Raw genomic sequence first — 58,254 nt, forward strand, 5'->3', positions numbered from 1 at the left:
AGGGTTCCCATTTCTCCACATCCTCGCCAGCACAAGTTGTTTGTTGATTTGTTGATGATGGCCATTCTGACTGGTGTGAGGTGGTATCTCATTGTGGTTTTTATTTGCATCTCTCTGATGGCTAGTGATATTGAGCATTCTTTCATATGTGTATGGACCCTCTGTATGTCCTCTTTGGAGAAGAGTTTGTTCAGGTCCTTTGCCCATTTTTTAAGTGGGTTGTCTGTCTTCTTGGTGTTGAGTTGTACAAGTTCTTTATATATTTTGGAGATCAATTCCTTGTCTGAGGTATCATTGGCAAATATATTTTCCCATATGGTTGGTTTCGTTTTCATCTTGCTGATGTTTTCTTTTGCCGAGTAGAAACTCTTTAGTTTGATGTAGTCCCATTTGCTTATTCTTTCCTTTATTTCCCTTGCCTTAGGAGATATGTCAGTGAAAATGTTGCTACGTGAGATATTTGAAATTTTCCTGCATATGTTTTCCTCTAGGGCTTTTATGGTGCCACGGCTTACATTTAAGTCTTTGATCCATCTTGAGTTTATTCTGGTGTATGGTGTAAGTTGGTGGTCTAGTTTCATTTTTTTGCATGTCCCTGTCCAGTTCTCCCAACACCACTTGTTGAAGAGGCTCTTTTCACTCCGTTTGATGTTCCTTCCCCCTTTGTCAAATATTAGTTGACCATATAGACCTGGGTTTATTTCTGGGCTCTCTATTCTGTCCTATTAATCTATATGTCTGTTCTTATGCCAGTACCACACTGTTTTGATTATCGTGGCCTTGTAGGATAGTTTGATACCAGGTATTGTGACTCCTCCTACTGTGTTCTCCTTCCTCAAAATTGCTGTGGCTATTCAGGCTCTTTTTTGGTTCCATATACATTTTTGAAGGATTTGTTCTAGGTCTGTGGAAAATGTCATTGGTATTTTAATAGGGATTGCATTGAACTATAAATTGCTCTGGGTAATACGGACATTTTAATGATGTTGATTTTTCCATCCATGAACTTGGTATATGCTTCCATTTATTTGTATCTTCTTTCATTTCTTTCTTCAGTGTTATGTAGTTTTCTGAGTACAGGTCTTTTACCTCCTTGGTTAAGTTTATTCTTAGGTACTTTATTTTTCTTGTTGCTATGGTAAATGGAATTTTTCTTTTAGTTTCTATCTCTGAGATTTTATTGTTGGTGTATAGAAATGCCTTTGACTTCTGAATATTGACTTTCTACCGTGCTATTTTGCCGAATTCACTAATTAGGTCGAGTAGTTTTTTTGTGGCGTCTCTAGGGTTTTCTATGTACACTATCATGTCATCTGCAAATAATGACAGTTTTACTTCCTCTTTTCCAATTTGGATGCCTTTTATTTCTCTTTCTTGTCTGATTGCTGTGGCTAGAACTTCCAAGACTATGTTGAATAGGAGTGGAGAGAGTGGACATCCTTGTCTTGTTCCTGACCTCAGGGGGAATGCTCTCAGTTTTTTCCCATTGAGTAAGATGTTGGCTTCAGGTTTCTCATATATGGCCTTTATCATGTTGAGGTATGCTCCCTCTGTTCCCATTTTGCTGAGAGTTTTCATCATAAATGCGTGTTGTAATTTATCAGATGCTTTTTCTGCATCTATTGATATGATCATGTGGTTTTTGTCTTTCATTTTGTTTACGTGGAATATTACGTTTATTGATTTGTGAATATTAAACCATCCTTGCATCCCTGGGATGAATCCCACTTGATCGTGGTGTATGATCTTTCTAACGTGTTGCTGAATCCGGTTTGCCAATATCTTCTTGAGGATTTTAGCATCTATGTTCATCTGTGATATTGGCCTGTAGTTTTCTTTCTTTGTTGTGTCTTGATCTGGTTTTGGAATTAGGGTAATACTGACTTCATAGAAAGAGTTTGGGAGTCTTCCCTCTTCTTGGAATTTTTGGAATAGTCTGAGGAGGATAGGGAGTTAGTTCTTTCCTAAATGTTTTGTAGAATTCACCTGTGAAGCCATTCGGTCCAGGGCTTTTGTGTGCCGGGACTTTTTTGATTACTGCTTCAATTTCACTAGTTGTTACTGGTCTATTCAGACTTTTTGCTTCTTCTTGATTCAGTTTTGGAAGATTATATGTTTCCAGGAATTTGTCCATTTCCTCTAGGTTGTCAAATTTCTTGCCATACAACTGTTCATAATAATTTCGTACAGTCCTTTGTATTTCTGTGGTATCAGTTGTGATTTCTCCTCTTTCGTTTCTGATTTTATTTGGGTCCTCTCTCTTTTTTTCTTGCTGAGCCTGGTTAAAGGCTTGTCAATTTTGTTTATCTTTTCAAAGAACCAGCTCCTACTTTTGTTGATCTTTTGAACTGTTAGTTTAGTCTCTATGTCATTTAATTCTGCTCTGATCTTGATGATTTCCTTCCTTCTACTCGCTCTGGGCTTTGTTTGTTGTTCTTCCTCTAGTTCTTGTAGCTGTAGGGATAAAGTTTTTCTTAGAGATTCTTCTAGCTTTTTTAGGTAGGCCTGTATTGCTATGAGCTTTCCTCTCAGGACTGCTTTTGCTGTATCTCATAGGTTTGGGTCGTTGTGTGTTCATTATCATTAGTTTCCAGAAACTTTCTGATTTCTTCCTTGATCTCATTGTTAACCCATTCATTATTTATTAGCATGTTATTCATTCTCCATGAGTTTGAATGTTTTTGAGTTTTTTTCCTTGAGGTTGATTTCCAATTTTAAGCCTTTGTGATCTCAGAAGATGCTTGATATAATTTCAATTTTCTTGAATTTGTTGAGGCTTGTTTTGTGTCCTACCATGTAGTCTATCTTTGAAAATGTTCCATGTGCACTTGAGAAGAATGTATATTTTCCTTCTTTGAGGCGAAAAGTTCTATATATATCGACTAAGTCCATTTGATCTAGAGTGTTGTTCAATACCTCCATATCCTTGGTGTTTCTTTGCTTCGAAGAGCTGTCCATTGTTGACAATGGGGTGTTAAAGTCCCCTACGATGAGTGTGTTGCTGTCTATTATCTTTCCTGGAGTCTTTCAAAATTTTCCTTACATCTTTGGGTGCTCCTAAGTTGGGTGCATGTGTGTTTACAAGGGTTATAGCTTCTTGGTGGATTTTTCCCTTAAGTATTATGAAATGCCCTTCTTTGTGTCTTTTTATAGCCTTTGCTGTGAAATACGTTTTGCCTGATATAAGTATTGCTACCTGAGCTTTTTTTTTCATGTCCATTTGCTTGAAATACTTCTTTCCATCCTTTCACTTTCAGTCTGTGTAGATCCTTTGTTCTAAGGTGGGTCTCTTGTAGACAGCATATATGTGGGCCATGCTTTCTAATCCATTCAGCTACCTTGTGTCTTTTGATTGGAGCATTTAATCCCTTTACATTGAAGATTATTACTGATAGGTACTTATTCATTTTCATTTCCCCCCTTTGTACTTGTATTCCTCTCTGTCTCTCTCTGTTTCTTCATCTTTTTAAGGCAGATGCTATAGCATCACTTGAAAAGCTGGTTTGGTGGAGATGTATTCTTTTAGCCTTCTCTTGTCTTGGACACTCCTTGTTTTACATTCCATTTTGAATGAGAACCTTGCCGGGTAGAGTATTCTTGGTTGTAGGCATTTGTTTTTCATTGCTTGGAACATTTTTTGTCATTCCCTTCTGGCTTGTAGTGTTTCTGCTGAGAAATATGATGATAGCCTCATTGGAGCTCCCTTGTCTGTTATTAGTTGTTTCTCTCTTGCTGCTTTTAGGATTCTCTCTTTGTCTTTGAATGTTGCCATTTTAATTATGATGTCTCTTGAAGTGGTCCTGTTGGGGTTCATCTTCATTGGGACCCTCTGTGCTTCCCGGACTTGTGTGACTTTTTCTCTCATCATGTTAGGGAACTTTGCTGTCATTAGTTTTGCAAAGAGGTTTTCTATCCCTTGCTCTTCTTCTTCTCCTTCTGGAATTCCTATGATATGGATATCATTATGTTTCATGTTGTCCTGCAGCTGTCTTAGAACCTCTTCTTTTTTGTTCAGTCTTTTTTCATTCTGTTGCACTGTCTGGGAGTTTTTGTCTACATTGTCCTCCAGCTCGCTGATCCGACCTTCTGCTCCCTCTAGCCTGCTTTCAATTTTTTCTACTGTGTTCTTCCATTCAGAAATTGTATTCTTCATTTCCTCCTGGCTCGTATTGATAGCTTCTATGTCCTTTTTCATGCTGGTGTGATTCTCAGTAAGTTCGTTGTAGTTTCCCTGGAGATTCTTGTAGTTTCCCTGGAGTTCTTTGTAGGTTTCCTTGAGCTCGCTGAGCTCATTGATCTTCCCCATAATTCATGTTTTGAATTCCATATCTGATAGTTTACTCCCCTCTCTTTCATTTAGTACTCTTTCTGGGGATCCTTCCTTTCCTTTGGATGGGGGGTTGTTTCTCTGTCTCCCCATTTTTCTGACTTTTATTGTTTGTTGCTGCTTCTTAGGTTGATCTCCACTTCCTGGATCTGTCTCTGGTGGAGACAGATTGGGTACCAGTCTGGCGCTCCGCAGCCTGTTGGAGACTTCCAGGGATCTACTGCCTTTGTCTGTCTCGTTTAGCTGTTAATCTACTCCATCTGTGATTAGCCGTCAGGCTTAAGGACGGAGAGTGTAGCAGCTTAATTCCTGCAGGTGGGGCTTTTGCTTCCCCTCAGGCTGACGCCACTCAGAGGGGAATGGTCTGCCTGCAGTACTGGGGATGAGTCAGCACTGGGACCCGGCCAACTGCTCCCCCAGTTCTTCCCTCAAAGCCACCATGCCAAACTCTCCCCAAGTGTCTCCAGTCCTCCTTGCCTTCCCTCTGCTTGAGGCCAGGGTAAGCGGGGGCCAAAATATTTTCATACGTGAACTGCTTAAGAGCTCTCTTTTTCCAGCTGTTTCTCTCCGGCTAGCAAGAAACCCTGTGGCTTTTTGTTTTTCACAGCTGGATACTATTGTCCTTTCCACTCTGTTGCTGTAGGCTGGGAAGACCAGCTGGGGGTTGAAACCCTGCCCTTCTCAGGGGGAACCCCTGGCTCCTGAGCTGTTTCTCTGTCCCTTCAGCTAGCACCCGTGGGAGCCAAGAAGAACTTCCGTGTCTCTATATTCAGTGAGCTCCATCTCTTCAATTTTTTCAAAGAAGAAAAGTTAATGAAATTATTAATTTATGCAATAAATACATATTGAGCAACACCCATGTGATAGGCATATTCTATTGGTGCTTATCATGTGACTTATGACCAACTTCTCGGAAAATCCCTTCATTGTTGACTTTTTCCAGCATGTTTCTCTCTCGGAAGTGTGTAAAGACTCTGCTTCAGGCTACTCAGTGACGCCATAATCACTCTGCATCGCTCAGGGCAGGAACCCTCAGATGGAATGGTATTTGGAGATTTCTTTCTTTGGGAATGTGTTTTGGCTCCAGTGGCAGAAACTATTTAAGAATCCTTATTAAATTCATGTTATTTAGTTGCGAGAATAATTACTGTGCCTGTAGGTGACAGGTTTTTATTTTTATATGCACTTGTTTAGTAAGAATTTCAGAATGAAGACCTCTGTGCTATGTCTCCTATGATTTCTTATTTGGTTGAGGAGGATTGACAGGCTAGTAGAACAAGGGGCCACAATACCCCCTTAACTCCTGGAGCAAATGCCTCCTGGATGCGTCTTATCCTCTAGATCAATGTCTCAGGGTTCCCAGTCAAAGGGTGCGGGGAGGGATGTAGGAGAGAGGGGTAGAGGAAAGGTAGGGGAGGGGATAAGCAAAGGGAGAAGGAGGGAGGGCAGAGAGGGTGAGGGTAGAGGGAGAAGGGAAGGAAGGGGAGGGAAGAAAGGGGAGGGGGAGAAGAGGCAGAGGAAAGTGGAGGGCAGGAAGTGGGACAGGGGAGTGGGGAGGAGAGAGGGAGGGAGGGGAGAGAGAGAGAAGAAAAAAAGAAGACAGGAAAGAGGAATAAGAGAAAGAGAGAAGAGAGGAGAGAAAGGAGAGAGAGAACAGAGGACAGAGAGGAGAGAGAGAGAGAGAAGAGAGGAAAGAGAAAGAAAAGAGGGAAGAGAGAGAGAAGAAAAAAGAATAGACAGGAAGGAGAGAAATCAGAGGTAAAGAGAACAGAGGACAGAGAGGAGACAGAGGAGGAAGAAGAGAGGAAATGGAAAACAGATGAAAGAGAACAGAGCACAGAGAGAAGACAGGAAAGAGAGAAGAGGAAAAAGAGAAGACCGGAAAGAGAGAGGTAAGAGACAGGACACAGGAGAGAAAAGAGAGAGAGAACAGAAGAGAGAGGGGGGAGAGAGAGAGGGGGGAGGGGAAAGAGAGGAAACAGAAAAGAGAGGAGAGAAAACAGAGCAGAGAGAGAGGACAGGAGAGAGAGAGAGAACAGAGAGGAAAGAGAGAGAAGAGAGGGGAGGGGGCAGGGTGAGAGAGTAGGGCAGGGGGAAAGGGAGTGGGGGGAAGGAAAGAGGGGGAAGGGAAGAGGGGGAAGGGAGTAGGCAATCATTTGGTGAGTGGCTTTGGAGAAGAGTCTTCAACCTGGCAGGTTGCTGTTGCTCGTCCTTGGGCTCGTATGCCCCGTCTAAGTGACTGCCGTTCCAAATTGGAGCCTGAGGTTTGTCTACTTGTGCTGAACTTTGAGGAAGCCCAGACTTTTTTACAGCTTCTAAGCCTCCCAGACAAGTGTAATTATCAGCACTCCAAAGAGCGAGGACTATAAGCCAAATGGAAACAAATTAGGGAGTGAGAGCAGAAGAGCGGCAGCGGTGGGGTCGACCTGGGCACAAAATGGTTCAGCATTTTCAGAAATTGGCGAAGAATGACCTTGATAAAGAACTCTCCCTGATAAAGTGGACTTGCTCTTTAGCACTTTTCTTCCTGCAGAGAATCAGCGCAAGAGGAAAGGAGCTTTTACAGAAGCAGAGATGTGGCCAAGATGGTGGGCCGACATGGAAAATCCTCCCTCATGGCCGCCAGTTTGCAAACTGCCCTGAGACAAACAATCCTTACATGCCCAGAGTCTTACTAAACCTGCAGAAATTTTAGTTTGTCCGAAGGAGATTGGCGGCAAATTTCTCTCCTGTGACCTCAGCTTCTCTTCATACCTTCTTTCTAGGAGCTATCTTCAATACCTCCTGCAAGCACACCCTCTCCCTGGGATCCGAGGAGAATCCTATCCCATCAATTACACCTTCTCAATTCCCTCCAGTCTCTACTGTCCTCTTCATCTCTATTAACACTATTTTCCATTTGGCTATCATCATCTCTTGATCAGACTCTCCCCTAACTTCTAAGGTAGAGACGGAATATGCTCTCTGCTGGTTACAACCTACCCGCAGGTCTACAGGTCTCTTCCCTGTAAAAGAAAAAGAAGATAAAGCCTGGGACCTTCTGTCCTGTCTCCTGACACCTTATAGCCCTGGCCAGCCAGTGGCCAACCAGGCAGAGGTACCATGAACAGACAGTACAAATGGATCAGGCCAGGGACACCTAACAGGTGCCCAACCAGTAGTTGTTCCCACGACAACCATGGCACCAGCGGGAATTTACTCTAGATTAAGGAAAGAATTAGAACAATGTAAGCAAGACCTGAAGAACCTTTCCATCCCCTCAGAGCAGCTGATGTTTCCCCTTAGGGAGGTCCCCATGGGCCCAGAACAAATTGGATATGTCAATTCTCCTTTAACAAGCACTGAAGTTAGAAACTTCGAGTGTGATATGAAGCGCTTGGTAGAGAACCCCTTTGGATTGGCAGGACAATTAGGTCAGTTCCTTGGATCCAGCATATACATGTGGATGGAATTAATGTCTATACTAGACATCCTCTTCAGTGGGGAGGAGAGGGGAATGATCAGATGGGCTGCTATGAGGATATGGGAAAGAGAACATCCTCCTGATCAGGGAATTGTCCCAGCCAAACAAAAGTTTCTCAATATAGACCCTGAATGGGATAATAACAGGCCAGAGGATAGGGCTCAGATGAGAGACCTTAGGAGCCTCATCATCAGGACTCAAGGAGTCCATTCCCCAAGCTCAGAATGTCTCCAAGGCATTCGAAATGCAGCAAGAAAGAGATGAAACTCCAACAACAATTCCTACAGAAGCTCAAGAACAAGATGAGAAAGTATTTTGGTCTATATCCAGAGAATACTATAGGGCAGGGACTCTTAAAAGTCACCATTGTAACACAAGCTGGCCAGATATTTGTAAGAAATTGCAGAAGGTAGATGAATGGGCTAGATAGAACAATTGAAAAACTCCTCAGGAAACCTCAGAAAGTGTATGTTAGAAGAGAGGAGGAGGATCAGAAGTTTATTTAAAGCTGCAGGATATCTCTGCAAATCTAGAACCTTTAGGTGCCAGATACTGAGTTTGAGTATAGTCCTTCCCAGTGTGGAAAAGCTCAAGGATTGGAAGCATGTTATAGTTAAATCTAAATAAGTAAAGAATATTTAGAAATTTTGTGAATGTTGCAGAAGGTCTGTGGAAAGTCATAATAATAAAAAGGAAGCAGTTACGGAAGTTTTAAACCTGGGAAAAGGAAACTTCAGCTGCTTGTGTTCTGATTTTATAAAAGCGTATTTTGGTCTGTTCTGTTGTGGAATTCTCTGTATCTGTTTTTGACCAATGAGACCTAGAAAAGGTCATCTGTACACCAGTCGGGGAGAATGCCTTTTGCCAACCTGGACGCAGGAAGGGCCATTCAGGGCTGATGAGTTTTCAGTCTGGGCAAGTGAGCATGTCTCTGCCAAGGGCACGCCTCTCAAGGAAGCCAGTGGAGAGAGAGGGCCTAGCTATCTGTGCTTTAAATTATTGCTCTGTCTATGCTCTGAAAGTGAAAATTGAGGTTTCCCGGGGAAAGTTAAAATTTCACATGAAAGAAAGGGAATCAGGGAAAGTGTAAGGCATGGAAATGAAAAAGGTTTGTTAAAAGTTTATAAAATTTTTGAAAAGAAATTGTATGATTTTAGTAACAGAAGGCATAATGCATGGAAATGCAATTTTGAAGGACAAGGATTTTCCTTCACACCTTTATATTTCTTTCCCTACCTGATCCCGCCAGTATTTGGCATTCTAAGGAAGTATATATTATATATCAACATGTGAATCTAAAAAAACAAAAAGAAAAACAAACTAAGCAAACAACCAGAACAGGAACAGAATCATAGGCATGGGGATCATTTGGAATGTTATCAGCTAGGAAGTGGAAGGGGGAGAATGGGGGGAAATGGTGCAAGGATCAAGCATAATTGGTAAGAACAAAATGGGGAAGTTAAGAATAGTAAAGGAAACAGAGAAGCCAAAGAACTTACATGCATGACCCATGGACATGAACTAAGAGGGGTGGAGGATTGCTAGAGGGAAGGGGGGTACTGGGCAGAGGAGGGCAAAGGGGAAAAAATTGGGATACCTGCAACAGCATAATCAATAAAATATACTTAAAAAGAAATAAATTTGTATATATACTTCATGCCCATTAAAATTGCTACTATAAAAAATAAATAAATGTAATGGAGGAAGTGGAGAAATTGGAACCCTTGTATTGTTGGTAGGAATGCAAACTGGTATGACCAGTACAGAACTCACTAGTCAACGAGTTAAAAACAGAATTCCCGGCAATTCCAGCAATTCCATTTCTAGGTATATTTTCAAAAACCCTATAAATGCAAGGGACCCTGTGTAGCTAACATAATATTGAAAAATACAAATTTGGAGGATTCATGTACCCAGATTTCAACACATACCACAAAGATTGACATGTAGAACAATGAACTAAAATAGAGTTAAAATAAATTCATAATGTATGTGCTCAATTAATTTTAAAACTTTATATTTTTAGAGATCTTTAGGTTTACCACAAAATTGAGAAAAAGGTACAAAATGTACCAAAGCTATTTATCCATTCACGTACAGAAGGTTATCTTTGTTGCTTCCAAGTTTCGGCAATTATGAATAAAGCTACTACATCAATAAAGGTTTTTTGTGTGTACATTTTCACCTCCTTTAGGTAAATACCAAGGAGCACAATTGCTTGATCACATGGTAAGAGTATGTTTAGTTTTATTAGAAACTGCCAAATTATGTTCCAAAGTGGCTGTACCATTTCACATTCTCATCAGCAATGAATGAGAGTTTTTATTGCTCCACATCCTCGTCAGCATTTGGTGTTGTCAGGGCTCCAGATTTTACACAGTCTATTAGGTGTGTAGTGGCATCTCATTGTTTTTTAAAATTTGAATTCCTTTGATGATATCTGATGTAGAACATATTTGCGTATGCTCACTTGCCATATGTGTATCTTTGATGAACATCTGATAACAGTCTTTTTCAGATGTGTTTTTTTGGAAATATTTCTCCCAGTCTATGGCTTGTCTTCTCATGCTCTTGATACTGTCTTTTACAGAAAAATAGTTTTAAATTTTAATGAGTTCCAGTTTATCGACTATGTTTTTCATGGATCAAGCCTTTGGTGTTGTATCCAAAAAGCCATCACCATATCCAAATTCAGCTAGGTTTTCTCCTATGTTCTCTTCTAAGAGTTTTATAGTTTTGCATTTTACATTTTGGGTTATGACCCATTTTGAATTCTTTTTTCTTTTTGGTACCAAATTCTTTATTTGAAGGAATGGTACAAATGAAGGACATAAGTGGATGATTTGGTACAAGGTATAGAAAAGGTAAAGGTAACTCCAACATGCATGTACTGCTTTGGTGACCAGGGAAGTCACTCCCGTGGCTGTGGGAAGGCAGCCTAAGGCTTAGCTCTCTTTACTGTCTCCCAGAGTGTGCTTGTCAAGGAGATACTCTCCAGTGCTAGATTCAGGGGCCCCCAACCTGAGCAAGCTGGTTTCATGGTCACCCAGTTCTTTGATGGATTTCACCTGTTCATCCAGGTAGTGAGTCTCAATGAAGTCACACAAATGAGGGTCATTCTTTTCAGTGGCCAGTTTGTGCAAGTCCAGTAGTGACTGATTCACACTTTTTTCCAAGTGTAATGCACACTCCATTGCATTCAGCCCGTTCTCCCAGTCATCACGGTCTGGTTTCTTGATCTCCTGAAGGAAGATTCGATCACCTCATTGGTTCAGCAGCTTCATCAGTTTCTCAGCATGTTCCCTCTCCTCATGAGATTGGTGAAGAAAATATTTGGCAAAGTTCTTCAAAGCCACATCGTCGCGGTCAAAGTAGTAAGACATGGACAGGTAGATGTAGGAAGCATAGAGCTCCAAGTTGATCTGGCGGTTGATGGTGGCCTCCGCTGAGTCCTGGTGGTAGTTCTGGTGCACCTGTGAGGTGGACGTGGATGTCATGATGGGCGGCTGAGGACAAGTGGCTTCATGGAGCTGGAGCAGTGGCCTTCAGGCAGTCAGAGGCTGCTACAAGGAGGTGGCAGAAGGATGGCTGTAACTCTCTGGCAATCAGCAATTGTTCACAGCCCGACCATTCCTTTTATTGAACACACAATACACCTTCCTACTCAATGCCTTTTACATGTGCTGTTCCCTCTGCCAAGAATGTCCTTTCCTTCTGTTTGTAATCTCTCACATTCCTGCTCAAAGTTGTTCAAGTCTCAGAGGCTTCTGTAATGCTTCTCTTTTCCCTGGCCATGATTCATTCTCCTTTTGAGTTCCCACAGCACTTAGTCATCACCAGGTTACAGAGCCTTACACATGGAATATGGATTGGTGGTGTATGAAGCTAGGGAAGGTGGCCAAATCTTGCCAGGATTCCTTGACCCAGTACTCTTCTTCCAGGTGGTAGATGGGGCTGTGACAAAAACAGATATGTGTGTAAACCACTTAGGGCAGGGGAAATATTCAATAAATACTTGCTATTCTTTCTTCTCCTGCTTCTTAATGATCAGTGTGAGTTACTCAGAAATCTAATCTAAGTTACCACATTATATTTTTCTAAATACTTATTGTGTATACGTTAGATTAAGAATGTGAATTTCTGTTCTTCAGGGCCATAAAGTTAAGCTAAGCCAGGCCCACCTGCATGTCACCCTTCTGGCTCTGAGGCCTAAACTCATTCATCAGCAGCTGGAGAAGTTTCAGATGGTGCTCATATAGGTGGTGGCCCCAGAAACTTAAGGTAGTCCAAAGGCCCCAAGACTTACGTACAGGGTGCTGATCACAAACACCCCCCTGCATAGGATGAGTGGAAACTGGGAAGGGTCTTGCATCTTGTTTTCTAAAGGCAAAACCTGCGGATGGAGGGGCCATAATTACACAGGGGTCCCCATGTATGTAGAGATCCCATTTACCCATTGTTTATTATTCTAAATTCATTCATCTCAACCATCACGAAGCTTGAGAGGAAAAAACCCCAAACTCCAAAACGTGGCACCTCTAGGTACAAGAAATTATACCAATATCAGTATATTGATAATATGAATTATATCAATAATGATAACAATATCAGTTACAGAAACTACTTTCCGGGGCTCTAGTCCAGTCATTCATACCTGAGTATCCTAGTCCACGCTTGGGAAAGGTTCTTCCTCTGAGCAGCTTTGAGGTCCATGGATGATGATGACGATGCTGCTGCTGCTGATTGACGTTATAGGTCTTTTTAAAAAGTTGTGCTTCTATGCTCATACCACCAGGAGGAGCTCCAACCCTAATTTCAGGTCTGGAAGGTGACCTTCCAGCAGTAATGAAACTGTGTGTAATTTTGGATTCCTTTTGCTTGGGGGGTATAGGGGTGGGGGTGGGGTGAGGGCTAGAGGGAAGAGTAATTTACACACTGGAATATGCAACAGCTCCTAACCAAAGAATGGAATAGGAATAAAAATTGTACTGGCACCAGGACTGAAGAAATCTGTTTTCTTATTTGTAGTTTGACTTAGTGGTCTAGAAAAATTTCTATGTACTCATCCTTTATTCCAGCTCCAGCTACCTGTGATCTGTGAGCCTGTGTCTCAAAATCAGCTCTGTGGGGACATCAGCTCTGAATAATGGTTCAGGCAATCTTGTCCCCTGGACGTGGGGGTGGGGGGGGCAATCACCCCCGGTTGAGACCCACCACTCTGGATTCTATACTTGTGCTCGCTGAACTCACTCTGCTTCCTCTCTAAAGACCACTGAGTTCTTACCAGTAGTTTTACACCACATGGCATAACAAGGGAGAAATTATTAGCTCCATTTAAAAGTGTGACTTATCCAGGGTCACATGGCTTATGAGTTGCAAAGTTAAACTTGGCCCAATCCCTGATTTCTTTTCTCTTTCTTCAAGGCTTGCCATGGATGCCCATCGGATTAGCTCCTCAGCAACCCTCCTCTCACATTTCTGAAGTGACCCGACCCTTCTGTATCAGTTATGATTTCTACTGATGCTTTCCCTAACCATAGTTGTTTGGTTCAGGGGTGGCACCTGACTCAAACTGAACCAATGAATTCCTTCCCTGGATTTTTGGAACGAGACAGAACATCAGCTTAGTCTCTGGTGCCTAAAATGGTAAAATGTAAAACTCAAGAGCTGTGGACAGAGGTGGCTGGCATTAAGAGAAAGGAATGAAAGCAATGCATAGAGCCAAGCTGAGCAGACATTGGAAACCCTGATGGGACCTAACTCCTGCGTTTACGCTGATCCTGAAGCCTGACCCCCTCAGGATCCTCCTTGGGACCTGGCTGTCCCGTGAAAGTTCTCAGGATCTTTCTCATACAGTTTCTTTTTGTTCCCCAGTTATTTTAGCTTGAGTTGAATCAGTCCTCATTAGGAGTCCCCCACCCCCAACAAAATACCTACTTGTTGTGTAACAAACAAACAAAAACACCAAAGAACCCAAAAAACCCACACACCCTTTTTAGTATCAGTCATATGCTCCTAAAAATTTGATTATCTGTTCAAGCACATTGACTTATAATTAAGTTCCTATCATTTTGAATAGAAAAAAAAAAAAATGACCAAAGCACATCAATCCCAAACACATAGCAACAACAAATGAGTTTGTGTACACTTTTAAAATATGATTAGATGGCTCTTTAGAAGATGTATTATTTCTTGATTATAAAAGCAATACGTGTTAAAGAAAATACAGCGAAGATAAAAATGACCTTTCACAAGCCCACACGGGGTTCAGGACGCGTCAATCCCGGAAGCGTCGCGCATGCTCCGAGGTCAACACCCCGCCGAGTTCCCGCTCCCCATCTCCAGCCCCGCCAGGAATTCGGTCTTTCCTGCAGTGGCAGCAACAGGCCGCCAGGGGGTGCTGCGCAGCCGCGTTGTGGAGCACCGCGAGAGGGGAGGAGCTGCAGCTCCCGGGAGCCCGAGAGCTGGGCTGGGGCGCCTGGATCACGTGGCGAGGCCCGGAAGCGGCTGCAGGGCAGCCCAGGAAGATGGGGAGACCTCCAAGCTGAGGCGGGGTGGGTTGCACTGCACTGACGCGGGAGTCCCAGCCGGAGCCGAGCCAGAGCCGGAGCCGAGGTAGAGCCGGAGCCAGGGCCGGAACCGGAGCCGGAGCCGGAGCCGGAGCCGGAGCCGGAGCCGGAACCGGAACCCGAGCGGTGAGTCCTCGCGCTGACAGGCTTTGACAGGAGGCCAGTCAGCGCCCTCCTCGCGGGCGCAGCGGGTGCTCAGGGTCCCGCACCCGCTGCCTGGGATGCGGGTCCGAGTCTCCCGGGCTCTCTGGCCTCGGTTGTGGTACCTCGCAGCCTGGCATGAGGCGACCTGGAGACTCCCTTGCCCCTCACGCTGTCTCCCGTGACCTACCCGTCCTATCGGACAGGTGGGGAAACCGAGGTCCCGAGATGGGAAACATCGCCCGGACAACCAGCCGGGGCTGCTGACGCGCTTCCGAAAGGAGTCGGGCGGTCTTCGGCAAGTCGCCGGCCCTCCGTGCGAGCTGCAGGGTGGGGACTTGCTAATAGTGGGTCTTCGGGTCATAGAATCCCGGACCTGCAGGGACCTTGGGAGTCATCTGGTGCGCCCCCCGACCCATTCAGCTCATTCGGGGAAACCGAGGCCCAGGAAGGGGCAGGGGCTAGCCTAAGGTCGCCGAGGGAGCGAGTCGCCGCGCCGTGACCAGAAGCCAGGTCTCCCTGCGCTCAGCAGCTGTCAGCTGTCCCCACGCCGCCTCCTGCAGAACAACTGACACTGTCCCCTTCTCTTACTCCTGTCCCTTTCTCGCCCGCTCTGCCGTCCCCATCACCCCGCTGGACCGGCTCTGGGTGTGGCTCGCTGCTTCGTCTTCTCAGTTTTTTCTGCAAACTCATCCTTCCGTAGGTTTTGTTTCTAGCCGTCTTGCAATTTTGTGGTAAATCCTATCAAAATACAAAACGCATCGGAGTGCGCTCCTGGCGGGGCGGGAGGCTGCCCGCTATGGTGGTGGGGAGCCCGGGCATGAGCTTGAAGCACAGGAAGATCGCTGCTTTCTCTTTTCTTTTTCTCTTTCTTTCTTTTTTTTCCGCTGCTGTCTTTTTTTCTGTGGCTGGTCAGCTTTGGGGAGGAGTGACTTCGAGTCCGCTGTCGGAGGCTTGCTGAGAGGAGACAGCGCGCGGTGGGGGTGGGGGGGGGGAGAACCGAGACTGAGTGCGGAACGAGGACCTTTGCCCCGGCGCCGGGCGGTGCGACCCTGGGGGCCTCGCGTCCCCGTGTGGATTTGGGACGCGGCGATGGAGTTGAGTCCCCGAGGGCCTCCTCTGCCTCCGGATCCGCTTTCTAAGCGGAGTTCTTCCCTGCAGTGTTCATTCGCGTCTGCGTGCAAGGAGCGGCGATCCAGTGGTCCAGCAAGCCGCTCCCCTACGTCGCTGGCTTCCTTGTGGGTCGCCATGCAGCTCTCCTCCTCTGTCTTCCCGCCTCTGTGTTATGGTCTGTGTTATGGCCAGGCTCAGTGAGGACAGCAGAACAAGATTTTGACCTTTTTTTTTTTTTCCTTGAATATGGTCAAGGCCTTCTTTGGCTCCTGTCAAGAGATCTGTCAACCGTAATCAACTTGTACTTGTACATGTGCATGTAGGGCACCTTTTCTTTAAAGATGTTCTTGAGGAGTCAGGAAGGAAGGAAGAGGAAGGGGACACAAAAGCCTTGGTCATTGGCACTCCAGGTCTGTGCCTGTGTTGGATGGAGGATGGAGGCTGTAGGCCGTGTGCAGGCGGGGCTGCCCTGGGGGAGGGTTTTAAGATTTTATTTATTTGTTTTTAGAGAGAGGGGAAGGGAGGGGGAAAGAGAGGGAGAGAAACATCGATGTGTGGTTGCCTCTCGAACACCCCCAACTGGGGACCCGGCCTGCAACCCAGGCATGTGCCCTGATTGGGAATCAAACCGGCGACCCTTTGGTTCGCAGGCCAGCACTCAATCCACTGAGCCACACCTGCCGGGGCTGAGAGGTATTAAGTCTCTCTCCCTTTGTTTTCTGATTGTGCCATTTCTAATCACCTGCTCCTGGGTCCTTCTTTTCCCTTGACTGTCCCGTCAGCCTCATCCTGGTGGCAGCAGGAAGAGCTCAGAGCTGTCTTTGTCTAGTTTAAAAGCAGTGTAAGGAGGTGAGTTCATTTCTTTTGCAGTAGTCCAGAGATGACAAGTAGGGCCAGTGGATGGAAGTGCTATATGGGAAGTGGTTTGGGGGCGAGCAGAAAAACTTTCAAAGAATTAGCACTCTTTCCCATTGCAACACAGAGCATGGTGGTCCCTGTCACTGGAGCCAGTTGTCACTGGGAAGTTACTTTGGGGGATGTTGTAGATTAGATTATTGGGTAGAGTGTTAGAGTCCAGTTTTAAGTTTTCTTCCAGTTCAGAGGTCCTGTGCAGTTCTAGGATTGAACTTGTTAGCATGGAGGATATGGAGTAGAAAGGGGGAAGCCCACTTTTGAGAATGCTTTATTTTCCCCTTGCTTCAGATAACTATTCTCATGTTAAGTACTCCTGCTTTTTCCTTTTCTTTTTAATCCCCCCTTCCTCTACCAGTGAGCATCTCTTCTTTAAATTCTTATGTCTTCAAGGGTCAGATGCTGAAGAGTCATTGCTGTAAATACATTTCTTCTTCCTACCTTGACCTGAAGCAAGATCCTAGAACTGGGTTGAGTGAGTAGACTTTGGGGTCTACTTTCACAATTTTTTTTAATCCTTGCCCAAAGACATGCTCATTGACTGATTTTAGGGAGGGAGGGAGGGAGACAGAGAGAGAAAGAAACATCAGTTGGGTGCCTTTCATACAGGCCCCAACTTGGGATTGAACCTGCAACCCAGGTAGTCCTGACCAGGAATTGAACCTGCGACCTTTCAGTGTACAGGGTGATGTTCCAACCTTATGAGCACACCAGCCAGACCAGCCAGACAAGCCAGGGCTTTTGGGTCTACTTTTGGTAGCCTGGTCCTGATACCTTCCAGAAGTGGGTGACCTACTAACCACTGACACCTGGCTTTTCTCTTTGTCAAATAGAAGAAACTCATACTGAGTCTGTTTCCCTAAGTCCTGGCCTGAGAGGAATCCTGAACCTCCTTCCTTCAGCCAGGCTTATGGCTGGGCCTGAGCCCACAAATCTAACCTCTGTTTAGTGGGTGTGGGATCTAGTGGGTGGGACATTATGAATATGTCAAAATAGAAATTATACGATGCTGCATTTGGTTCTGTATCTTCTTTTATCTCCCAAACATTTCTCTTGGAAGCATTGATGCCCAGGGTCAGTTCTTAATGACCTTCTCTAGTAGGAAAGATGCCTTTGTGCTTCCCTCTTCCATGAAATTCACGAATCTGCCTGCCTGGGTTACTAGGATGCTCATGGCACGTAGATCACCATTTCCATGTTGGGGACCTGGCTAAGCACTCCAGAGTGATGGAAAGGAGGAAGTACTGCAGTGCTTAATTTATCTAGTGAACTTTCTGACTTCCTGTCCTTCTCTGCAGTAATCATTACAATTGCTACCATTAATGAGGGTCCATTAGGGACTAAGCAATATATTTAACACCCTTTCCTTCTATCTTTATAACAGTGTTGTGATTAAGTATTATTAACAACCTTTTTCAGATGACAAACTGAGGTAAAGGGAGATTAATTTGCTCAAGGTCACCCAGCTAAGTTCCAAATTCTTGTACTTTTTATTATGCAGAATTCCCTCAGTAGACTCCATCCTGTCTTAATTTTTGTTCAGAGGGAGATTTTAGAGAGGGTAGATCACTTATGGTATGATAGAAAAACCTGGACTGGGAATCTGGTATGCTGGATTCAAATTCCAAATCTTTATCCAGCTGGGGCTTTGGTTTTCTCACCTCTAAGTGGCACGCTGGAGCTCAATCTTCTGTAAGTCACACCTAGTCCTAACACTTAGTGACTTTTATGGTTGTGGGTAAAAAGTGGCTGTATTTGCCTAGTCAGCTCCTTCTGTACAGATTCTGCTGAGCTCAGCAGCTGTTTTGTGGCTGCCCTCACACCAGATTCTTTCAAGTGGGAGTCTCAATATATGGAATGTACTTCTGTCCTAGGTTAGATGGAGTCTTATCTGATGCTCTTTAAAAGTAAATCATGAGGCAGTCAGAAATGTTCAGTATTCTCCCTGTAGACTACTGCACAGCACATAGCAGCACAGTCTGTCCTTGTTCATGTCTTTGAATTTCAGCAAAAGAGAAGAGGAAGTGCATCTAGGGAATCTGTCACTTCTCTGGATTCCAAAGACCAACCCAATGTTAATTGTTTCAGAGTTAAGAGTGGCACCTTTAGTCTGTGTATGTCACCAACCCATGAAGTCTGGGGGGAGGTGTAGTCTGGAGTGTACCCATCATGATGAGACATAGGTGTTTTTAGTGCTTTATATAAATCTACTTGTAATTAAGATGATCTGACTGGTTAAAAATAAAATGCGCAGGTTGAGTCAGATTGGGTCCAGAACTCTGAGTTTTTTTAAGCAGCTTTATTGAGATATAATTCACATAGTATACAGGTCAACCATTTAAAGTGTACAATTCAATGGCTTTTAGTATATTCACAGGATTATGTAACCAAAACACAATCACTTTTAGAAACTTTCCACTCAGCCATCACCCCTCAATCCCTCTCAACTCCCCACCCCAAACCCTGGGCAACTACTAATCTACTTTCTGTTGGGTTTTCTATTCTAGACTTCCACATGAAAACTACAAAACATTGTTGATATAAATTAAAGAAGACCTAAATACAACTGATTTTTGTATATTGACCTTGTATCTGCAACTTTGCTGAACTTATTAATTCTGCTAGTTTTTAGAGGATAATTTTCTATGTGTTTCAAGTGTTCCTTAAAAGTATTGTTTAGCTTTTGGTAGTGAGGCTAACTAACTAGTACTGCTTCTTCCTCCCTCCTCTTCTTTCTCCTCCTCTGACTTTCCCATGTGCCCTGAAAGAGACCTACTAATATGTATAAATGGATTCTCTCTCCTTGTTGGAATTGACCTTGTTTATTGTATTGAATTTGGAATAGAATCCAATGAGTAAATTCTTTAGTAGCTATCTTGAGAACATTTTAGTATTTTCAAAAGTGTGTTTATGATTTTCAGAAGTATGATAGTTGGGGGAAAGATACTCTTAAAGTTCTTATTATCAGTGGTTTTCACTGAAAATTAAAGTAATGTGAAAATAAAACAAGTATAAGGAGCCACCCATCCATCTGAAAAAGAGCACAAATAAAACTGATAAAATTCAACATTGGCAGGATTATGAAGAGATAGTCATATCCATATATTGCTAGTGACACTATCATTTGTATGGTAAGAACCATGAAATGAGCCTTTTCACCTAGTTCAACATCAATAACATGACTCAAAAATTAAGACCTATTCACATGAAATCTTTTTAGCTGTGTTATAAGCTAGTTATTTGGGGGAAAGAAAGGAAGAAAGGAAGCAGAAACCCCACATCTCACAATTGGGATTGAGAACTAGTGAAGCAAAAAGACTTGACACTTAAGGACAGACTATAGATCAATGAAATAGAACTGAGTGTCTCACATCTATGGTCTTTTGGGAAGGGTGTCAAGACAGTTCAATAGGGGAAAGATAGCCTTTTCAACAAAGGGTACTGGGACAACTCATATTTCTATCATCCTAAAGTATATATCAATTTCCTCTAATATGTAAATCAAATGTAATGATAATAAATAAAAACACCTTGAAAGCACAAACAAAAAGCCCTTCCACATGGCAGGAATTGGCAATTGCAGCAATAGACTTGGAAACCAGGTTTCATCAAAGGGAGCCCAGGGGCTGAGTGACCTTGGAGGCTAGCACTCAGTGGGGACAGCTAGAAAGCAAGAGGAAGAGGACTCAGTTGCCCGAAGCAACTTCAGAGAGTGGCAGCACCCACCCGCTCTGGTATTTGAATCCCTACTTAGCAGCTTTGAGGAGGGTTTCTGCTGGGACTTTTCCAGGGATGCGGAACTCACTATCTCCCAGAGCAAACTATTCTGTCTGGACAACTATTCGTGATAGAAGGTTCTTCCTTATGTCTAGCCAAAGCCCTGCCGCCCTTTACGTTCCGACTACTGATCCTATTTCTGACTGAACTTTGAAGCCCCACAGAACAAGTCTTACCCCTAGGACAGCTTTTAAAGGCAGTTTTTATACTTCCCAAGTTGCCAGCTCTCTAAGTAGAGCCTTCTCAGTGCTTCCAACCGTTCCTCACTTAGTCGGCGTCCATCCCTTTCCTGATCCTGGTGCTGACCCCTGGCTGTACCACAGTTGGCCGTTGTTGCCTTTACAGTGTGCTACCTGGAACAATACCAAGCATCGCAAAACTGAACAGTGATATGTGTCATCTGCCTGGGGTTTCTCTTGTCCTAATGCAGCCCAGAATTGCATTGGCTATTTTGGTCTCTAGCATTATATCATTGACTTTTGTTAGACTTATCAATTAAAACCCATATGTAGCTTTTATTTTTTTTCCTTTTCAACATTCACACAGTTGCCAAACCACATCTCCCACATCCTGCCGTTGTTTCTTGGACTTTAGACCTATAGATGTCAGCTTCTTTTTGAGCAGTTTTTTTTTTTTTTAATTTTTATTTTTTAGCAACAATCTGTGGGTAACTTCAGTTTTTATACACAGCATAAAGAGGCAACTTTAGAGTTTGAAGTGAAGTGAGCATCTGTACCAAGTCGGCAGCAGAGTGGCCTCTTAGTTAATGGGGAGGGATTGGGAAACTTGTCGGTTCCTGTGTACTGTCCCTCCCTCAGTAACATGCAGGATTCACTTGGAAGGCCCTATTCCTCAGACACTTTCAGTGTGTTGGAAGAGACTAGAAATTAGCTATTGTTTGCATAAATGATTACTTTTGTTGATTCCTGGAATATTAGAGCTAGAGAGTTGCTGAGAGAGATTTTAGTTCACCCCCTTACCTTTTTGCATGTTTGGAACAAAGACCCTAGACATACAAAGACAATTGTTTCAAGTGCTAAGCAAGCCTGTGATAGAGGCAGCCTTTGAACCCAGGTCTTCTAAATTATGTATGAACTAACCTACTAACTTTTGCCTGAATGGTAGCTTTCAACCACTTCATGATTTTTTTTTTCCTGGCCCCTTCATGAGTTTAACTGCCCCAGAACTAGCTGACTCTCTTGAATTCCTCCAGCATGTGAATGATTGACACCCTCACAGATGCTTAGCAAAGAAACCAGGCAGGATCCTCTCTGGGACTTCCAAGCCCTTAGCTGACTTTCTACTGAGCACTTTCCTTGTGAGATTACATGAGGTCCTACCTCCATGACAGTTGGTGGGAGAAAATGAGGTCACCCTGGACCACTCAGGTGCCAGGGTGGGGGCAGTTTCTGAAAAGTCCCCTGGGACGGACCTGTGGGAGCACTCAGCACAGAGCTATCCTCACAGCTGGTGTTGGATTGTGAGTGGGTGGCATGTTGTGATGGCCCTGGGAGGTCTGTCTCCTCACAAGTCTCCGAGGTAGCACATCAGACTTGGTGGGCAGCCAGCCACGTGCTGGGGAGAGCCCCTTAGAGGCAGGCAGTTGTGCCACTCTGCCAAGTGTCAGCAGGGTGTTTATTTGTGATTTTTAAGGTTCGTGTACCTTTTTTCCTCATTTGACTGCAGATTCTTGGAGGGCAGAAAGTTGAGTTTTTCATGACACTATTCTCTCACTGCAGCTGGCACTGTATTCAGTAGATGTTTCCAGGTTCAGGAAGTGTCAGGAGGTGTGTTTACTGCTTTGCTGCTACCTGGCTGTAGCAGAGCAGTTTCCTTCATCTTTTTGGGGGGTTGATTCTTCATCTGTAAAATGGGCAGTTGGAGTGACTTCTGAAGGCTCTTTTAGTAGCAGTCTCTAGGATTCTGAGAGCCTGTACAACTCCCAAAATGTATCCTTATTACTGATCTTCTTGTAAGAATGGGGTCGCTCAGAAAGCCATCAAGACGCAGCAAGCAGAAAAAAAAGAAGTTCATCGAGGGACTCAGCAAGCAGGGAGGGAGCCGTGCTGCAAGTGGCTCTGATTCTGGACTCCTAGGGAAGGAGGGGCTTGCTTTATAGGGGGAAGAAAAAAGGAACTATGTATTGAATTCAGTTTGTTTATCTCGCAGCTGTAAGTCTGAGGGGCTGATCAAGGCCGAACGTGGTTCGGTCTGACGCACCCTGCTATCATGGGAAACTCCCGGCCTAAAACATCGCTGTCTTCCAGGCAGCTGCAGACGGGCATGGGGAGGGCATGGGAACTAAACTGTCACTTCTCTGTGGTACCATTACTGAGAATGTCCACTGAAGGGACACCACCCTCACTCTCCTTCCCCAGCACACAACAGAAAGGGCTTCTTCTTAAACCATCTTTTTAAAATTGCCAAATCTGTGAAAATAAAAAGGAAAAGAGGTTGTGGAGGGGAGCTGTTGAGACAAAGGCTAGTGGTGAACACCCCGCATGCGCCTGGTCTTCCTCTGCTGCTTTCAGCTGCCACTTCGCAGCATTCAGACTGGGTTGTAAGAAAAGAGTCCTAGAGTCAGGGGGTGAGAGTCACTGATGAACTCTAAAGAGTATAGGATAAGCCAGAGGTCATGGCAGAGAGAAAGAGAAAGTCATTCGTGGCCCTGGGATCTGCTATGGAGGTTGAGCAGAACTGGATGATCTGGAGGGTATTTCTTGAATGCAGCAGGTTCTTTCTCTAATGCGTGCAGAGGAAAAATGGGATACAGTTAATAAGATTTAGGTTCCTGTCCTCTTGAGAGCTGGCTGTTAGGGGAGATAGAAGTAGATATAATTTAACTATTCAAGGTCCAAGAAATAAGCTCAAAAGAAGGGATAGTTAATCCCAGCCTAAGAAACAGAGAAGGCTTCCTGCACGTGTCTGTATCTTCCCCCACCGCTCCCAAGTACATATCACCTCTGCTCTGTCCAGGTGTGTGGTGACAAATTTAGAAACATGAGTGGCACTAACTGGGATGGCTGGGAGGTAGAAGCTGAGTCAGCTCAGCCTGCCCAGGTGAACTTTGCACTTTCATTTTCATAAATACAAGCTCTTGCACTGTACTTAATCCATAGTACAGTTGTCGTTGAGCTAGTGTGACAATGGCTGCTTCGGCCCCAGTACCTACCGCAGGCTTGGAGCTAAAGGCCCCAGCCACTGGAAGTCTTAGACCTGATCCTGTCCCCACAGCTACCATGGCCACGCAGAGGCTTCGGAATGAGGACTACCCTGACTATAGCTCCACTGACGTAAGCCCGGATGAGAGCCCGTCTGAAGGTCTGAACAACTTCTCTTCCCCGGGCTCCTACCAGCGATTTGGGGAAAGCAGCAGCACAACGTAAGTAGCTGTTTCTTCTACCCTCCTGGGGGAGAGTCAAGTTCCTAAGTTTTGTATCAGTAACATAGTCTCCTGTGGAGTTATTAAAAAAGAAATATTTTATTTATCTTTAGAGAGAGGGAGAGGGAGGGAGAAAAAGAGGGAGAGAAACACTGATGTGAAAGAGAAACATCAATCAGCTGCCCTGACCAGGGACTAAACCTGAAACCCAGGCATGTGCTTTGACTGGGAATCGAACCGGTGACCTTTTGCTTTGCCAGACTCTGCCCAACCAACTGAGCCACACCAGTCAGGGCCCTTGGAGTTATTTTTGCTCTCCATTTGACCAGTTCCCCCACTTTATATATGAAAATAAGATATAAAGAGACTGGATGATTAACAGTGCTGAGATTTGTGCTCCTTGCCTGCCACTCTGTTGTCTGTTTCTTATTCTTTGTTCATTTAAGCTGTGTTGGTCTACAATGCTGGACCAACTCATGCCGAGTAAGAGCATGAACATAAGAAAAAATTATAGAGAGAACATTCTCTTAATTTAGAACCATGGGTCATCCATGCTAGAACCTCAGATACTTCAAGCCCAGTTGGAAGCCTCCTTTGCAAAGTCTCCCCCATTACCAAATAGCCAGTTTATTTGGCTGAAGAAGTGGGAAGAGGGAGGAATAACTTTTCCTGTACTTAAAAAAAAATCAAGGGGTTGATAGAGAAGAGGAGATCTGCTTTGTATTCCCTGAGAAGGGCTTACGTTTCATCCCTGGAAACTTAATCCGAATGGTCATCTGCGTGAGTTTGGCCCTCTTTGGACCTCAGTTTCCCCAAATATAAGGTAAAATTGAGGACCTCACCATAAAGCTATGCTCACTCTCTGGTGCTCTTCACTCAAATTAGAAGATTCAGAGGAGTGTTTTCTATTTCATTGAGTTTTCTGACTAGATCCTCAATCTCAGCTGACCCCTGACCTTATCTTGGAATCTGAACATCCCATCCTTTGCAGTCCTTTTGTTTATTCCTCAAGCTTCGCTATCACCCTTGCTGAGTTCCCTTGTGAGTTGGGTATGACTTACTGAGGGATCCTTTGTGACCTAGATTTATGCTGTCCCCTCTGATGGAGTTCATTACTGCTGCAGCTTTCTCTGGCTGCAGTCTCTCCTGATGTAGGGCACTTTCTCAGGTGAACTGGGATAGAACTAGAGGATCTAGACTGTTCACATTACCAGCCCCTCTCCACCACTAGCTGACTTCTTCTCACAAATCTTCAGTCTCTGCAGTGTATATATCACGTGGCATGTTTTTATAGATTCCCCCATTTGCTTGCATTGTTAGCTGATGGAAAAGATTGCTTAGAGCACAACTGGGAGCAGTGAGGACCATTTCCCCCCTCTTTTCTCCCAATCTTTTCCACCCAATTGGCTTTCCCTAGGCAGAAGGAGCTCCAAATGCGGCCAGTGACGTGTGATAGCTTCCCTTTAGAAGTCACGCTTGTTATTGTGAAATGTTTCTGTGAAATGTTTCTTCCAAGCTTCTCTCTATAGTTTCCTTTCCAATTTTTGCTCCTTGTTCTCAGGCATTAACTTATCTGTGCAGTGCTTGCCATATGGTCTAGATTTTCATTTTAAAGGGACGTTTCTGAAGTCCAGCACCAACCATCTAGCAACTTCAGAATGGTGGCTCATTGATTTTATATGTATTGAAGCTAATGCATGCTTGTTAGCTGTTCCCCTGTCCTCTGATATAGTGTCTATCCTTCACAGTTAAGTTTGACATCTTCTGTCATAGTATAGGATCTGATTCTTTGTAGTGGACAGGTCTGTGGTGAAAATCAGGCCCAGACACACTAGGAAAGGACAGAGTACCTAGAGAGAATCCTACCATTCCTCTGATCAAATCTCCAAGAAAGGGGTGTGTGTGTTCTCAGAGGTGCCACAAGGTGTGAGCTTACAGTGAGCATGGGGATCAGGTTGCCTGGGTTTGAATCCTGGTTCAATGCTTTACCAGGTGTGTGACCTTGAGCAAGTTGCTTTTTCATCCATAAAATGAAGTTAATACCCATCTCATAGGATTGTGGGAGTTGAATGAGATAATACATGAAGGCACTTGGCACAGTGCTAAGTGCTTAATAAATGTTAGCTCTCATTGTTGTTAACGTGCCCTTTCTGCCTTCTTCTCACTTCAGGTGGTTCCAGACCTTGATCCACTTGTTAAAAGGCAACATTGGCACAGGACTCCTGGGGCTGCCCCTGGCAGTGAAAAATGCAGGCATTTTGGTAAGGGTCTGCATCAATGGAGGGAAGTTCCATGACAGATTAAGATAGTGGATTTAAATTTTTTTTTTTTATTTCATTTAAAACATTGTAAATGGGAAGCTCTTAAAAAAAATTAGCTGAGAAAAATAAAAATTCAGATGTTCATTTATCTAAATATACTTACTGAGGGCCTTTTGTGTGCCAGGCACTGTTCTAGGCTCTTAGGATACTGTCAGTGAATAAAACAAAGATTCCTGCCCTCATGGAGCTTACTTTCTGATGGGGAGGGTGTACTTAAAATGTCTCAGGCACTTTCTATCAATAATGTTAACTAAAGAATTAGTGATAGAAGTCTGTCCATTTTCTACACTGTCCTTCCATACCCCATCTCTAGATGGTCAACTCTGAGAATATTTATCTTTTATGATTCACCCCCTGTAGATTGCCTGTACAAAGCCATTCTGGCTTTTGTTAGAGATACCTCAGAGATGTGGATTTTTCTTAGCTAAAGGCTGTCTTTTTTGATCTGCTATTGCTCTTAGAAGACCTTTTGCCCTTCCTCACACCCCTTAGCCCATCTCTTCTTCCCAAGCAGTCACAGGAGCCTTCTGTTCTATTATTGACAACAGTCTTGGAACAGCCTTGTGTCTTTCTCCATGAGCTTAGTTCTCCAAAGGTGTGTGAAGGTTCAGATGATGCCCGTCTCACTGAGCTAACCTCCACGGTCCCATTTCTGTCTCTGCTGCCCGAAGTTCTGTCATTGGAAAGTGCCGTAGTAGCGTAGCATTCTGATCATTAGCAAATGCAGTCTCTACTGGCTTATTCCTAATTCTTCCTGCTTGTCTCTCTCTCTTGCCCGCAACACCTGTCCCAGATGGGTCCCCTCAGCTTGCTGTTGATAGGCATCGTGGCCGTGCACTGCATGGGTATCCTGGTGAAATGTGCTCACCACTTCTGCCGCAGGTGAGAGTCCTCTGAGCTGCCTCTTGAGCGACAGATTGTCCTTTTAGGTTTCATTACTTAAACTGAGCACTTAAACAGATCAGCCTAAATTTTTTATGCTAGCTGAAGGTCGCTGCTGATTAACATTGCCCTGTTATTGTTGTGTTCTTTGTTGTCATGTGTCATCTGTCAAATTTACTATGTCCCGTGGACAGAGATCACATTATATCTTTATATGCTTTGTAATACAGTATTTACCCGTTGAAATGATTTTACCAGATGGTTGTTAATTGTGAAAGTAACTATCTCAATGACTTGATACTTCTGGTCCTTGAAAGCACTCAATCCAGCATGTAGTGATATCTCCAGGGTGACAGATGGGGAACTGGCTCGGGTCTCTTTGTTCTGACATTGTCTAACCCACACACTCTGCCCTTCCTCTCTCCCTCTCCTCCTCTGAGACTGAACAAGCCCTTTGTGGACTATGGGGAGACAGTGATGTATGGACTGGAATCCAGCCCTATCGCCTGGCTCCGGAACCACGCACACTGGGGAAGGTAACTGTGTCATTGTGGCCTCTAGATAGGGGAGTGAGATGGGGAGCAGGGACAGTGTAAGTAGTGGAAAAACCATCATTTGGGTCAGTAAACTTGGGTTCCAGTTCAACCCTTTGGTAATTTTTATGACCTTGGGCTCTGTGATCCCTCCCTTCTCTGGGCCTCAGTTTCCTCATTGTTAGAACATGGGGTCTGACCTGAAAGATCTCTATAGGTTGTTCCAGCATTGACAGTCTATGAGCAGGGATTATACTTAATTACCTCATTGTTCAACAAATATATATATATATATATATATATATATATATATATATATATATATATAAGCATTCTCTTGTAAGTGGTACAAAACATTTCTAGGAATAGGGAGGGGGAATTTTCTGAGGTGAATTATGTGATCCCGGTGCTCCAGGGGCTTGTAGTTTTCCTAAGGAGAAAGGTGCATGAGCATCTTGTGAACAAGAGATCAGCAATTGTAGAAACCAGGAGGAAGATAATGTCCTGAACTATGAATACAGCCTAGGCCCTCAGGGGGGAGAAACTTTCAAAATTCTCTTTTACACTGTGGCAGATGAACAGTGCACATGATAGGTGCTTTATTGACAGGGCGCTGGGCAGGAGAAGGAAGGCTTCAAGGAGGAGGTGAGGTGAGCTAGAACAAATGGGTTTATTAGGGAAAGAGACATTTCAGGAGTGGGGTAAGTGTTAGCAAATTTCTCCTCATGGTAACTCGTCGGATACCTGAAAGGAAATATTCTACGTTTTGTTTTCTGTTTGAGGAAACAGTACATTTAGATGTAGAGAATTGATGCCGTTAAAGGCTGAGTCCTTTTTTTTTTTTAATTTTCAGCCATTATTTATTTTCACTCATAAATTTAGTTTTTTTTTTTTTTTTTGTTTTTGTTTTGGTTTTTCAGTTAACAGTTGTCCCCTTTTCCCCTAATTTTTTTTTTTTTTTAATTGAACCACATTAAAACTATATTCTTCTGAAAAACTCCTCTTTTGTGGTCATGGGGAGACTTTCACCTTCATTCATTGTCAACTTCCTCATGTGATACAGATTTATGTAATTCTTTCAGCAAAATCACTTTCTGTGATTGGGAGACCACAGATTGCCAAGTGACCACTGTTGGTTGGTTGGTTGGCTGGTGATTGATTCTTCCCTCCCTCATCTCCATCTCTCCTGCTTTTTTCCTCCCCACCCCCGTCTTATCCCTTTCTCTCTCTCCCTCTTTCCCTCTCTCCCCATGGCTCACCCTGTCCCCTTTCTTACTCACCTTCTCACTCCCTTCTTTGCTTTAATAAAATTAATGTGTACTCATGGTAAAAAAATTATTTTTGAACAACATAGCAGGACATAAAGTGAAAAGTAAAAGTATATATACTGTTGACAGTTGCATGAGTATCCTTTTGGAATATCTGTATATATAAACATATACACTGTTCTTAATCTTTTTTATATAAATTGACCATATTATGTGTATTGTTTTGAAACTTATTTTTTTCCCTTAAAGATATTAGTCATTTCTCTGTCAGCCCATATAGATTTAATGCATGCTTTTTGCCTTCTGTATACTGTTCCATTTATGAATGGTCTATAATTTAATCATTTTTCTTTTGATGATCCTATAGGTTGTTACCAGCTGTTGTTGTTGTAACAGTGCTTCAACCAGCAGTCTGTTTGGGTACATCTATTTCTGTGTACTTATGTGAGAGTAGCTTGGTTCTTGGATTCAAGTTATAGAAGGAAACTGTGAACGGATCCACACTTCCTGGACTGTTATGCTAAGGATTCTCTGTAGCTTTAGAACAAATGTTGTGAGATGCGACAGGCAGGCCTTGGGGAGGGGGAGGCCAAAGGGTTGGGCAGTGGTGCTGGTGTGTGTGTGCTCTGCTCTGGCCGTTCCAGTCTTGGGATTGCCTGACCTTGCGCAGCATTGCAGGCAAGAAGCCAGGAAGGGGCCCTTGAAAACCACATAGATAGCACCTCCTTCACCTTCCAGACTGGTGGCACTTAGCACAGTTTCTCCTCTCACCAGGGCACACTCCTCCTTGTCACCTGCTGGGAAGGGTCTGCGGTGACTGGGGCAGAGGCACTGTTCAAACACCCGGTCTTTGAGAGTCTTGCTCTTTATCATCATGATCTTCTGTTTTCCTTTCTTCTCCATCTTCAGGCACATTGTGGACTTCTTCCTGATTGTCACGCAACTGGGATTCTGCTGTGTCTATTTTGTTTTTCTGGCTGACAACTTTAAACAGGTAGGGCCCTCGTTAAGGGAGAGGGAGAGGGAAAGGGGGTGTGGAGGAGTGAGAGAGAGACAAGAGATGAGTGGACTTTTTGTTAAGAAATTTTTCTAAACCAGTTTTGATCAACAAAAGAATTAAGATTCTTTACACAGAACACTTTACACAGAGCAGTGTCTTTTGTTTGATTTCATCTAAAGACCTAGAGCTTTGAGAAACTCCAGATGTCTTGTCCATCTTCCTGTCTTAGGTAAGATATGATCAAACCCAGCTCAAATAATTGGGTCGCTATGGTAGTTACAAAGATCTTCAAAGACAGTTCACCAACCACAGACTTCTATACAGTCTTTTCCACACACTGAACCGTTAGACAAGAACCCCTTCTTGTGGGAGGTTCACTGGCCTTCGTCACATGAGAAGCTTTTTCTGTTTCTTGTCTTCCCCTCTTTCTAGGTGATAGAAGCGGCCAATGCAACCACCAACAACTGCCACAACAATGAGACAGTGATTCTGACGCCCACCATGGACTCGAGACTCTACATGCTCACCTTCCTGCCTTTCCTGGTGCTGCTGGTTTTCATCAGGAACCTTCGAGTCCTGTCCATCTTCTCCCTATTGGCCAACATCACCATGCTGGTCAGCCTGGTCATGATCTACCAGTTCATTGTTCAGGTACAAGCCCATTAAATAATCAAAGAAACAACCAAAACAAGTAAGTGGAACATGAATAGGGATATGTTACTTATGCGTGATATATTCAATATTTACATTAGGAATTCTCAACTTCAGCACTGTTGACATTTTGGGCCAGATAACTCTTTGTCGTGGGGGCCGTCCTGTGCCTCATGGGATATTTAGCAGCCTCCCTGGTCTCTACCTGCTAGGTGCTAGCAGCAGCTCCTCCTCCCCAGCCATGACAATGAAAATGTCTCCAGAAGTTGACAAACACCTCTGTGGGGCAGAGTCACTCCCGTTGAGATCACTGATTTACCTTTTTTCCCAATTAGTGTTCATAGATCACTTTATAAGATTGGAAAATAGAGAAAAATATTTAGCTAAAAATAAAGACCAAGTCTTCTAACTTACATTTAGATAATTCCTTACCACTCCTGTTTTATATTTATTTGTCAAAATTATAAATCCAGTTATTGTTCCCCCTCGCACAGTCCATGTGGGCAGGCCTGTGGGGCAGCACGCAAGAGGACATCTGTATATAGAGGAGTAGAAGATCCAGCTGGGAAAAATGTGCCCTTAAACACTGCGGCTGTTTGTGGGCAATACATTACATTTTGCCAAAACTTGAGAAAAGGCAAGGAGTGATAGCAGAAGAGTAAAAGCATAACTTTCTTTAAAAAAACCTTTAAATTTAATTCTCCAAATAGCTCATCAATACATACTCGTTAAAGTGCAGCCAACACAAGTGCCTGTTGACCACCACATCCCCTGCGAGTCTCCTGCACTCGGGCGCCATGAATGTGACTGGTCTGTCTCCTTCCATGTCCTATGAGTGCATTACACACTCTTTTAGTATGTACAAAAGTATATAAAGCAGAAACATATTCATGTTTTGTTTTTTAACATAATTAAAAGATTACTATATGTACTTTTACCTTCTTTTTTCCCCCTCGATGATGCCTCAAAGAGCTTTCCATATTGATACCTCTGGTTTTACCTCATTCTTTTATATTTCTATACTGTATAGTATCTCAGAGAATAGATGTGCCTTAGTTTATTTAACCAGTCCCCAGCCAGTGGACTATCAGGTCATTAACAATTTTTAGTATTATTTCAGTATTATGACAATATGCTTTCTTATGCCTTCCTTTTTGTGGGCATGTATAAGTACTCCTCCAAGATATTTGTCTAGAGGTACAATTGCTGACGAGTTTGCACTTTTGAAATTTTTATGTTGTCAAGTTACTTTTTCCAAAAACGATTTTCTGATTCCTGTAGACTCCCTTCCACAGTACATAAGTTTCCCATCCCAGCCAGCACTGGATATGTTAATCATTTTAATTTTGGTCAGTCTGACAGGTGTACTTTGCTTCGTTATCACACACTAATGTGGTTTCTAGGAAAACAGTGGATCATAAAAAGTAGGCACTTCCAGTGTTAAATGACAGTGAATTTAGATTGTACTCTGTGAGTATTTACTGTTTTTTCCTTGTCCTAGTAAGTCAGATGGGTGGCAGATACTGACTCTTCTGCAGAATTATTGTTTAAAACATAAAATAAACAGCTGCCCATGCCCCATTTTATTATGAGACTGGAAGGGAGGGCCTGTGAATGCATGATGGATTATTTCTAGAAAGTCTTTTCCCCTACCTCTGGCCAATTAAGTTAAAACAAAGAAAGGTAAATAAATTCTTGATTTAACTTTGTAATTAGATCGCAATCAGTGTCCAGGAAACACTGCAATTTTTCATGTGCTACTTAGTTATCATAGCTTTTAATTTTTAAAAGTGCATGATATTCTATGGTATAGTCGATGTGAGTAAACTAAATGCTTCCTTGTTTGGAAACATTTAGGTTGTATTTAGTTACTAATATTAACTTTTAATTTTTTTTCTGCTCTGATTAAATTTCTAGGGATGGGATTACCTTGGGAAAGAATGTAACTATTTTTATGCAGGTTTCAACATCTGAGTTTTTATGGTACATTGGGCTAGTCCTTCCCCAAAGCAAGTAGGGTTTTCTCAGCCTGAAGGGAAAAATGCACACAGACTAAATGTCCCAGTCATCTTTCAAGTGTGAGACTTTCTTCAGAGACTATAGGATTTGGATTGATGTTAGGATTCAGATATTGAAGCTCTGTATGTATAGCCTTTACTTTGTTTTATTTTCCCTCTTTCAGAGCATCCCAGACCCCAGCCGCCTCCCCTTGGTGGCACCCTGGAAGACATACCCGCTGTTCTTTGGCACAGCCATTTTTGCATTTGAAGGCATCGGGATGGTAAGAGTTGTGTCGTGATCCTCTGGTGCCCTTGGTGTCCTTGAGGTCTGCTTTAAGGAATGCTGAGGAAATGCTATTGGAAGTGATCTTCTGAGACTTAATGGCCAGTTAGTGAACAGCATCTTAGGGACCCCATTGAAGTTCTTCAGCTCCAACTTCTGAAAATAAATTGTTTGTAATTTGAGAATGTTTACATCCAAACCAGCTCTTTTGCACACCTATCTCCTGTATATGCAGTAAGCAGTGGTACATGGCAATTAGGAATGCAGGGTCTAGAGTCAGACTTGGGTGAGTCCTCCTGGCAAAGAGTAGCTGTGTGACCTTGTACAAGCACTTAACCTCTCTGAGCCTTCACTGTTTGCCTCTGATAAGTGATTTTAATGATTAATAATTGTTAGGGTTAAGTGAGATATGTGTAAAGTGTTTTGTACAGTTTCTGACATATGATGAGCATTAAATAATTTTTATTTTTATTAATAATACTGTTGATTTTATTAAATCAATAAACATATGAATAATTTTCCTGCCTTAAATCATTAATGTGCCGTATTTCTTTTGAATGAATAGCTTTATCTCAACTCAGTGTCCCCCCCATCATTGCTCCTAAAGAGAGGAATCTGCCACTCAGTTGTACCTAATTTGATTTTTATTTGTATTTTTCATAATAAAGATACAGAATTCTTCTCTGAAAAAAATTATTAGCTCTGCTGGCCAAGGGCTTAAGAAATGAAAAGACACTTCTCCTTTCATGGTATTTCATTTTCTCCCCATTTGATTTCCCTATCGTGTTAGACAAGCTTTTAGGAAAACCTAGAAGCCTGACACATTTTTGTCAAAACAGAGGAATTGTCCCCATAGTGTTGATAGACTGCATTAAGGCTCCGACATCATGCGGGAGGCTTTCTGAGTGATGGTGTAGAGGTGGTTGTCCTGAGGTTTTAAACCCTTCCTTGTGTTCCTTCTTGGGACTTCTCATCACCCAGGAAGAATGTCTCGCCTTGATTCACAGACCAGTGGTTGCCCTGATGCTGGGGCAGAGGCCTGGGATGGGTCCCTAATGCAGCAGTGAGACAGAGGTCCCGAGTGCTCAGGATGGGAAAGGAGAGGCCAAGTACGTGTGGACAGATGCCTGGAGACCCTGCATTGTACTGAGTTTATCAGTTTTCCCTAACAGCACAGTGTAGAGTCGTTCTGTGCTTCCTCTCATTAGCCAAGGCTTGAATACGGAGGCATTCCGTAATCATCATCATTTGTTACCTCAAGATTTCTCTGTGTTTTCTATTTCTACAACAGAGAGAGCTCTGCTATTTTGACTTAGTTTGGACTTTGGGGCTGTTGAGCACATCCAGGTGTGGTGCCACTGCCCACTGCTCACTGCTCACTGTGCTCTCTCTGTGTTTGCCCCGCAGGGCCAGGCCTGGCGGACCAGGGGGAGAGGAGCTCCCTGCCCTCTGTCTCTTTAGACTCTCCACAGGAGGGAACTGAAGGAAAGCTTAGAATCTGACTGTTACTAGATGTGGATCAACCGTAGCTTGAGACCTTTGAGCTGGTGGGATGGGGCTTGCTGAGGCCATTGGAAATGCAGAACTGCAGCGCCCCTCTGAGCACCGGGCTTTGGCTCATGGTGTCTGCTGGGGTGTGTCTGGCAAAGCCCTGCTCTGCCTCGTGGCCACAGGCACTCAGGACAAATGAGTGTAATGACAAAGCCAAAGATAGTTTGCAGTCATCGCCCTGCGCTGCTTTTCCTCGTCAGTCATGCCAGAAGCAGTTGATGGCAGATTGTGAAGACCGTCACAGTTATACTTGCTGTGTTCCCTGTTGTGAGCCAATCTTCGTAATCTTCCCTTTGCTTTAGTGCAAGGTAAAGAATGTCCTCTGTCGTGGGCCAGGGGTTTGAAATAGGAGCCTGGAAACTGGGTTTTGGGGCAGAGCTCCAAGACCCCGAACATCCAAGATCCCCTATCAAGTCATGCCACCCCTGGCACCTCAGTTTCTCTAACTTGTCACCGCTGGCACCCACCCCTTTTGCGGTAAGGAAGCAGTATCTGCGGACTAGAGCGGCAGTTTTCCCTGACCTCTGTTTTGTGTTCTTTGGACAGGTTAGCAAAGCTGTGAGCTCAGGTGAGGGGCAGCTGGCCTGTGCCGCCACCAGCACCGCTCCAGGTGGGCACGATGCGAAAGGGCCCGCTACCTGCAAGGTGGCTGCATTCAAGCAACAAAGGGAACGAACTCCCAGCCCACAGGGATGTCAGAGCAAGAGGCAGGGTGCTGGCCTGGGTCCAAGTCGGGGTTCCAGGCCTGCCCCCACTAACGTCTCAGGGCTTCCTGACTGAGACACGGGCTCTGGGTCTCCAGCTCTGCGAGGGGAACCTCTGAGGAAACGACCTGCATTGATTTGTTTGTCTAATGAGGGATGAATGTGGTTTTGAGGACTTGTAAGGATAAACTACTGTTTTCTGAGAAATGAGAATATGACTTTTTTTCCCTTGGCCATTCATGTTCTTTTCTGTGCTTTTTCTTCTCTCACTGTTCTCATAGGTTCTGCCCCTTGAAAACAAAATGAAGGATCCCCGGAAATTTCCAGTCATTTTGTATGTGGGAATGGCCATCGTCACTGCCCTCTACATCAGCCTGGGGTGTCTGGGGTACCTGCAATTTGGAGCTAATATCCAAGGCAGCATAACCCTCAACCTGCCCAACTGCTGGTATGTGGGGGGGATGGAAGCCTAGGAGCACCAGATATTTTTTTTAATCAGTTTTTTATCTTTCAGTTATAGTTGACATACAACTCCGTCCTAGCTTCAGGCATACACCCCAGTGCGTAGGCACTGCGTAGTTTACTAAGTGATCATCCCAGTAAATCTCGCACCCATCTGACACCGTACGATAGACTACTATCGATTATATTCCCTGTGCTGCACTCCACACCCCCGTGGCTGCTCTGCAACAGCCAACCTGCACTTCTCAGTCCTTCTCCCCTCCACGCATCCTCCCAGCCCCCCTCTCATCTGGCAACCGGCAAAATGCCCTCTGTGTCTGAGTCTGTTTCTGTTCCGCCAGTTCATTTGTTCTGTACTTTTTTTAATTAATAGGTCAGAATGTGGATTCTTTCTCCTGCTGATCTCTTAAGTCAGCCCGCTTCGCTTTAGTCCCCCGCTGCCACCTCCCCCAGGCCAGCACCGTCCCTCTGTGGCTGCCCACCGAGCCGTTTGAGCCACCTCCCTGCCTGAGTCTTAATCTCTCTCCAGGTCTGGGCTCCCCCTTGTCACCTGGGTGAGCCCCCTAGCACTCAGTCAGTCCGGTCTTGCTTTCCCTTGCTGAGGCCTCCTCTAAGGCTTCCCCTTGTCCTCCTTAATGTGCTGGTCAGAGCCCTTCCGGCTCTAGCCTAATTCCTACTCTGAGAGGAGGACTTGGCCTAAGAGTCACTCCTTTGGGGAAACTCTGATATCTGACTGAGACTCCCAGTCTCGGTCAGATGCCCCTTCTCTCTGCTCCCATAGGATCCCATTAGAATCCTACCCCACTTTTTATTCCATTGTAATTGTTCATTTACCTGTACTGAATGAAAAGTACTGAATTAAATGTACTGAATGATCCCCGTGAATGAAAAGCTCTGTGGGGGCAGCCACCACTCCATTTCCACTTTATCCCAGCACCTGGTGCGTGATTGTCACCAAGTGAATGATTTTTGAACAAAAAGGAGGACTAGACACTGAGACTGGGGCATTTTCTAAGTGAGGAGATGTTATCAGGGGCATAGAGGACAGAGGTGACCTGCCATGTCCTAGCTTCTCGCTGCCTCAGTTCCCTCTCTTGGGATGAGGAGTAGTCATTTCTTCCTGCCAGAATTGTCATGAAGAACAAATGATATGCGTGAGAAACAGCTTTGTAACAGTGTACTGGTGTGATGGCGAAGTAGGATGCCGCCCTGAGCTTTACTCTTTCTTTGGATGCGTAATTCATAGGGAGGCATTTCCTGAATGGACTGGTTGATCAGCTGACTGATAAACCATTTCTTCCTGGAAATCTGAGTCCAGAAGGGCCAAGTATCTAGTTCATTCACCTTAAGCCATTCCAAACAGACGGGGAGAGAGGGCACATCGGCTTAGTTCCCAGCCTCTGCTGTGCCTCTGCCATGCAGTCGCTGACTTGATGTGCACACGGAGTCCTCTCACCGTGGACCACAGGTTGTCGGGAGCCTGTCCATATCTCACTTTCCTTAACTCTTGGTTGCTGGATTATGAGGAAACACTCAGACAGATTGAAATGCTCCTCCCAAATGTAGATATCATGTAGTGTGTCCTAAGCAACAATTCTGTTTGGAAAATTAAAATTTCATCGTGGAGAGCAGCTGTGAGCAGACACTGAGATGCTTGCTGAGTGCCCTAGGGATCAGAGTAACCTTTCGGGCTGGCCCGGTTGTTGTCACTAGCATTGTCAGTGTTTAGCAAAGGACACCGTGTTCAGCAGGGTTCTGGGGACTAAGTTTGTTGTATGGCCACCCACAAGGTAGCCCTGAAATAGGTCATTGTTTTTAGAAACTCTTTCTTTCTCTTTTCCTCTGATGCCTGCTTTTAAATTTCCAAATGTTCTTGCCCTGTCAAGAATCAGATGGTAGCTTTGCATAATAAGATAAATGGATCGGGAGCAGCAAAAGCAGCCCACATAATCTAAAGACATAGATGAGCATCTGTCTTCTTTCCTCTGATATTTCAAACCCAGCTATTCTCATCTTTCTGCCTCCATTCAGGTGCAATTTATTTGGCTTTCCCTGCAGGTGCCTATCCTGATTCCAGACTTTCCTGCACTCCAGCAGGCTTGGCTGCTGCACTGAGTTTAATTATAGAGCCACCAGCTGATTTTTTTCCAAAGAGTTTTTATCAGCTGTTCTTGGAGCAAGTAAGACCTTTTGTCAAACTCAGTCTCTCCTGGGGTGTTCTTCTCCTTCCAGCATAAGAACATCTCTAGGTATTAAGCTCAACCACAGAGAAACTTAGTGCATGTTATGAACAATATAGTTACCACTTTTAAGCAGATTTCCAACAAGGGAGGGAGGCCAATCTTGCTGCTTAAGTCATGAGGATCGTGTTTGATGTGGAGTTTTGTTTAGGGTCAAAGTAGTCTTCCCTTTAATGATCATGTGGTATCCATAAGGACTTATAAGACTCTTTTTCCTGCTCTGCATAATCCTAGGCATGGATGGGATAGATAGAGGTATCTCAAGGTGAGATAATGGTCTCCCTGAGAAGCTGCACATAAGCAGTGGTAGGAGGACAGCTGTACTGGGGTGGAAAGATGGGTTCTGCTCGTGCCTCTTGGTCCTGCATGGTCACCATGTGACTCTAGGTGAGTTGGATGGGGAGGATATATATAAACAGACTTGGTACATTTTAATTGTATTTTTCATTGCTTTTATTTTTGAGAGGATATGTGCCCTTGGTAAAGATTCCAAATGTTCAAAGAGTATACAGGAAATGTTAAATTTCCACTCACCTCCTCCAGTCCCCAGTTCTACAGTTTTCCATTTCAGAGGCAACCATGTTAACCAGTTTCTTGTGTTTCCATCTGGAGATGTTTTGTGCAAATAAGGATGCACATATATGTGTATTTGAGGGAGAATGGTTTTTCCCTTTTTTAAACGAATTATAACACACTATAGACACTGTACTGCTTCATGATTTTTTCACTTAATAGTATATCATAAAGCTAGTTCCATGTCAACACTTGGAGTTCTGCTTCATACTTTTTAACTGCTGTATGGGGACACCATGAGTTATTTAACCAGTTCTCCACTGTTGAACATTTAAACTGTTTTCAATCTTTTGTACTTAAATAATGCTGCAATGACATATTTTGAATGTAAGTTTTTATGTACATGTGTAAATATACCTGCAAGATAAATTGCTATACATGAGATTGCTGGGTCCAAAGGACATATGCATTTGTAACTTGGATAGATTTGGCCAAATCGCAATGGGACCATTTTACACTATCCCTGCTAGTATATGCGTGTGTGGAGCCAGCTTTAAAGGTACCTGGTTCTCTCTGCAGGCTGTACCAGTCAGTGAAGCTGCTCTACTCCATTGGCATCTTCTTTACCTATGCCATCCAGTTCTTCGTCCCAGCTGAGATCATCATCCCCTTCTTTGTGTCCCGCGTGCCCGAGCATTGGGAGCTGGTAGTAGACCTGTTCGTGCGCACCGTGCTGGTCTGCCTGACATGTGAGTAGAACATAGGAGAATTGCCTTGTTTTTTATTCCCAAAGGGCACCCAACCTCCAGGGCTTTCCCTGAGGGAGAGCTTGCGTTTAAGTGCAGTTGCCTGCGCTGGGTGAACAGGAAGCTTGGCATGCTCTCTGTTTCAGAGTTGAGGCGTGTTCTGATGGTGAGGTGAATTGGTGACATATATACTCTACAGTACCTGGCAATGGGGACTGTCATTTATTTATCAGTATGGTATGAAGTGCTATAGAGGCAGTTGAAAGTCATAGATGTGTAATTACTATTCCATATAAAATATGGTAAAAGACCATTTAACTGTATTCATAATGAATGAGTACAGGTTACTTTGATAGTGGGTACATGTTTGTTTTTTCAAATAATCAATTTTTCAGTGTAACCATCTATTCCTTAGATTTCATTTCAGGCTACATGATACTCTTCTAGACATTTTGGGATGTCGGTCTACATAAATGTGTTTCTTAGAAATTTTTCTATTGATTACCCAGATGTTTGATCTATCACTTTGTGTTTTTTATTCCTCTTCCCAGAACCACACATCAGGGGTTGTGAATTAAGAGACAAGATGTCACCCTATTTGCTTTTGGTTGAAACAAGTATAAATTGAAAACAAAAACTAGTCCTAATTTTTCAGATTATGTGAGTTGATACAATAGAAAACCCCAAATGAATTGATCTGTACTATTTAATTTAAATTACTAGGATATTTACAATTGCTTTCCAAATTGAAATGCTTGAATCATATATTTTTATTTAGGCTATATTTGCCTTTTAATTTTATTTTTAAATTTTTTATTCTTTTGGGACAAAACATCTTGCTTGGTACATTGAGACTTCCCCGGAGATTTTCTTATTATTCTTTCTGTGTTGGAATAAATATAGGTCTCTATATTTTAACTGAACCAGAATTGAGTATTTAGGGAGAAATATGTGAATGTTGTCTGGTTTTCACTCATAGTATGGAAAATCAGAAATGATTTTTTGGTCGCCTGTTAGCAAGAGAAGGGCAGGCAAGAAACTATCCATTCTTTTCAACTGCCCAAGCGAAATATAGAGAACAGATTAGTGTCTATCCCAGAAGAGGCTCCTCTAGGGAGTAGCCTAGTACTTATACCAAAGTAGACCTCATCAAGGGAACAGACTAGTACCTATCTGAGAACAGACCTCATCAAGAGAATTGCCTTGTGCCCATCCAAGAATGGACCTCCTCAAGGGGACAAACTAATGCCACTAACAGAATGGACCTCCTCAAGCCACCTGCAGTTCTTTTCTATGTTACTTGAAGGATAGTAGGTGGAAGCTTATCATCCTGGGTATCTGTGTGGAAAGAACTCATCGGAGTAAAGAACTAAGGCCTTTCCATGACTTTCTGATTTAATCTTGGGCAACACTCCTGAGGATTTATATCTACATGGGGCTGGGTAGGAGCCAGGCAGAGGGTGGACACTTTGATTTTTCCAGGCCCAGAGAGCTGGTGGCAACCAAGAATCTGACTTCTCCTTGTAGCCTTTATTAGGTAAACCTTCGGTCTCTTTCTAGTCCAGGCTATAGAAATGCACACTCAGCAGCTAATCCTGGGCAGCGCCTAGGTCACTGCTGGCCCAGAGCTACTGCAAAGAAAGGAAGGTGATGTATCTTGCTTTTCCAGTAAATTGCTTTGATGCTTGATGATGGGATGCTTGGACTCTAGGTTTTAACTCCACTCTTCCGCCAGCAACTCTGGATGCTTTGATTCAGATATGTATGTTTCTTCTGTGAATGGATAAGCTCCAAGTATCGAGGAGTCGGATTCCACATTCAGGTGTTTATAATGTCAACTCTCAGGGCCCCAATTCTTGGATCCAAAGGGTGCTGGGAGAAAGGGTGGGGCTAGTTCACATAACTGGCTTTCTTTCTAAGTGGTTCCTCTAGAAAAACCAGGTCTGTCTAGGTGAAGCATGCTGTCACTGCCTAGGCAGCAGCTTCTCCCTGACCCAAGAGCTGGGGCAGTGCTGCTGGGCCTGATCTCTCTCATGGCCCCATTTCCTCCTATAGTCTGGCTTCAGCCTCTGGTGGCATATGTCTTGCTTCCTGCCAGGTTTCTTTCCGTTGTACCCCTCTGGAGCCACCAGTCTGATTCACAGATCTCATGCTGTCCTTAGATGCCTCTTGGTTTTTGCTTCACTTTTTCTGGCTCTGTCTGTGGGTCTCACCTCCCTTCTCCAGCATGATGCTTAAAGGACTCGAGCTGCTTTTGATCTTGAAGCGCAGTCAGTTGTTTTTCCCTTCTGTGGTCTCTTGTGACTTTGCATTGCATTGTCATCCTATTAAATGATGTGGCCCCTTCATCTCTGAGCACTCTGGCTTCTCCAACTTCCCTGGAGACTTTGAAGTAATTGTGGGATTCAAGAGAGGCATTTCATTGTAGCACCAATTTAAATGTATTCATGTGAGTTTCTTTTGTTGTTTTTTCCTTTGTACTTTCCTATCTTTTTGCACAAGTTTAATTTGTATATGATTTTAGAGCTTTCATATAACTCATTTTTCTTTTCAATTATACCCATAAATTTTAATGGCAGGTTTTTAAATTTTTATATCTAGTGTTTTCTTATATTTTTCCCAACTTTTTCTCCTCTTCTTCACCCTTCATCCCCAAGAGGAGCAGGGCACTTTGGTCCAGCCTCATTTTTCCCCACTTGGAATTGAACTTTTTTACCATTCTCCCCTACCCTGCAGAGATTGCTGTGTCTCCTTTTTGATGCTGAATTTCAGACTGCTGGGGAGGAGGGTTGGGAAAATAATGCATGCCAGAGAATGGTGCTCATTTTGTTACGATTGCATATGGGACAGTAGTTACTTCAGCCCGTATGTTTAGAAATGTCAACTCAGCTAGTCACCTTATGTCCAGGGCTTGTGTAGAAGGAGAGGCTGGAAGGGGCTGGCTCCACCTGGGGAGCTCAGAGGTGTAGGAAACATAGTTTCTTAGGATTCCATGAGACACTAACCTGTCCTTCAATGGTTGCTACTAATTCTTTGTGACATTTGCCATGTGCAACATTTCACTTCAGTTAGCTATGAGAATTTCAGAAACCTATTGTTGAAGATGTAATAACATAAAACCATATCAACTGAGAGGCCTGTTTAGGCCAGAATGTATAGCTGTAAAACATTCTAGCAGCCAGACAGACCCTTTAGAGCGGTGATCCCCAACCTTTTTGACACCAAGAACTGGTTTTGTGGAAGACAATTTTTCCATGGACTGGGGGATAGGGAGTGGGGGAGCGGTTTCAGGATGATTTAAGCTCATAGATTCTCTGGTGAGAATCTAATGCCACCATTGATCTGTAGGAGGCGGAGTTCAGGCAGTCATGCAAAGAATGGGGAGGGGCTGTAGATACAGATGAAGCTTCTGCTTGCCCACCACTCACCTCCTGCTGTGTGGCCCAGTTCCTAACAGACCATGGACAGTACTGGTCCATGGCCTGGGGGTGGGGACCCCTGCTTTAGAGCACAGAGCTTCCAGGTCCAAACAGAGTGGCTTCTCAGCACCTCTTGGCCTTTCACACTTGTCAGTCTGACAGCTAAATAAAGAAGGGGAGCAGCATAAATTAGCTGTGCTTTTGCCCCAGTCCCAGGGACCCTCATGAGGCCTCAGTTTCCTCGACTGTAATATGACAGTTATCTGATCACTAAGTTTTCTCTCAAGTTTAAAATTCTGTGATTCTGCATAACTACTTTGAGCTTGATTTTAGATTTTGACCAAAATATTACTTGAAAAAATAGTACTTGAAAGTTAATGTAAAGGTATGTGGAGAATGTCTAGATCAAAGGTTATTGAAGAAGAAATTCCCAGTATCGCCTGTGTCCTAACAAAATTATTTTCTTTGGTATTTTATCATCTATGTTAATCCTCATGGGTGCATTTTAAAAATAATTTCAATCATAGTATAACTAACTTTGTCTTTTGCATTTTATTTAATATTAAATCTTGAATATATATATTCCTCATAAGTATTTTCACGACTGCATGACAGTCCATCATGTTGGTGGGTCATATCTACTAAACTACTCCTTTAATGTTAGACATGTAGGTTGTTTCCCTTGCTTTTGTACTTTTTAAATTTATACCCCCACTAAATGAAATTATTATTCTGTCTAAGACTATAATTAATTTAAAGGTAGATTACTAAATGCTTAAGAGTAGCATGGGTGGGCTTTACCAACAATCAGTCATAATAAAACAGCAGAAAGAGCTTCTCGAACACACAGAAGCTGTAAGTGTCCAATTGGTATATGATTTTAGATCAGATTTCTGTAAGTGTGTTTTTGTTCTCTTAAGTGCTTTCTCTTCTCTTGTGCATTAGTCAGCTCTTTCTGTCCCTGGTCTAAAACCACAGACTTTAGAATCCCAATCAGTTCCTTCTCTGAACATGGCCGTTTACCTCATGTTACTTCAGCCGTTTAACCCAAAGGGAAGACGTTTGGCAATACCATTGGCGCCCTCTTGACTAATCATGTGATCCATCTGAGTTGTCCTCATCCGCTACTTTCTGTACATGACGCAGCTAAACTGCTGCGGAGGGCTATGGACCTGCCATTTGGGTGTTTGCCATCTTCTTTTTGGGGTGTTTTTTGTCGGGGAGTGCAGAGGGAGTGGGGAGAGGGTATTCCTAGACAGCTGCTTCCTGAGATCTCTACCTTCTTGAGTTTCTCTTTCTAGAACTTAAACTCATAAATACATTTAAAGATTTCAGTTGCTCCTGTATTATTCCTAAGTACCTAATTCCTGCCTCTGGAATTAGTGAAAACTAGTTTGCCACATTTTGCAAAACAGATACCCTGCTATTGAGCTCTTAGGGCTTTTATGCTAATTTAGGCCTCCTTTTTCTCTTCCTCATATTAGTGGGAGGCTCCCTCTTCTTGCCTTCTTCCATTATCTTTCTCCAATGTCAAGCTTTATTTAGGGTTCAGTTGTGGTATCTGCTCCATCTAGGACAGGAGGAGGGTCTTTATTTTCCAGCCCTGTGGTCCTGGCTTTAAGAGAAAATTTTTGTTCGTTTAAAAAAATCTCTATTAAGGATATTTTTGTTATGCATGCTTATCTTGTATATCCTTTGTAGTAAAAAGAAGAACAAATTTTTAGATTGCTTTTGAAATATCATGATAAAGTGGAACATCTGCTCGATCTGAGAAAAGATTCTGATCACACAAGCTTCTATTTCTGTTTCCACTTAATTCTTATCACAGAGTGCGTGGAGCACATCTGACTTCACACTCATATCATGAATGTCCATCTGTCCTTCTGGTTAATGTGAGAGATGGAGAGGAAATGACAGACTCTTGGAGGTGGGAGGGACCAGGCAGGTCCTCTGACTTGTCTCCTGGGGCTCACTATCCCTGATTAAGGGCTCCCTTCTCTTATGCAGGCTGGAGCAGCCATGGAGACCATTGGAATAGCCCACACTCCCTTTAATGGCACAAAGCCAGGTGGGCTAGAAGCTACATTTGGACAACCATGTGTTCTAGGAGAGGAGTCCCATGGCTCTGTTGTGCCACTCTTGGGCAGCATGCGGTGCTTTCTATTTGACAGTGAGTTGGGGGGCATATGATACTGAGTCCGCATTGTATAGATTGTTAGAATGCAGAGGTGGGTGGGACCTCAACAATCAATCAGTATTAGTACAATCACCTATTTCAGGGGTAAACAAGCTGAGTCTCAGAATGGTGAGCTGATTTACCCTGGATCACAGCCTGCCACTGAGCAGGGATTGGTAGTTATATGAGTTGACATTTTATGAAGCAGGCACTATATTGCTTAATTCTCTAAAATCTTTACATTTGACCATCCCTATATAGCAGTAGGGGAAGTGAGAGTCTTAAAGAGGGTAATTAACTGACTGGTTTATGGTGGACCTGGGATATGAGCCTAGGTTCTGAGTCCGGAGCCTGAACTCTCAACCACATTACTGTATGGGCAGATGGAGACCAGGACCCCAGAGAGGGCAAGTGTCTTTTTCCAGGGCACACAGCAGATCAACTCTTATCGAGCGTTAGGTTATCCATGATGAGAACACCATTTTGTCATCAGCCTACAGACACTTTACCTCCAACTTTCCTCCAAATTCAACCCTGAAGTTTTGAGGAGTATCACCAACTCTGTTTATTTGAAAGTATGTAAGGACTGAAACAGACTGTTGTTAAAAGGCTTTACCTTTTATAGACTTTCTGAAGGCTTCAGAACAATGATGGTGTTGATGGCTAATGGCCACTGAGGTTGATGCTAGAAGTAGGAAAGAGGACAGGATTGCACCACGGCTGCGAGAGACCGTGGTAGGGCCAGGCCTGAGGCTCAGGCCTCCTGTACTCCCTTTTATTATCAGGCTTCAAAACCCTTGTATTATTTCCTTTACAAAGCAGAGAGAGGTCAGGGCTGACTATATGCCAGATTCTCTGCCAAACCATTGTGGTGTCCCCTGGAAGAGCTAAACCTGACACCTGACTCCCCCAGTTCTTCACAGACAGGGTCTTTCTGCTGGTCAGCCAGATCCTCTGTTCTCCCTCCTTTAGTCTGTATTTTCTTACTCATCAAGTTTATGATGGAACTGTACCCGGGACTTGAGGTCCTAGCTCTGCCACTTTATATGTAATTTCTCTGGGTCTCTCTTTGCGTGGGGATAATAATCATGTTGTGGAGTTCTATACCCATGGAGCACAGGCAGATTCAGCTCATTGAGTATATGGGGTGCCATGCAGTCAGCTGGGCACCAGATGGTCTGCTGTGATGGGAGTGTTCTGGGTCTGTGCTCTCCGGGACAACAGCCACTGGGCACAGGTAGCCTTGAAATGTGGCCAGTGTGAATGAGGAACTAAAGTCATTTAAATATCAATAGTTGGTCACTACTAAGTTGAGACAGGAGATGTGAATCTGCCCCTCCCCTGATAAATCGAATTTCAACAGGCCTCTCCTCTTGCTGCAGGGAGTGGTATTCCAGTTTAAAAGTAAGTGTTTCTCATAAAACCTGGCCTCTAAATGCAACCCAGGACTTTTGTCTGATGCTCAGGCAAAGAGGCGGCGATTGATCGATTGATTCAGACAGTCCATCTAAAGGGTAAAATTGGCTGCCTTGGACTGTGATGTTCAGACAGCCTCACCAGTGTGACGCCTTCCTCAGAGCAATTTGACTGCATTTTTTGCTTTAGAAAGTTAGAACTGAAATCCCCATGGCAAATGTAACTTGTGTTAGGGCTCAGGGAGGTAACAGATGCGCCCTGAATTGCTGTCTCAATGCTGAGGACTTCTAGTTGGAGGCCAGCCGTGGAGAAAACAGTCATCAAAATACATTTGCGTACTAACCAGTTAAGGATGCACTTTTCACGAGCAGCAGAATATACACTCATGATGATAATGTTAACTATATTGCCTGCCTGTTGTACACCAGGCCTTTTGTTAAGTGCCCATGTGACCTCCTTTAGTCATCATGACATCTCTGTGTCATAGGAGCTATTAGTATTCTTATTCTGCCCACAAGAAAACTCGAGAATCAAAAGGAGCCATAACTTCCCCAATGTCACTCAGGTAGAGCCAGGATTCAAATACAGGAGCCTAATTCCAGAGCCCATAATCCTCAATAAACTTGTGAAACATTGGCCTTCACCTCCAGTGGAAAGCTGAGTTAGATGGGATCGTGGGATCGATGGCCACTGGATCAACATGTTCAGTGGAGCCTCCTCCCCTTGGTTTTAAATAGCGCTGTCCGGCCGGCTTGACAGTGGTACAGTTGTCACTATGGTATGGAAGCTGATGGCATCTCCTAATGCAGCCCCCGTTCATCTTTGTCAGTTCCACCCTCCTCACGTACACCCGTGCCGAAGCTTCAGCTGTGGGAGCCACTTGCCAGCTTGTCCTGGCACAGGGCCGTGGTCATCGTGGGTGCAGTCAGCCTCACACAGAACTGCTTCTACTTTCCCTGTAGGATCACATTCTGTGAATTGGGGTTTATCATGGCATCCTTCCAGAAGAAGGAGGGCTTTCCCCCTGTTTTGTTTCTTATCAGTCAAGTAGAGATGTTTGTGTTGGAGGTACCCTCAGGAGTGAGACAGTGAGCAGTCACTCCGGAATGGTCCACTTCCTTTTTTTCTCCACACGCTTCCTCCTTTGTAGGACCAGAACGCATTGGGATGTCATTTGGTTCCTCTTCCTTGGAAGATGGAAATCATATACAGCACTAGGAGAGCTGAAAGCTAGGTGACTGGAGCCAGGAGGTATGGGTTCCAGTCCCAGTTTTGCCAATCTTGCAGCAAGACCCAGGTTACTCCACCTGTCTGGGCATTCATTTTCTCATCTGTTGAATGAGAGATTGGGCCAGATCATGTCTTAAGTTTTTCTGGAGCTCTCCATTCTATGGGGGGACACTTGCTAAATTTGCAAAACAGTGAGGAGGTCCCTTCCAGCTCTGGGCAGTCTTGTGAACACCCATGTCCTCTCTCCCGCAGGCATCTTGGCCATCCTCATCCCCCGCCTGGACCTGGTCATCTCCCTGGTGGGCTCCGTGAGCAGCAGCGCCCTGGCGCTCATCATCCCGCCCCTCCTGGAGATCACCACCTACTACTCGGAGGGCATGAGCCCCCTCACCATCGCCAAGGACTTCCTGATCAGCATCCTGGGCTTTGTGGGCTTTGTGGTGGGGACTTACGAGGCTCTCTACGAGCTAATCCAGCCAAGCAACGCTCCCATTTTTATCAACTCCACCAGTGCCTCTGCATAGCTGTCTGGGTGGATCCCCTGCACCTGCCCACCCCACCCTAATGTGTTCCCTAGCCCCCGGCCCCAGAGCCTTGGAGGGTCCAGGCTCTGGGGAAAAGCAAGTTTGCTGTTCAGGAACCCCGCTACCTGGCACCTAGGTTCCCCGGGCCAGGTAGGATTGAGGGCATGGGGGAGGGTGGCTGGCAGATACACAGGAGGTACCTCTCATGGCAGCGCCATCGTTGTTCATTTGTACTTATTTAACCCTGCACCTTACAACTGTTTTCCCTCATTATGCCCTCTCCCTTGCCTGCCTCTCTCCACTGACCCACGTCCCCAAATTATTCTCGTTGCACAGCTCACTTTATTTAAAAATGTTAACATTTCCTTTTCTGGTCCAGACCTAGATTAAATAAGTAGGAACTCTCTCTTTATAAAGTAGGGCCAATCTCTTTTTCATATCTATCCCAAATATTTTACCTTACTATTCTTCTATCGAGTCAAGTCTCTGGCAGGTATCTGGATCCTGCCTAGTGGTTTAAAACCAGCCCCCAAAGCTGGAGTTTTTAATCTTTCCCGTCCGGCTTGCTGTGACCCTTGGCCACACCTTCTCCTCTCTGAATCCCTGAGTGGGTCACAGTACTGTATTCTCAGTTGCTTTAGCTCCCAAAAGATACCAAGTGCTGCCTCAATTGAAATATTTATATTTTATTTAAAATTATCTTTTCTTTTTAGACTTTCTAGATTTGAGGTTATTGTGAATCATTCCTTCCTCAGTAAACTTGTATCAGCTTCTCCTGCTGAAAAGAAACTTGCTCCAGGAAATGTCTGCATAGGTCCTCAGCACACAAGGCTGAGTGCCTCAAAGATTTTAATCAGGATCATCTAAATGTGTACCTCTGTGGGGAGGCATGGCCTTTGCCTCCCATCGACCAGCCTGATTTCATATTGAGATGTGAAGGACTCAGGAAATATTTGCCAGTGCTCTAGGCCGAGGGAAAGGATGGCCGAGTGGGATGTGTTTCTGCCCACGGGAGGCTTATAAAATGCTGGCTTTGTACATTCAGGCCTGTGTCCCAGCCTCAGCCCCTGACATGCAAACAGCATGGTGGCATTCAGCTGTCATCATGCCAGGAAGACACCCTCACTGTTGCCATAGAAGAGACAGTGAGCTCAGTGTGCACAGAGTACGAGATGAAGTTCAGAAAATTTACAGCAGCTGGTCTGACACTAAGTGTGGTGCTTGGTTGTTTACAATCCGCATGGCCAGGGCAGACACAGTGCCTGTCCTGGCTGCCTGGGTGACCTGGACTCTAAAGCTACCACTTAGTTGGGATTTTGGTCCCCTGTGTTCTAAACACTAATTACGAAGCCTGCCTCTCCCCACCGAGTATCAGAAATAGCCTCAGGGTTGGCTTACCTCAAAGGTCAGCCTTCAGATTTGGGAACAAACTGCAGAGAAGGCAGAGGATGGTACATTGCCCTGCTCTTGGCTGCCCCATCTTCCCTCTTTGTGTGATAAAGCTTTCGGAAGGGCATTAGTCATTAGCTGTTTATCTCTTGGGTGTGTGTGTGTGTGTGTGTGTGTGTGTGCACGCGCGCGTGTGGTAGGTCTTGCTGTCCTCCACTCCTGCCTCCAGGCTCCTGCTTCCTTGCCTGGAGCTACAGTCGCCCTGAAAGCTGGGAGAGCAGCACAACTTTACCAGGGCTTTTTGTTTGTTTTGTTTTTGTGTTTTACCAAAGCTCCTAAGGGCTCGTACCCACCTTTACAGCCCCAGCTTTTTCTTCCTTTTCTGTTCCAAAGCCAAACTTTCTCATTGTAGTAACTCCTAAGTTACCTAACAATTTACTAACTTAGGAAGATGTGCTCAGTGGTGACTTGGTCTCCCTTAGGTGGACACTTTTCATCCACCGTTTCTGCTCATTGGTGGTCCCTAACAGGTGCTTATATGACCAAGATTCTAGCTGGAGGTGGCAGCAGCCCTGCCTGCTGAAGCCTCAGACTTAGAAATGACCAAAGTGGGTTCAGGATTTGTCATCTGCCTGGACTCCAGCAGTCTTTTCCGCAGGGGTCCTGAGGTGTTTTCAGTGAGAAGATGCATGTTGGTAGAAGTGGGTCAGACGTGTGTCCTGCCCACAGCTTCTGTGGGAGAAGCTGCTGTGCGTGCAGGGAGCTGCTCCAAGCTGTGCTTTCCGGGGGGGCAGTCACACTGGGGCTGGAGGGCTGGAGAGCACAGTGTTGAGTTCCTCTGGCCCTGGGTCTTAGCTAAATGCGGGCTGTTTGTTGCTTCAGGATCCCTGACCCAGAGGATATGGTGTACAGGAGAGGTGGCTCTGGCTTTGGGGCTTCTGGAAGCTAATCTTCCATGGCTTTCCCTCTGTTTGATCTCTTTTCTGTATTCCTGCTTTGACCGCCTGATTGCATGGCTGACTCAGAAGACCAGGCAAGGTGACCCCAGTCAGTGGGCCTTTCTGGTTGTGCAGCTGCACTGCAATTTGGTGTTGAGGAAAAGGGTCAGCCTGAGGATGGCAATGGGAGGGAGCCCTTCCTCCTCTTCTGGAAGCAGCCGTCTGGGCCCGCTGAGGGGAGCTTCCTCTTCTGCTGCCTCTGGGCCTTCTGTAGTCAGGGAGCCCTTGGTCTCTTCTCATCACTCTTTAGGGACCAGAACCAGCTGCCCAGCCTCTTCCGGTGCCTTGCTCCAGTCTCTGGAAACAAAGCTCCAGCATAAGCTGGAGTCTGATCAGGAGCAACAAAGCAAAGGCTTTCTGGAGTGTGAGGCTGCTGCTGCCAAACCAAAGGCAAATCCTGCGTTTTCTGGCTCAGTACTGTTAGGCTCTGTGTCCCTCCCCTGGTCTCAGTGAAGCCGCAGACTTTTATTAGCTCGCAGGTAGCTGCTCAGAGCCCCTTGTTCTGACCTGCACACCCCACTTGGGAGCCAGTTTCCGACTCCCCGTCGGCAGTGTGCCTCCCCTTTTATGCAGGTGCTTGCTGGGAAGAGCATGACCTGGCATATTCTATTCAATTTACCTAGAAGTTGTCACCGTTCACAGGTGACATTATTTATAGTGTGCTGCTGTCCAGCTGTTAGGATCCCTTCATCTGCACAAACGCTGGCCAGATATATGTGAATGTGTGACAGGTCTTTGCTGAGAACCTGCGGCTTACGCCCTCCCCCTGCTGTTCACCTCCTCAGCCAAATGCATTGGCTGATGCTCACTGCTCTCTACCTTCACAAAAGGTAGCACTTGCAGTTTTCTCAGAGTGATGATCCCACCAAACAGATGTGTTAGGAAAGCCTTCCCCCTACTCCTGTATTCCTATCTTGTTTTTTTTTCTCCTCCAGTTTCTCCCAAAATTGTAAAATACCACTTCTGTTTAACACTACATGTTTGCCTCATGTTTTTGGAAGTGCAAAGTGTCAATTTATGTCTGTTTACAGCCTTTTCTATTCACTACCCACAGCAAGGGGGGGGTCTGTATCAGTGGGTTTATTTCATAGTTGATAGGAGGGCCCCAGCATTGGCACGGGTCAGAGCATGAAGCTGGATTCTCACAGTGGAGACACAAAGTACAAGAGGCATGACTTGGTAATGAGGGAGTTGGCTCCAAGTCTGCCTTAGAATTAAATTTTCCAAAGTACATTACGAATCTCCAAGACTGTTAAAGGAAGAAGAGACAGTGTGGTTTGTCTTTGAAATCATGGTCGATACTTTTGGGCAATTAGTCCTGCTGGCTGCAATGCTGTTTGCTCTGACAGCATCAGTTTGTTGCATTTCCTCCCTGTCCTTGGTACCGCTGGGTCATTCCCTGGCCAAGTGACATCAATGGTGCTGATAGGAGGTTATCAGACTGGGGCGTGGGGAATGAGGGTGGAGGGTGCCTGTCATAAGCTGTGCTCTTTCATTTAAATCAAGGGGATTTGGGGGGAGCTGTTTTTAGCAAATGATAAAATTATGTGACTATTGTAAAACATATCAGTGGATGTATGAATAAGGAGTATAAAAAACTACCGTCCAGCAGGTCTTGATAACCACACAGTACTGTGTATGTTGTGTGCCTACATGAATGTATGTTCCCACGTGGTATGTGTAGAGATACGGATCATACAGGAGCTTGTAGAAGATTTCATTTGAGGTTCTGCACATGGATCATGTGTTAAACTTTTCCTGTTCAATAAATGAATTTTATTTTTTATTTTCAAAGGTTGTGGTCTGTGTCTTTATTTTCGCTTTTGTTGTTGTTGTTGTTAAATGTCACTCAGATCCCCTTACTTGATCTTATGTCAAAATGTTTCTAGTTTACTTCATGGAGCTCATGACTGGGGGTGGCGCTAATGTGAACAATAGAACCATCTATGGGATTGAGAGAGGTAGTGATTTTTCTGTTAGACAATCCTGCCCGTCCTGTCTGCATCAGTGTGGCTAGGCTACAGTGTTGATTAATCCAGTTGTTCATTCAAACACTAACCTAGGTGTTTCTGTGAAGGTATTTTGTAGATGTGGCTAAACTCTACAATCAGCTGCCTTCAAATAAAAGAGATTATCCTCAAAATGTGGGTGGGCCCCATCCAGTCAGTTGAAGGACCTTAAGAGCAAAACTGAGGTTTCCGTGAAGAAGAAAAATTGTTGCCTCAAGACTGCAGCATCAATTTTTGCCCAAGAATTTCCAACTTGCCAGCCTGAAGTCAGTTCCTTGGAATCTCTCTCTCTCTCTCTCTCTCTCTCTCTGTATATATATATATATATAACTGGTTCTATTTCTCTGAAGGACCCTCACTCATACAAGAAGTGACACCCAATTTTCTTGAAGGGGGAAGATTGATTTCTAGACAGTGGAAAAGATGACTTCCCTTCTGTTTTTGTCATACTTAAGAAGAAAAGCAAGACCGTATGACTGACCCTAGATGATTTGAAAACTGATCTTTGTTGATTATTAAATTAGACTTGTTCAAAAGCAGAGCCCTCAAGGAACACTGTTGAAGTATAGCCCTTTCCAGGAGAGGAAGGTAGGGCATGTGTTATGACCATTTCCAATGATCAATATTATTACTGGAGCTGGGGGTCAAAGAGATTCAGTGACTGTTCCAAGTTACCAGCCAGTGTGTGGCAGGACTGGCATACACACAAAAGCCCTGGGATTCCAGAGTGCCCACACTCCCAAGGCACTGGCTGCCTCCCCCTCTTTGTTACGGCATCAGGAGGGAGGTCTCCTTTAGGGATGTTGTGAGGGTTAGAATGTTACCAGGTGCCTGGCATGAAGGGCTTATGAAACATTTTTTGAAATATCAGCTGAATTGAAGAAAACCGAGACTCAGAAGCAGTTTTACTTAGTTTTTTTGGTTATGCATACATTATCATTGTGTCTTGCTCACTTCTTTTGTATAGAGCATCCAACCCTTTTTAGATTGTTTACCTCTTCATGTTTTAATTCCTGCTCATGTCTGTACTTAACGGTTGTAATCCTTCCTTCCGGGTAACCAGGGCCATCAAGGTACGCCCTCTGCACTGCTGGAGGCATAAACTTGAGTGACAGTGGACTGAATTTGGACCCTGCACCTGGGGGTCTTTACTAGTTAGGCCGGCTTTCTTAGATGCAGCCCATTGCAGATGTCTGCTAAGAAACTCTGTGTTGTTAATCTGTGTGCTTTGCTAGACCGTTGGCTGTCGGTTTCCCTGCACCTTTTTTTTTTTTTTTTTTTTTCTTTTTTGAAAAAAATTGAGGTATAATCTACATATAATAATATTGCCTATTTTTTTAAGTGTACAGTTTGATGAGCTTTGTAAATGCATGCAGTCATTTGGCCACCACTTCAGTCAAGACAAAGGAGGTTTTCTTTACCCCCGAAGTTCCTAGTGCCCCTTTGTAGTTAATCCCATCCCCACGCCACTCAGCCCTTGGCAACAACTGATCTGATTTTTTTGTCTTTAGTTTTGTCTTTTCTAGAATGTCATATAAATGAAACCATTAAGCATGTAGTCCTTTCTGCCTGGCTTCTTTTACTGGACATAATGCTTTTTAAATTCATTCTTGCTGATATGTGTTTCAACTTTTTGCCAAATAATATTCCATTGTATGGATGAACCATAATTTATTTATTTAACAGTTGATGGATGTTTCGGTTGCTTCTAGCTTGTGGCTGTTATAAAAAACAAAAGCTTCCATAAATATTCATGTACAGATCTTTGTGTAAACGTAAGTTTTTATTTCTCTTGGGTAAATACCTAGGAGTGGAATTGTGGAGTTATATGGTAAGTATATACTAGCTTTGTAAGAAATTGGAAAGTTGTTTTCCAAAATGGCTGTGCCACTTTGGATTGCTACCAATAATTTATAAAAGTTCCAGTTGTTCCATATCTGTACCAATACTTTATATTGTGGTCTTTTTCATTTTAGCTGTCTTAATGGATGTGTAGTGGTACCTCATTGTGGTTTTAATTTGTACTTGCCTAATGACTAATGATGTTCTACATCCTTTCCTGGGCTTATTTGCCATTGGTCTATCTTCTTAAAAGCAGTATTTGTTCAAGTACTTTTCTTTTAAAATTTAGTCTTTTAAATAAATTTTAAGCTTGTTCTGAAGTACTTATAGATTCACAGGAAGGCACGAAGAGATGTTTAGGGAGGTCCAGCGCTCCCTTCTTCAAGTCTCCTCCAAGGTTGACATGTTGCATAACTATAGTACACTATCAAAACCAGGATATTGGCATTGGCAAAATCCATAGAGCTCATTCACATTTCTCCAGTTACATATGCACTCACTGGTGTGTGCATGTATGTGTGTGTAGCTCTAAGCAATTTGTGACATGTGTAGCTTCCTCCACAGTCGAGATGATTAACTCATCACCACGAGACTCCTCATGCTACCCTTTTATAGACACACCTTCTGTGCCCTCCCACATCCCCAAATTCAGGCAACCATGAATCTGTTCTTCATCTCTGTTATGTTACTTCATGAATGTTATAGAAATTGAATTGTGTTGTATGTATCCTTCTGATAGCCTCTTTCACTAGATATAATTTCCATGAAGATCATCCAAGTTGTTGCCTATATCGATTATTTGTTCCTTTTTATTACTGAGTTGTATTCATGATACGGATGTATCACAGTTTGTTTAATCAGTCGACATTGAAAGAAATTTGCATAGTTTCTAGATATGGCTATTACAGATAAAGCTTCTGTGAATATTCATGTACAAGTTTCTACATGAAAATGAGTTTTTATTTCTCTGGGATTTATACCCAAGGGTGTGATTGCTTCATTGTATGGTAAGCCCATTTTTAGTTTTAGAAGGAACTTCCAAACCAGTTTCCAAAGTGACTGTACCATTTTGTATTTCCACCAGCAACGTATGAATGATACAGTTTTTTTGTATCCTTGTCAGCATTTGGTGGTATTTTTATTTTATTTTATTTTACTTTATTTTATAGTCATTTATTAGAGTTTGTAAATGTTTTGTTAGATTTATGCCGAAGTATTTAATTTTCTTTAGAGCAATTGTAAATGGCAACGTGTTTTAATTTCAGTTTCTATATGTTTGTTGATAGTGTATAGAAATTGATTTTTGAGTGTTAATGTTGTATCTTGTGAGTCTTCTGCACTCACTTAATTATAGTTCTATGGCTTTCTGGTTAGATTTCTGGATATTTTCTATGTAAATAGTTGGCTGCAAATAGAGATAGTTGTATTTCTTCTTTTCCAATCTGTATACTTTTTTTTTTTTTTTTTTTGCCTTATTGCTATGACTAGAACTTGTAGTACTGTATTAAAATAGAGTGGGTGCAATGAACATTCTAGCCTTGTTCCTGATCTTATTTGGAAAGCTTTCAGTCTTTCACCTTTAAGTATGAGGTAAGCTGTAGAATTTTTATAGAAGTTCCTTTCTATTTCTGTACTGATAGATTTTTAAAATCATGAATAGGTGTTGAATTTTGTCATGCTTTTTCTGCGTCAACTAATAAGATCATACAATTTATTTTCCACCTGTTGATATGGTAGATTAATTACATTGATTTGTTTTTGAACATTGAACCAGCCTAGATTACCTGGAATAAATCCTGTTTTGTCACAGTATATTATTCTTTTTATATATTGTTGGATTGTCTTTTTGTTTTTTATGCACCCTGATATTTACTCTGACAAATGTAGAATTCCGAATGGTGCCCTTTTATAAATGTGCAAAACCATCTGCCATAACTGCTGCTCTTGATATAAGTATGCTTTTGCCTCAGGCCAGCTGCCCAGCTGCTGTGGTGCTACATAAAGGCCACACATGTTTCCTTGGGTCAGAATTTCTCATCCTCAGTATTAGGAACATTTAGGGCTTAATAATTTTTTGTCGTGGGGACTTTCCTGTGCTCTGTAGGATGTTCGACAGCCTCCTTGGCCTCTCCTCACGAGATACCTGTTGCACCGTGCCAGTTGTGACAACTCAAAATGTCTCCAGATATTGCCAAAGATCTCCTTGTGTATGGGGGCAGAGTGAGGAGGGGGTGGAAATAGCACCCCTCTCCTGTTGAGAACTACTGCCTTAATATATTTAGCCTCTACCTACCCCTAGCTGGGGTGGTTATCCTTTGATCTTGGTCATGGAACAAAGTTAGGTGTGTGGTCATGATACTACAAAAAGGTCTTCCTTTTTAATAGCAATGGTTAGATGAATATCTAACATCTTTTGAGCATTTACTATGCCAACTATGTTAAGCACTTTACCTATATTATCTCCTTTAGTACTAAGATTCATTGAGGGAAGGTACTGGTAATATCCCCCATTTGCAAACTGTGACAAGAAGTTGAATAACTTGCCCAAGGTCACATGTGTTCTAAGTGGAGCCAGAACTGTCTGAATTCAAATCTCATGTCTCTGCCCCTGAGATCTGTTTCCCTGCTCCTGATTCTGTCACTCCTCCCCTCCTGCCTCTCAGTGGACACACAGCACATTTCCAGGCCCTAATCTGGGCACCTAAGTCCTCCCATATTCCAGCCTGCCCATCAGAAATACCCACCATTGGCCAAATGCTCAAAACATTCAGTTCCTCACTTTAGGCTGTTCTCTTGGCCTCTTAGCTCTACTCTTAGTGCTAAATCTGAAGTTCCCCTGTAAGACCCTGTAAGATCAATTGGCGGCTCCTCTCTAGAACCTTCCCTAGCCTCATCAGTCTGAATTTATGGTTCCCCCCGTAGCAACGCCATAACATCCCTTATCTGGTTAGCCCCATCCCTACTTCTGCTAGAGAGGTGTGACCACTTGGCCAACATCATGAGCTGCTCGAGGCCTGGATCGGATCAGGCTTGCTCTCCCACAGCCTGCCCATGGGGCTAATCGTGTACCTGGAATTGGTCGGTAACCAAATTCAGCATAGTTTCCTTCAGTACGGAGGTGTGGTCCCCTGGCCTGTAAGGAGTTGACATTACTATATTCATTTTGAGTTTCGTACCAGTCTAACTGCGCGCTTTCCTTGCTTGGACCCTATAGATTGGTTAAGGAATCTTGAAAAAATTCTGAAGCTTGTCTTTCTCCAGCCCAGTCCTGAGAAAGTCTGTTCATTTGGTGAGAGAGGCCATACCTCTCCTCAAATGGAACTGGCACAGGACGTCCGAGGACTTCCGTCTGTCCTTAGGCACTGCAGTGTGGGTTATAGTTGAGCCCCTGGGCCCAGTGCCCTCAAAGGTGGCACTTCACCAGTTCATCATGTGGTGTAAGGAAGATGGGTGGCTGTTTATATTGAATTCACTGTGGACCCTCAGCAAGTCACTCCATATCTGAACATTTGATATACTGTATCCCTTCTTTTAAAATCTCCATAATGTTCGTCTGAAAGAGCATGTTTTTCATCCCAAGGCCTTTGGCTCTGCCCTTCTTACTCATTTTTTGAGTTCTAGTCATGGCTACAGTCTTCCTGCCATGACTTCATGTGTCTCCATGACCCATGGGTCTCCCTCCAGCACTGCTCCCATTTCTGGAAGATACATTTACCTTCCGTAAAGGCCTTGAAAAAAACCCCTGTGCAGGCCCACTCACTCTGCTGCCACCTGGAGGAGCAGTCTCCAATCCCTTGCCATTTGTCCTGGTGGATTCCAGCTGCCCTTTCTCACAGGACATGGTTGTAAGTCCTGTCCCCAACTCTCACCCCTTCCTGGCTTCCCCTCTCCAGCAATGCTCAAGGTTGCTGTGTGGCTCTTAAGCTCCAGCCTTAGAACTGGAGCCAGGATTACAGGAGTGGCCTGGAGTTCAGCCCCAGGTTTGAGCAGAGTCTACCTTCTCAATTCTGGACACCCTCGTTGTTAATACGACCTAGAATTATAGTGACGTTCTTGCCTGTGCTCAGTTGGATCATTGGACTGAGCCCTCTCAGTCCTTCTTGCTACTATTCTTCAGTCCTCTGATGTCCTCTATTTATGTGTTTTATGAACCCAAATATAAGGTATGGATATGGAGTCAGGCAGTCCTGAGTTGAATCCTGGCCCTGTCACTCATCAACTGGGTGACATCACTTTAAGTTACCAACATAAGTTACAAGCTACTTAATTTATCTGTGCCTCTGCACCTCTGTCTGAAAAATGGACACAACTTGATCCAAGATGGCGGAGGAGTGAGTGGAAGCTGCTGAGGGGAGGGAGGTATAAGGGAACTAAATAATAATGGGGAAAAAATACAATGAAGGTTAAGTTTTT

At 43.9% G+C, this 58,254-nt stretch overlaps 1 protein-coding gene and 1 pseudogene across 2 annotated transcripts; one reads left to right on the top strand and one right to left on the bottom strand.

Moving 5' to 3' along the window:
• Positions 1–10,589: 10,589 nt before the first annotated feature.
• Positions 10,590–11,350, bottom strand: LOC150000886 (ferritin heavy chain pseudogene; annotated as a pseudogene).
• Positions 11,351–14,239: 2,889 nt separating this feature from the next.
• Positions 14,240–48,019, top strand: SLC36A1 (solute carrier family 36 member 1). 2 transcript variants are annotated; one of them, XM_090288444.1, is made up of 11 exons: positions 14,240–14,485; positions 23,537–23,684; positions 25,855–25,945; positions 26,799–26,887; positions 27,328–27,423; positions 29,598–29,682; positions 30,121–30,339; positions 32,522–32,620; positions 35,159–35,325; positions 38,672–38,841; positions 47,332–48,019. In XM_090288444.1, exons 2-11 carry the CDS (start codon positions 23,542–23,544, stop codon positions 47,601–47,603), a joined length of 1,431 nt encoding a protein of 476 aa, XP_090144570.1. In that variant the 5' UTR covers positions 14,240–14,485; positions 23,537–23,541; the 3' UTR covers positions 47,604–48,019. The 2 variants fall into 2 exon arrangements, with proteins under 2 accessions (XP_090144570.1, XP_090144571.1); XM_090288445.1 differs by lacking the exon at positions 14,240–14,485 and adding an exon at positions 14,512–14,706.
• Positions 48,020–58,254: the final 10,235 nt, after the last annotated feature.

Source organism: Furipterus horrens, unplaced genomic scaffold (assembly GCF_987537825.1).
Source record: "Furipterus horrens unplaced genomic scaffold, mFurHor1.1.pri manual_scaffold_10, whole genome shotgun sequence".
Classification (NCBI taxonomy): domain Eukaryota; kingdom Metazoa; phylum Chordata; class Mammalia; order Chiroptera; family Furipteridae; genus Furipterus; species Furipterus horrens.

What these genes read in the sequence shown, in the direction of transcription:
- SLC36A1 (XM_090288444.1), top strand. Translation starts at nt 23,542, where the DNA reads ATGGCCACGCAGAGGCTTCGGAATGAGGACTACCCTGACTATAGCTCC. An exon ending in TGGCTGACAACTTTAAACAG is followed by an intron (nt 29,683 to 30,120) that starts GTAGGGCCCTCG and finishes CCCTCTTTCTAG; the next exon opens with GTGATAGAAGCGGCCAATGC. An exon ending in CGTGCTGGTCTGCCTGACAT is followed by an intron (nt 38,842 to 47,331) that starts GTGAGTAGAACA and finishes TCTCTCCCGCAG; the next exon opens with GCATCTTGGCCATCCTCATC.